A 72089-nucleotide genomic window follows, 5' to 3' on the forward strand; every position below is an offset into this window, starting at 1 on the left:
GAATGCCAATTGCCTCCACGTAAACAAAAATCTGTACCACTTTCCCAATGATGTCACCGAATTGGCATCAGATATCTAAAAGTGGTTGTTTCTCTTTCCTCCACGAGGGGCGCTGTTTCCGCCAGTTGAGGGTTTTCCTCACTGCAGAGATATTTGAGTGCTCAAGAGATACATGACTGTTGAAAACAGTTTTGATGATTTTCAATACAAAAACAAACGCGTATATGCTTCGAGTGTTGTACACGAGTTAAGTATAAGTACAGACCATTACAATTAATATGTTTTAGTCCTAAATTACACATTAGTGCACCGGCTGAAGACGGGGATCAACGGTAGGGCTGTTTTCCGGATCATGGCTTGTCATCTTTGCGGCGTACATCCGATAAACACTCGGCTGGTATTTTGTTTTGCTGCTGCTGGTTAGCTTCAGATCTAAATTGTGTCATCCGAGTTTGTGTGTCGTGCTAGGCACACAGACATCGGCTACTACTTACCTTGTGTTTTACTCTAAAGCTATTTTGCTAACATCGATAGGCGTCGTTCTCGCTGCTCGTTCATTAGTACCGATGCTGTTACATAATGTGGCGGTAAGCTGTTGATGTAGCTTAATACCAGCCTGCTTTTGAAACCTATTACGGCTAGAATTTAGACCTCTGTTACAGACATTTGGGTGGCAGCAGTTGTAATTGAACAATGGGAGTCAGCAGAATTTACATTAGCATAGGATATGCTACCTTCGGCACCCTGGTTGGACTCTCTGCTTTCCTGGTCTGGAATATAGCATACAAGCAGCCATGGACGGCGGCCATGGGAGGCCTGTCAGGTAACTCGTGTTTACACACCCACAACTGTAACGTTAAATATGACTTTTGAGTACACTTTCCACATGATATTGGAGCATTTAACTCGGGTTTCCTAATCCTCCTGCGAGGCCCAGACGGTCACGTGTCCAATCGTTAACATGGCGTTTGTTGTTTATCTTCGTCTCCCTGACATGTCAACACATTATGTCGACCATATCACTTTGAATTCATTCATTTTTGTTCTCTGGTGGCTAGCTAGCTAGTTCTAATGTATTCCTCACGTGCATATGCGCATGGTGTAGCTTTACCTCTTCCTTAGCATCACTTCTAAGCTTTCATAACAAACATACACGATAGCAGTGTTAGTGAATGTGACTTCTTATGACTTTAAAAACATCCATAACGTTTGAAAAGAATGACAATGACATGATAAACAACAATCTTAAAGCTCCTTAAGATTATTTTTTTAACTTCAATCCATATACAGTCTATGGGGATTTTTAATATGCATGTATTATTGTAGTGAAAGTGTGTGTTTCTGTCTTTGAACAGGAGTTTTGGCGCTCTGGTGTCTTGTCACACACGTCATGTACCTGCAGGACTTCTGGCGCACTTGGCTCAAAGGCCTCAAGTTCTTCATCGCCGTCGGTGTGCTCTTCTCAGTTTTGGCCGTGGCCGCTTTCATCACCTTCCTAACTGTCGCAATCACACAGAAGCAATGTAATCCCCTCCCTTCTGTTCCTATTTCCAATGAGTCCTCTTCAGTGTAATAGAGAAACCGATACTAATACAAGTCACTCTTTTTTTTCCGTCCCACAGCTCCTACTGACCCGAGGAGCCTGTATCTCTCCTGTGTGTGGAGCTTCCTGACTCTAAAATGGTCCTTCCTCTTGGCCTTATACTCCTACAGATATCGCCAGGAGTTTGCCGACATCAGCATCCTCAGCGATTTCTAGTCGGCACCGATTTTATAGACTGCAATGGACTTTGAGGGGCTTTAGGCAGCCAGCAGGAGCAGCTGGGGAAAGAGCTTTTGTAACAAAGAGGAGGGAAAGCAAACATGTCTAGATTTAAAGTCGTCCGACTTTCACCACATGGAGTTTGCACTCGTACTTGCTTAACAAGCTCTGCATTTGTATCGTTACTTGTCCTCCTTCTATGACCGTATTAGTCGTACGTCTAAACCTCTGAAGACTGGAACTGTTTTTGACTTGCTTGAGTCTTTGTATGGAGAGATGTGCTGTGTTCTTTTTTTCTTTTTTTTTTCCAGACAGATTTTTATCTTGGGATTGTTTAATCGGCTAATGCACATAAGGAAATCCTCACCGTAACAGACTTTTAATCCAATGATAAGCTGTTTAAAATGAAAGTGAAAATATATTCAAAGCTAAAATCCTCCGAACCAAAACTAAAACATCCTACCTGAAGCCACTCTGCTAATTGCTAGGTTAACAGTGTTTGTTGGAGTGCCTGGATGTTTGTACCCGAATGAGCTTTTTCATCATTGCAGTTTTAAACAACAGAATACTCGAGACTAGTATTAGTTCTAGCTCTCTTTGCTCCCTTCATTGTCAATGATTCAATGTCGAAACCTTTTTTTTAAATTCTGTTACAGAATAGCTACTAATTTTAAGCTTTTTAAAGAAGGTAGTTCATGTATTTTATTTCTCCCTTCATTTTCACAGAACAGAAGAAAACGGCATTTCTGTGGAATTTGTGCGTTTCATCTTTTTGTTCCACCAGGGGGAGACTTGCTTTTATTTCCTACCAAGAGTCCACTGGAAAATTATGACATTCCTTTTTAAAGAAAACACAAATCCATTTGAGAAATACTTGCACTTTAGCCTTTGATATTGATGCCATTGTTTTGCACATGAATCCTGATACAATGGAAATAATCATGTTTTACACATGGTCATCTCTGTCTCACCCTTTTTAAATGTTGAAGTACACTATTTGTATGCGTCGTTTATTTTAGTTTGCGTGGTTTGTATAAGTCAAGTGAAACTAGGCTTTGTATGTGGTTTAGTTCCAGCTTTTGCTCATGTCTACCATAAAAACATGTTAAAAATGTATTTTGCTGAGAGTGAATGTGAGGATGTCACATGTAAATATAAACCGAACCCATTAAAGTCGCATTTATTGTTAATTACATGATTTTGTCTCCGTGCTCGATGCTTCACAGATACAAATCAACAGTGTGAGTGATTCAACTTTGCCTGCGAGGCTGCTCGTGCCTCAGATATTCAGTTTCTAAGCTCCACCCAGGAGGTGTAGAGGGTCTTTAGCGTAGCTTGATAAGTGATCAAACAAGTGGACAATACACACATCTGAGCCAGAAACCTACAGACATTGTGCTTCAACGTTAAGGTACAGTGCTTTTTAAGTTCCGGAGGTCAGCTCGTTACTTGCTGCTGTCGTATATGGCAAGCACATCTTTAAGAAGCAATGGCAGGGATTAAACAGAACAAAATCTTTTACCAAATAAAGCTAATGTGCACTGGATTCAGGTATTATTTTATTAAATGGCAAGGAATCTCTTGTAACTCTTGTCTTCAATTTTGTTTATAATGTAACGAGCACTTGTTGCCTTAAACAAATTTGGCTTTTTTTTAGTTGGAAGTTAGGTGCTAGTCTTTGTAATTTGTTTTCACTCTATGTAGTAAAATCATTGAATGTTTTTAACGCCTAATATCTTTTTTTAAATGTAGATTTTTTTATATAGAGAAGATGGAATATGGTCAACTTGTCTATTTTTTTTTACTTGTTTCTTTCAGACTGCACTTGTGCGTGCACTTTTATTTACCGGGTGTTGAGCAAATATTGTAGCAGTTCACCTGAAGTCCCGATCCTTCACCCTTCAAGGTTAGATTAAGGCCTTGCTCTTGAAATGTGCCACAGAAACGTAAAACAGCAGAAGTGTGTGCGTAAATATCCCTTTGTGGCCTCAACTTTAAAAGTAAAATCCTCCTCCTTTTTTGTTCTAAGGTTAAAATAATCAGCTTTGTAAACTTGTTTTCATTATTAAAAATATTATTCCTGATGCAATTCCTTAAACTGCACCATGAGGACACCGTATGAGCGTTTCCTATGGTCTTACTATATTTCAATATGCTCTAGCCATGCACCGGGACCGCCCACGTTATGTGATCGACAGGCCGGCATATAACCTCCCCGACTTTGACACAGAGTTTGACAAGAAGACCCGACATTTCCCTGTTGGAGAGAAGGTGAAGAAACTGTTCAGGTACAGAACTGCAGCCTCGCCACACAGTCGACATGAACTACACGTCTCACTACCAAGCTCTGTGATCAAACAGCGGCGAGGCCCGTTGCTGTGACTCAATGTGAAGCTTAGACAGGTTTTCTGGACTTTTTCAAAATAACCAGAAAAGCCGAGCTCCTCAAAGACTGTCGCGTGTTTGTTCTATCCGTCAGGTGCTCTGTGCCGAGGCTGAAGGACTTGTTGTTCAGACATCTGCCCGTACTGTGCTGGCTTCCCAAGTACAAAGTGAAAGAAAACCTGCTTTGTGATGTCGTCAGTGGGGTCAGCGCCGGCACCATTCAGGTTCCCCAAGGTCGGTCAACGCCCTCATCTTTCATATGTCTCTATACGGTTTAACACCCACTGTTCTCTTGATTTATGTAACAGTTGTAAAAAATAAATCTTTGTTTCCTCCAGGCATGGCGTTCGCCCTCCTGGCAAACCTCCCTCCTGTCAATGGTCTCTACTCCTCTTTCTTTCCCCTCATCCCGTATTTCTTCATGGGCACCGCTCACCAGATGGTCCCGGGTAAATCAGAGGGATTTATCCAGTGACTTCATGTCATGACAGTGATAAGTTGCCCGGTGTAGATCAGCTGAAAGCAAAGAAAATGGATGTTTTTCTATGTGCAGGTACGTTTGCCGTCCTCAGCATCATGGTGGGAATGGTGTGTCTCAGGCTGGCCCCAGAGTCGGACTTCAGTCATTTCAACGCCACTCTTAATGCTACGATAGTGGACACGGACCTGATGAATGAGGTTCGACTGGGAATATCTGGAACCCTGGCCTGTCTCACTGCCGTCATACAGGTACTCAACGCTAAAGGTCTTCTGAAAGACGTAATGTACCGTTTCTGTAAAAGCCCCACTGATGTCTGTGCAGATTGGCCTTGGCTTCATGCAGTTTGGGTTCGTGGCGATCTATCTGTCGGAATCCTTCGTCAGAGGCTTCATGACTGCCGCAGGACTGCAGATCCTCATCTCGGTGCTCAAGTACATCTTTGGCATCCGAGTGCCACCTTATAGCGGCCCGCTGGCTGTTGTTTATGTAAGTGATCCCACGTATAGTGGCCAAAGAACATTCAAAAGTCTTTGTTAGTATGATTTGTCATTAAAGGATGTCATTTTAAATCTTTGTCACAGACTCTCTGGGATATTATACGCGGTCTCCCTGAGACCAACATAGCGTCGCTAGTCTTTGCCCTGGTCAGCAGCATAGCTCTGATCATAGTGAAGGAGCTGAGCGCACGCTACCGCCACAAGCTGCCCTTCCCCGTTCCTATGGAGATCCTAATTGTAAGTAGCATATACTGAAGACACACAGTTTACCCTTCTTTAATTTGCATTGAATCTCACAAAGCTGTTATTTAAGTTACAATATAAGACCGATAGTGGTGATGGATCCCTTTTCCTGTTCCACCCAGGTGGTGGTGGCCACGGCCATCTCGGGCCCCCTGCACCTTCCTGAGATCTATCACATGGACATAGTGGGGGAAATCCCTTTGGGGTGAATTATATACATCAGCATACTTGGAATCATTAATCACTAGAATAATGCAAGTCTTTATTTATTGTTTTGTACCAGATTCATGTGTAGTCTCTGTTTTCCAGATTCCCAGCACCGATCCTGCCAACGGTGAGTCAGTGGGACGAAATGCTGAGCACGGCTTTCTCCCTGGCAATCGTGGGCTACGTCATCAACCTGGCAATGGGCCGAACGCTGGCGGCCAAGCACGGCTACGACGTGGATCCCAACCAGGTACAAACACTACACGCTGTCCAAATGGGTATTTCAGAGCGTCTTGTAAATACAACACGCATGCTATGTGCAGGAAATGTTGGCTCTAGGCTGCAGCAACTTCCTCGGCTCCTTCTTCAAAATCCACGTGATCTGCTGTGCCCTGTCTGTGACCCTCGCTGTGGACAACGCTGGTGGGACATCACAGGCGAGTACTGCGTTCCAGTGTAGAAATACTGTATAAAGTAGAATCCTACATTCACAATTTCACTTAACTGAAAGTACTACCATCAAAATATACTACTGATCAGGCAGTATAGCCCGTTTCAGAATAATATTTATTTTAATATTGGATTGTTATTGAATTATTGATGCATGTGTATTACTTAAATATAATATACTATTACATAAATGTGGGTCTTATTTGTTTTACCGTATGCCCTGCCGGGTAGCAGTGAAGTCTCATCTTTATCCATAATACTAAGTCATTATGTATTATTATATATATTGTGAAGTACCATAAAATGGAAATACTCAAGTAAATTACCAGTACCTCAACATTGTACTTTAGGCCAGTAATTGAGTAAATCAAATGAAATTAAAAGTTACTTTCCACCGCTGTGTGACTGTAATTGAGGCCAAGTATTGTATGTAATTCACACATATAACACAACCACTGCACCTCTGTTGCTGCTCTCTTATAGTTCGCCAGTCTGTGTGTGATGCTGGTCGTCATGGTTACCATGCTCGCATTGGGAGCCTTCCTGAAACCGCTCCCAAAGGTAGGTGCACAAAGGAGTGTAATACTTGAGGAATGAGAGGAAACATTAAGCAGAAGTAAGAGAAGGATGTGATCTTGGCGTCCCCCAGTCGGTGCTCGGAGCCTTGATCGCCGTGAACCTGAAGAACACACTCCTGCAGCTCTCTGATCCCTACTACTTATGGAAGAAGAGCAAATTGGACTGCGTAAGTCAAAGCCTCCGATGCGACATGTGTTTCCATATTGGATCTTATTCCATGCTTTCTCTTCTAGTGTGTTTGGGTTGTGTCCTTCTTGGCCACATTCTTTCTCAGCTTGCCTTATGGAGTTGCTATCGGAGTGGGCTTTTCCATCCTGGTGGTGATATTTAAGACCCAGTTGTGAGTAAACGCTCATTTTTTTTAACCAAAATAAAATAATAATTAAAAAAAATCAATGCAGTGGAGTGCTAATAAACACATTAATACGTGTTTATTAATGTATTACTCATTTTAATTACAGTCGTAATGGTTCAGCAATGGATCAGATTATGGATACGGATATCTACAAAAACCCGAAGGTGTACAGTAAGGTATGGAAATGAAATATTTTTTTATTGTTATCCTAATATGTAACTGAATCTAATCTATTTTCTATAATAACTCCACAGGTTGTGTCAATCAAAGGTGTGAAAATAGTGAACTATTGCTCACCTCTCTATTTTGCAAATGCTGAAATATTTCGCCAGAGGGTCATCAAAAAGGTACAGTGAGGAAAAAAAGACGTAATTTGCTGTCGCTCAAGGTTACCCGAATGAATGCATCAATGTGGCGTATTAGGTGTTTACATGGGCACGTTTGTGTCTAGACTGGACTGGACCCTGACAAACTGATCCTGGCCAGGAGGAAGTTCTTGGAGAAAGAACAGAAGGAAAAGGCGAAGGAGGAGCAGAAGGAGAAGAAGGAGAATAAGCCGAGGAGGAGGAAACCCAGCTCTTTGGTCAGCATGAAGTCTCAGGTGGGATCAAGTATGATATATGACATATTTTTGGACATACAACCATTGACCTTTTCTGTACACGTTTCTCCATGTACTCCCTCTAAATCCAGACCATATCTCAGCTCGAACTGCAAAATGACTTCGATTTGGGCGACGGCACTGCCAGCAAACCCGAACCTCCCACCAGCTATGTCAACTTCCACTGTAGCGACACCGAACCGGGCGAGAAGGCGGCTGACCAGGAGCCCTCCAGTCCCACGCTGGAGAGCCAGCCCATGCCCTTCCACACCCTCATCCTCGACTTGGCAGGGGTCTGCTTCATCGACCTGATGGGCATTAAAGTGTTGATAAAGGTTAGACGCTTGTTTGGCAATACTTGATTCTCATTTAAACAAATAGTTCTATATTGAACCATTTTAGTTCAAGTTTTTGTGCTTTCAGTACGCAGTATGTCTCCTCTAACAGGTTAATACAAAGTATTAAAGTATTAAAATAGCCTTGAGGTTCCTTTTAACCATGAAAATGTTTGTTTAGATCACAGACTAAGTTTTCTGCAAGAACCCCTGAAACATAGAGGGATATATTTCTGTACAAATGTAATATTCAACCCTTTTTTTGTGTGATAAAAGCATCTTTGATTTGTGAGGATGAACCTTGGCATTTCTTACTGAACCTTCTTCATGAGTGAATGTTTAATTCTGGGTGTATAAAATGATGAGTTATTCCATTATGTCCATAAACCGTCTCCTTTCCTTTATTTCCCGCACAGATGAACTCCAGCTACGCGATGCTGGGCATTAAACTCCACCTGGCTAATGTGCAAGGTAAAATCTTCAATGACTTGAGTGCATTTCACACCCGTTGGCATGGAAACAGAGGGCTAGTTATTCATTCAACATTAAGTCCATACGGTCTGTGAAGGACACTGGTAGAGTGTACAATTGTAAATCAGAGGTTCATTTGTTAAAAACTTCACCTTCATCAGGTCAGTGTTCTGCTCTTGAAAAGGGTAGCACTTTTCATTTCTCTTTAAACACAGCATGAATGTGAAAGCAAGTGTTCGTGTGATGCTTGTCTTGCAGCCCAGGTGTATGAAGAACTCCAGGTCGGAGGAGCTTTTGATGAAGGGAACATCAGCCGCGATAATCTCTTCCTTTCTGTCCACGATGCCGTTGCGTTTGCTCAGCAGACCTCTGGTGAGCGGCGGGTCTCCCCAAAGGTAGGCCTCCGCGTACCAAATGACCTTATCATGCGATTCCTTTTCATGACATCACACACAAACACCCGCTGTTCAAAGTTTCAAAGGTTAGGGATGTAGGGAGAGATTAAGAAGAGCAGAAAAGCAAGATTTATTTTTTTAAGTACCAAATTCCTCTTTTTAGCGCAGCTTTTGTCGCCTTATCTGGTTCAACAAGGGTAAACGGAAGTATCACGCAGAGTTTTGTCAAGTGCCAAAGCAAAGCTACGCCAAGGTCACGCTGCATATTATATGTTGTGTGCCTGTTTTTGTCTCCTCTTACTGCCTGATAAGCACAGGTAACGTATTAGCATCTGGCCGGACATACAATGGGACTCATGCAAGAACATTTTCATATTCTTGTCATAACTTTCTCTTACGATTGCACCATGCCTGATCGCTCCTGACTTCAGATAAGTGTGTAAATGACCAGTGTGAACATGATGAATGCCACCTGTGTGTAAATGAGCGTGCATTCACGAGAATTGTTAATTTGCATAATAGTTCCAAATAAGGCTACACGACCTCCCCCATATGTCCGGGAATGTTCATTCATGAAAATGTAAGTTTTTCTGCAGTTTGAGATGTTCATATTCATATTGTATTGTGTTCAAAAAGCCAATTTAAATGAATGGGGATATAATTAGGCTATATGAATTCATTTACAATGATATAAACCTAGACATTCAAACAGGATAATCCCCATAATTATGAAGTGTAATTTAAAGGGTTTTCTATCTCTAACTTGCTTCAGAGAAATGAAATACACTCTCCCTCAGGCTTGGATAACAGCGGACTAATTGTACATTACTCCCACAACAGGTCAGGTTTTATTTAATGTGTACCTAAGAAAACATTTTAACTTCACATTTTAAGGCCACTTTGTTTGTACGAGTGGTTCTTGCTTGAGGCTACACAGTTCACTCTCACTTTTAAACAGTAATGCACTGCTGAGCCGGCGGTTTGCAGCGAATGGTGCCAACACAGGGACTCACAGGCTCTAACATGACCACACTAGCATATATCTTAACATCCTCTTACATCCGTACATATTCTACTCCCACCGGCATTATTGCAGAGGGAGCAATTTCCTCCCCGTTTGATTTTAATATATGTTTGTACATTTTTCCTCTTGGCTGCAGGCAGAAAGAGCCAGACAGGAGCTTGCCTTTAACATCAGTGAGGAGAAGGATCTGGAGCAGGTATGGACTAGTTTGCTCAAACAAGCTACAAGATGCCATTTTTGTATTTTTATATTATCATTACTCCATATCTAAGACTTTCTTCTTTTACAGGAAATGTTTTGAGCGCTGGTTGCTGCCGAGGAGAAGCAGAAGGTACCAGGAGTTCTCTGTGGTGTCACAGTAATTTATGTATTGTTGCAAAAAAAAACAAAATACTTCCTGTGCCTGATCTTGTATCTCATTGCAGAATATCAATTATGGAAATAAAATGTTTGACTTTGTGGTTGGACTCAGTACTTGAGTCCACTGGCAGGGGGCGGTATATACCAGCACAAGAAAAACCCAATATAACAAACAGATAGTGAGGGGAGCGCTGGGGCTCAGTCCGCCGACCCCTCACAATAAGCGAGGAGTGAACCTGCTGACTGCGTATTCATGCAGAAGTGGACCTGTAATGAACTGAAAGTCTGCACGGCCACAGCTGTGTGCTGTAGCCGGCCGAGCAGTCGGGCCGAGACCCCGTGGAGGCAAGACACTCGGAGAGGCTAAACACAAATGAAAAGAAGAGCACATCAGCAGTTTCATGACTTAGAACCACAGACCTCATCATTTCCCATCAGGCAGAATAAAGCTACAACAGCCAAAAAATACTTCTAATTGTATCCAGAGAGACAACCAGCAACAAAGAGGGAATCTGTGGGCCAACTGACTTGTGCTTGTGCAGCAGGTGCTTAAAGGCATGTGGTGTCTAGGCCGACGCTGGCTTGTTGGTATGCATGTGATGCATGAATGCATTTATGAAGCTATTAAGAAATCATCCTCAGGTATTCTGACACACATCTGCTCCCCTGCTCCCCTTCCTCTCTGCAGCAAATTGGCACTGCGAATGATTACATCGTTTCTCTGGCCATCAGCTTTAATTTGGAGCTCGGGGAGAGTCACCTACTGTGTGTGTGTGTGTGTGTGTGTGTGTGTGTGTGTGTGTGTGTGTGTGTGTGTGTGTGTGTGTGTGTGTGTGTGTGTGTGCAGCTCATCCTTTTCTTTCTTTTCTCCCTCATTGTTTTATGACCGTCTATCGAAGCCATTTGCTGCTTTTGCGGCCTGTAGGAAAATATCTGAGTTTGCCATTGCCATAATGTTACTCTGTCCATGCCTTTTAATATTTTTAAATATTTGCCCATATAGGAAAACTTGACTCTCACATATAACGTCCCAGTTATACACAAACACTAGTATATGTCCCACTTGCACACTGCAGTGTTCACACTGGAAAAATTAATTATTCAAAACATTCTCTATGTATAGTAAGCACGCTTAATTTTTAAGTGTATTGTTGATGTACTACACTATGGACCCACAATGCACTGCACGGAAGAAATAGAGGAGTTACCCACGGCTGCAAAATGTATCTTGAAAACACAAACATGTTTTTTCCACCATTAATCGCCAGGAGTAAAAAGCTATTGTTAGCATATAAATGAGCTACACAACGGTCATGTGACTTTACGCTTCAACATTCACAAGAGCTTTATTTACTAATGTGTTTTATTTTGCAGAGCAAAACGTTAAAATCCTGTTTGCTTTTGTTAACCACCTTATTTCTGGCATCCAACCAAAATCCTGTTAAAAAAAGCCATTGACAACAAAACTGCTGACTCATTTCAAGATTTTAAGCTGTCATTCTTGCACACTGACATCTGATACATCCTCCAGGACAACCCTTTGTTACTGCTCACCTTTTTTTTGTTATCTCTCCCCGCCCTCATTACATTAAAAGTTAAGGTTTATTGCTTTTAGTCTTTTTCCATTTATCTAAATTAAGTGTAGGCTTTTTAATTTGACTTTCGTGTTATTGTGCTATATAATTGCCCCTTATCAATAAAGCTATAGGTAAAAAAGAAACTATTTCTGGAGGTCATGATTACATTGAAGTATAAAAAGCTTGGAGCTAAATCCCATTTCAAACGAGATACTGGTATAATGGACTAGCTTTTCAATTCCTGTAATTGCAAGTTCACATAAAAATTAATTTTACACCCCTTGCACATTCATTGACCATGATGGTTTAATTAACAAGGTCCCTTTTTCAAAATGTGAGTCGGTAGAGATTTATGTATTAAATTTGTTTACACGCCCAGTGGTTTCACACTATGAGACTAATTGCATGGTGTCAGAGGGTATCTCCTCGTTGAGTCATGGGACCTTGTCATTTAGCGCTTGCCTGCTTTTATGAAGAGCTGTCCCAGAAAAGAATATTCAGCTATGACCTTTCACAATCAAGATTTGAATTGAGAGCGCTTTAATAAAGAGCCAGGAAGTTAGTTCTTTTTTTTTTTTATTGAAAGATTGTTCCTTAAATGGGCTTGAAAGTCAGAGGGAATGAGGATGACAAAGCAACCAAAACCAATTCTGGAAATTGACGTTATGGCTGTTTGACATTGATCAAGCGATAGCAGTTGGTGCTTTGCATACACATTTTGTAGACTTATGTTTGGGGGGGGGATCTATTTTTGCTTAATTAACAAACCGGTTCGCAGCCAGGGGAATCATAAATCTTGATCGCGCAATGTCAGCAAAATTGTCTTTGGACAGGGTTTGTTTACAAAGTTGCTGAGGGCAAATCTGACCACTGACAGCTGGTATTAATTAATGTTGCACATTGTCTCATTCCAGTAGTTCAACAGCAATTAAATGCACTGGAACATTCTCTGGTGATTAATTAAGGCATACAGTGATTGCGTCTGCGTCTCTGACTGGAGGATGTTTAATTATTTAGAGTTAAACTAAGCCATAACCATATGAATGATGGAAAACACCGCTCAAACCTGCTCTGCCATTTATTTAAAAAATGTTTTCTCTTTTGCAACTCGTGATATTAAAAGGAATCCCTTTGATTATTTTCAAAAAGACATTGACCTTTTATAAAAAAAACTACAAACGGCATTTGAAATTGAAAAGCTCAAAGATGCATTCTATATTTTTAATATGTTTTTTTTTGCGGGAGGAATTCCTTTGAATTTCATAAACAGTATCTTAAAGACCAAAGCTGGCAGGCGAAGATAACGCTTTAGAAAGAACAAATTCGACCTTCCTTCTGAACATGGCGTGGAGACAAAGCTGGATTTGCAGCCGTCGTGTCGGTAGATAGTGGCCATCAAGCCGTTAGCCGTTAGCCGCGGCGGGTACTGTTTGCTGTCCTGTCTTCTCGTTAGATAAAAACCTGCAGTGTGATGGCTGCAGATACGAGCTCCTCGCCGCGCCGTTTAGCATCGGCGGGGAAATTGGAGAAGACAATGCAAAAACAACGCAGTGTGGTGCAACACTTAGGGAACTCATTAGAGCACTGCAGCATGGGAGGAAGCCACATGATGCTCTGCTACGTGTCATCGTGGGGTGTCGTGAGTGTTATTACACAATCATCATATTATGGCTTGTGCACAGTTACTCCATTAATTTGGAGAATCTTCCATAAACTCACAGGCCGAGAAGCACATTTATAGGAAACTGGAAGATCATTATGGACGTTTATAGGATGCTCAATATAGCGGTGACTATATGGTCATAACCACAGCAACCCTGTATGTAAACATGTTTTCGTGGACGGGGTTGTTTGAAGAGATGAAAGGACTCGTGCTCAGTAAGAATAAAGGGCTGCTTTGAAAGTCGTACAAGAATCAGTTTACTTCTTGACGTACTATAATAAAAGCCAGGTCAGTGTGACTCAGCTGACATTTGAACCAGACTGTGGAGACAAAGACCAGCTGTGTCTGAGTGTCTATGAATGTCTGTCAGGCTGAGACCATTAGCCACATAAGCATTAGTGAAATCGCCTTAAATATATCAGAATCATTAACGCAAACATTTGCAAATTAGCTTTCCAGCGAGCGCTCCGTGTATTTCCCCATATGAGACAAAAAAATGTCTGCCCGGATCGAGTTGATCACTATGAGCCGATGAATATTATGATGGAATATTGGTGTTTTTCATTACTTTGACTGAGACGTTCTTCTGGTAACATGGAAATGAAAGAATTGTGTCAAAATGATGTTTGCAGCAATGTTCACTCAAAAGTTACACGGCAGTTACTTTGACTTATATATTCCTGCTTTTATCTTATAGTAAACTTCTGTTCTGTTGTGTTGTTGTTATGGCCGTATTAGTGCGTAGGCATCCTGTATGCACGCTTTCTTATGTTTCAGTCACCTCTGGGGAAAGTCTAACATTTTAACAGTCTTGGAAATGAACTGTAGGCTATCAATGGCTTATATATATATATATATATATATATATTATTATTTATTTTTTTCCATATGTTGTCATGTACGAGAAGACCCAAACTGAACACAGAAAGCAGGCAGACTAGATTACTAACAAACAGCCTTTAGGAATGATGTAAGTGGTGCATCACTGGAGCCATGATGACGATGAGCGCTTTCCTCTCTTAGGGGGAAGAGGGGGAGAAATTGCAGTTTTTTTCCACTAAAACTGTGGTTCAGACCAGTTTGATTTGCTCTCTCATTGTCTGGTTGTCCCATGGGTGCCTCCGTCCGCAACACCTGTCTGAAGCTCCGAGGGGGAATCTCTGCTTTTATCTCAATAAACAGACAAGCCAGGCAGCCATTATCCCAAGCCCTTTACTGCTTTTGTTTACCTCTCTAGGTCATGACTCACCTTCCAGTGGGGGAATTAAACCGTGGCGGTGATTTATTAATGCTTAAATTGGAATTAAATTCCTCCGTTTGATGCATGAAGATTGACACGAACCCTGTTGCCTGGGCTTTGTGTGTCATGATATTATAAAAACATGAACGTGTTGCAGTCTTTATATGCATTTAAACTTCAACACAATGTGCTTTGGGCCGTGCAGTGGAAGCATTTCATCCCACTTTAGAAGAGCAGCATTTGCAATTCAAATGTCTTGATGTTGCACATCTACATGCACACAAGTACCCGAGACATTACACTCACAGCTTTGGCCTTTTAACATGTTTAGGCTGATGAAGTATTTTGCCGTTATTGTGACAACAGCGCTGAGTGCTCAGTGGAAGCAGCTGTCTAACTGCACCGCGTTATGGCCATCCACTCACCTCTCTCTTTGCATTTAACAGCCACAAATCTTCATGTTGTAACCGTCCACAGCTGTTCTCGGAGGTAAAGCCGTAAACTAAAAACAATATTCAGTATATGTCAGTTTGGATAACAAGTTCGGTGCAATATATAACTGCTCACGTCGTGTTTCACTTTGACAGCATGCAGATTCATGACAGCCTTCTTACCTCTTTCACTCCTTGTGTCGGTGTGAGAGTTCCCGTAAAGTTAGTGCTATCTGAAAAAACTTTAAGTGATCCTTTGGCTTTATGTCAAAACCTGTCTGGCTAAATAATGCACCAAAGTAAGGACACATTTTGGAAAAGGGGAAATCTGGCATGGCCATATTCACAGGTGACGTCTCACTTCAAGATATCTGAATGAAAGTGGTTTCTATGGTTACTCACAAGTCTTCCCTTTACAACCTTTTATCCCATGCAGTTTAAATGTGGATCCAATGAGCCTAATTGTATTAACGTGTGATGATGTTGGTCCGCATTGTAGCCGTATGGCAGTGAGACCATACATACAGGCACCCGGACAAATCCCAATTATGTCACAGATTTGGGATTAAACGACTTTCTGAGTTGATTCTCAAATGAATCAGCAGGTTTCAGATGATCTACACCACTATACTGCTGAGATGCTTTCTGCCCCTATGTTAATGGTAAAGAGGGGGGGAGGGGGGGTAGAAGAGCATACAATTCTCGACTCAAATTTCAATCATTCTCTTAACTGCTGTAATGACCCCTAGCGACCACAGGATGGCACTGTGGCTTTATCTGCAAACCCACAGAGCTGCTCTCCTCTGATCAGCAGTAAAAAAAAACTTTGAAGAAGTCTCAGATTCCCCCAAGGAAACCATGAAAGACAAAGTTGTGAGAGCCGGAGTCGAGGCGATTAAAAAAAGAAAGAAAAGAAAAACGTGAGTGTAAAAGAGCCGGTGTTGTGATCTTGTTTCTTGTGATCCATATATATTGAGCAAAGGGAGAGTGATGGTTGAGTGGAGCACCTCAGTGGCCCTGTAGATGAACGAATGCAAATGCAAAACGGAGGGCGGGGGAAGTTAAAGCCTTCCGTGACACTAAGCACACCCCAGAGGCCCCCCGGTTGCAGAGCGCTCAGCCTCGGCCCCCCCATCAAGGACACGGCCCCTCTGTCTGAGCCTCCCATTGGCACGCATCGCGTCCGTCCATCGACGTTTTCATCCCGACAAACACTTGACTCCTCATGCTGAGCCGCGCCTGTGACAAGAGACAGATGTGCCCTCCTCAGACAGCCCGGCTTGATAAGCTGCAGCGCTGCTCCAACAAACTATCAAATAACCCCAAAGAAACCAGCGGAATAGAAAAGGAGTCCTATTTTACATGAGAATGGATGTGCCTGGAAACCGTTGGCCTCACACGTCGGCTTCGCCTCGGTGTAAATGTCAATTTCATGTCAGATTCTTTCTCTGTTCATCCATGACGCCTGTGATTGCTTCATCCCTTTGCATGAGAATGGCCTGAAAATGAACGTTGGCCCATTCCGCCGCTCATTTCCAGAGCCCTGTGAAAGAAATGCATGTTAAAGGGCCCCGGCAGCAGACAATCACATGATCGGGCGCCGCTCTATAGAATATGAAATTGCGAGGCGCACCGTATATTTCTCGAGTTATGAAGTGTGGCTCGAGGCGTTTTATAGTTTTCTTTATCCAGTAAGAGCTGGGCTCTCCCGGCGGGGACCTTGGCGATGCTAAGGAGTGTCACAAGCATGATGCGGGCCCCGTGTGGCATGTTGTTTCTGTGAGTCATTCAGGCATACAGTACTCTGGCTTTCCTCTCCACTGGTTACAGAAATACAGGTGAGCCCACAGCAGGTGAACCTGTCATAGTCAGCACCTGCGGGATCCTAACAGCCGGCAGGGGGAAAACTGAAGGGCGGATGAAGTTTGGTTGCGAAGAGTTCTGCGGGGCCACCTGGGAAGCTCAGTGATGAAGGTGAAACACAATGTTAGTCCTAAAGCGAAGGGTGGTCGAGCTCATTCGGTTGTTGGTTTATACAGAAACCATTGAATGCTAAAAACTTTACTGTTTGACCTCAGAGCAGTTTACTGGTATGCACACACGCTCCAAACAGTGTTACTGTGTCTGCTGCTATTACATTTGATTCAAATGAGTTACATACTTTTAAACTCTAACACCATGCACGGCTAAGTGTTCACTTAAAATACAGAAATCTTTGAATAAGTCAAGTTAAACATGCAGAAATTGACAAATACCAGTATTGGTTTCTGTTTGTGGCCTCGGGGACGTCTAAAAAGATGACGATGTAAATCTGTAAGTCTAATACTAAGATGTAAAATCACAGATATAATATCGATTTCTGTGCCAAGACATTAAAACGAGATCATCTCACTAAATGTAGTCGACATCTAGTGATAACATTTATTCAGAGCAGTTTGGACGCCCAGGTTAACATGATGCCAACGCTATATGTTACTGGTGTTGCTTTACATGCTAAATATATAAAAATGTAATGAATTCACGCATTCAATTATGAATTAAAAAGAGCAATATGAGTAGAGAAGCGAACATGTAGCATGTGTCAGATTATTTTTTATCATTTGGATAAAAAGCTCACAAATTAAATCCACATGATTTTTGGCCTTTTAGAAGCCGTGCTCATACAGTTCAGCTTGGCACTATAATTTGTTTGAATGTTGATTTATGAACTAATTGTCTGTAATTGCTGCTTAGTGCCACTGTTAATCCAAGCTGTCTGCCTCCTGAAGCACATTAGGCCAGATTTGTATAATGAAGTAATTAGTTCAATTACGAAGAAGAAAGTCGGGATAGCGTAAAAGAAACTGGGAACGAGAAGCGAGGAAGTACCCCAGTGCCACAAGCCTGTTTCCCCCGTCTAGCTGTTATGAAACATCAGCAGAGTGTACGTGAAAACCGCCGTGTTGCAAACGATGTTCCTTAATTAAAATCCGCACATGTAACGAAGTTAATTGGAATTTTCTAATATGGCCATTTTTATACTGTTCGCTACAGAATCTCACAAGTTATTTCAGCTTCCTAACGAATCTTCACACGTTTGAATAAAAAAAAAGAAGAGAATATATAGCTTCCTGTTTTCTATTTGGCTTGTGTCACCCGCCAGAAGCTGCCATCGCAAACCGAGCGCGCTCCATTGTCTGCTAGCATTGTTGTTGTTATTAGTCTTTTTGGATTGCCTGTGGAGGTATCGGCAGGCTCCGGGGGAAGCAGGCGCCAGGCTGGATAATTAGTTGCTCTCCGATGCCAGACGGGCACGCTGCCGTCACTTGGAGGGGGAAATAGAAAGTGGCATCACTATCACAGTAACACCGGAACAACCTTTGGTGTGAGGGCCGGACTCCAGCGCATCTGTCGCACCACCAGTCCCCCGCCCACTGGCAAGACATTAATGCTTACCAGGCTCCGATACGCAGCGTTGATAATCACTTTATCTGAAACGGCATTATTTTTTGCCATGTTTTGTCATCATTCGTTGTGGTGAGCTGGAATCGATCGTTTTCTGTGTTAGCTCTGCAGATTATCGTGGACAAAGAGACCTAAGATCTGTGGATTTTAAACCACCCTTAAAAGAGTGTATTTTGTTTTTAGTAAGGCATGCAGACCAGCTGTGAATATATTAGCAACTTTATTTTTGAAGGCTTCAGAGAGCATTTAACCCCCTAAGCTGCTTATTTTTGCAGCATTTGACCTCGCAGAAGGCGCATCTTCCAACCTCACATCTCCAACAGCGAGCTTGCTGCCGGTGACCCTGGGGTGACGTCTCCGCTGGTTGCTACGGGAGATGTGTACGATGATGAAAAGTACAGAGACGCCTGCGAGCAAGGTGCCGCCGAAGCCCAGCAGGATGCCGTACAACAGGGGCAGAACTACATCCAGGGGCCCGTTCTGGTACAGAGGGGTCGGAGCCCACTCCACGATCAGATCCAGGTCACGCCATGTCAGAGCCCTTCCTAACACACACACACGCACACACACACACACACACACACACACACACACACACACCACGGTTTCCACATGTCCTGGAAAGACTAGAAACCTTTAAGAAAACATGTAAAATGAGAGAAAAAGTTAAATGTACTGGAAAATCTTGAGGCATCCTGGAAAATGACCTTTTCCTTTATGGCTGAGGATGAACTGCGAGGCTATCTTGCCGAAATGGAGGTGAAGTTATGTTCAGATTAAAAAATGTGTTGGGTTCTATAATAATGACGGGGAGAACCAGGGTCAAGACAATGAATGGGAATCTAAAACCTGGCTAAATGTTGGCTAACTTCTTACTTTGCTCAATTTGTCTCTTCCATGGCAGCTAATATCATAGACAGTTTATCATCATTTCAAAGATTATTTCATTAATACTGCATGCATTTTAGATGCGACCACCAACACATTTGTGAATGATCAGCTACATCATCTCTGAAAATGTTCCTGAATCGTGATCGCTAGAAAAGCGTGGGAACCGTGATGAAACATCTCAAAGGACTGTGGGAGCATTTTTTATTCTCAAGTTTTAACTTGAGAAGCATCCGGGAGAATAAAAAAATAAATAAATGAGGAGGTGATAATTACATTTTTGAATTTTTAGGTATCCTGGGAAATCCTCATCATATAGTGAGAGTCTTGATGTCGAGAAGTAATGAGTTGGAAGCATGCCCACGGCCACCAGATCTAATCCGGCATCTCATCTAAACACTTAATAGATTCAGGGTTCAGCGGAACATTATATCATTTGTCATTCAGACAGCCTCCAGAGGGATAACCCCTCCGAAATCTCCTCTTGACATCAGCAGCAGGAGATATTTGGGCCGAGACGTGTTAAGACTCGGCTCACCGTCACTAATTCCATTTTATAGTGTGCAGAGACGAACGCGACTCTCCCAAGCTTTTGGGATAAATTACCTCTTCTTCTCCTGACCCTCTGGGCCTCACGCTGTCGGTCTTTTGCCTGTAATTGTTCCGGTGGGAAGTTGAAAGAATTGACATATTTGTGATAGTCTTCAACGTAGCGCTTCAGGTTCAAGGCCTTCTCCTGGTTGATGTTCTTCCCCATTTCTGTGAAAACACAAACACGGAGGCCGTTCGGAACAAATGTCTCTCGCTGTCACTTCAGACGCCAAACGCGTATGCGCTTCATTCCTAACAGATTGTACATTGGAATTTAATTGTTGTGAACATAATTAGTTCTGGCAGGAGAGCAAAACCGCCGTCCTTGGGTTCAGAATGAAACGGGATGAGTCACTCCGGTTGCTACGTATGGGTAGATCTCCTCAGAACTGCAATCAAGTGTATGATAATTGCTGCATTCTGCATCTACACTGTCTTTCTCATCAAAGCCAACCCCCCTCCCCTCATATCTCATAACTCATCTCTTCCCACCCTCTTTTTTTCCCTTTTTTACTCCAAAGCTGTTGATGAAAGCAGCAGATGGTTTGTTCTGTGGCTGGTGTCAGCTCCGCTGAGTCCTCTGTCAGATCATTTACACCTCCTTCTATCCAACGCCACTCGGCTGTGGCGTTGTGTGCACACTGGACTGCAACACATGCCAGAGACTGGCGGCGTGCAAAAATATGCCACTTTTTGAAGTTCCAATTAAAACAAATCTCAAAGTAATGAAGCAATTACGCGGCGTTGTTAAAAAGTCTCGACGAAGGCCTTCTTGACCGAAATAAACCAATTTTGAAAACACGCCAACGCGTGCCCGAATGAGGCTTTGTTCCAGTTTCTTTTTTGTCAAGGGACGCGCCGAGGCAACGCCGTACCGCACACAGGAAGTGAACTGTTTTAATTTGAAACTCATTACCTTGGTGGCACCACACATAATCATCCCATTTCAAAAGGGGGAATCCAGCGCTACAGCAGCCACGTGTGTTTGTTCAGTCTCCGTTTGTGTCTCACCGATGGCGACGTCCGTTCTGCCGATGTGCTGCAAGGCGCGGGAGAGCCTGTCGTAGTAGGTCTGCTCGCCGTGTCTCAGCATCCAGTCCGTCAGGGCCGTCCGGCACTGAGCCCCGCTATCTGGTAAATACAGAACATATGGCCCTCAAGACAGGCAGGTCTCTGACAGTCCGCCTGCTGCCAGGAACCCCCGAGCGGAGCTGGACGCGTCGGAAACAGACAGGTGTCAGCCACTTCTACCTTATTACAGCCAACAGTGTGTAGATCTTCTTCAAGGATAGGTTGACATGTTGCCGATCTTAAAACAACTAATGTGTGTATGCTGAAAGATGTAGTGATCTCTGTAACACTTTCTTATTTTAAAGACTATACATCTTTATTGTTGCATGCGTTAGCCTTCATTGTTCCATCGTTTCATTCATTCATGTTGAGTGTTTCCTGTTTTATTTTGTAGGTTCCTTCCTCATGTCTTGTTTTACTTCCTGCTTTTTGTAAACGTCTGCCCCGCCCTCATTGGTTACACCTGTGTCCAATCAGGCCTCCTCTCCTTGTGTGTTCAGTTCAGTGGCATGTCGTCTGTCGTCGCTACCTGAACAACAGGTGCATGCTGGGAGCTGTAATACTAAATGCTCGTATGTTGGTGGTCAATTTGGCAGCTGTGATTTTTACACGTTTGCTTTAGACCTCATTGAGGTGTGAGAGGCCTTTCAGTTATTTGTGACAGTCACAGCTGTGACTGCAGAGCCTCGTTCAGCTCATAATTTAGATCAGTGGAGGAGCACAGGGGGCCCGACTGGGAGGCTGAAGTGGACTGGATGTGTTTTGCATTTGGAATGAACGAGTTAAGAGGTTGATGGGCTGGAGGACTTCGTGGTGCACAAAACTCAGACGGGTGAGTAGGACAGCAAGCACGCTGATTATTATAACTCACACACAGGGGAGGAAACGTGTGTGTTTGTGTTGTAATATGTTGTGTGTTGAGTTTATATTGTCTTAACATCAGTGGAAGGAATCCTCAGTCTACAAAAATTAAATATCCTTCCGAAGGATATTTATTTTTTGTAGCCGACTGTATTGTGGAAAGTTTATTTGGAATTAATAATCAGTTGTAGGCTTAACATAGGCAGAAACAAGGGATATATATATATATATATATTTACCCCTTAATTTTTCCCTTTTCCATTAAAACATTTAATAAAAAAATTACATTGAGATTTAATTTGACTCTTCTAATATAATATTAGTATATTCAGCATATTCCTGTTCAAGTTTGGACCAATTTATTGCTCGTTAAAAAGGTTTATATGAATTGTAATTCCTGTTCATTTTATTTTATTTTTTAACCACGTTGCTGGTGCAGGATATATATTATTCTTTTAACAAAGCTTGACGTTGGCTTCCACATGAACGAGTGATCCCAACTCTGAACACTGAGGCTTATTCAGTCAACTCTGGCATCTACTCAGTATTGGTCGATTCCCAAATCCCGGGTTTCGGTATCGGGACTGTTGAAGCCGGATCGGTTCATCCCATGGAAGACTAAAGGAGTACTTTTATTAAAAAACATTCATAGTAAACATCTCTGCTGTCTCTGGTGTAAAGTGCCCAAGGTGTTTAAGATGATGACGAGTTCATACCCCTAGCAGATGAGGCGTCTCTCTTGGCTCGAGGTTTGAAATCTAGTTGGTTTTTCTCTGGTGAGAGGCGCTCAAGGTGCTGGAAGATGTTCTCCTCTGGGTGAGAGAGGGCGAACAGAAGGTCCTTGCACTCCATGGATGTCAGCAGCTCCACTAAACGCTCCAGCTGATGCACTCCGAGGTCTCCTGCAACTAAACAGCCCATAACACACGCGAATTACAACGAGTGCTGTAATATCTGGAGGTTGTTGTTTAGCCAATAGGACGGAGGATCATACACAGCCCTTCTATGCAGGGATGACCGTGTGCATCCCAGTTAATGAAGCGGAACGCTGACACGTCACAACACGTCTGCAGCAGCTTGTGCTTACAGAACACGATCTTCTCCGTTTTTCCTTGGCGTCGTTTCAAGAAAATCTGCGTAACGACTCAGCGCGCTATAATACATATTCCAGGCCATTATGAGGCGCTGTTTCTGCTACAAATTTTTTTTTTAAAAAAAACACCAAAAACGCAGCAGAAGAGACGGAGCATGGGGAAGTAAACACGTTGCTTGACCGGATGTTGGCTGTTGCTATGGCAACAAGTGAAAGCTACTACTACCCGCTCAATAAACACGCTTTTGTGGGCGTGAAAACTGTCACGTCGCCCTTCTCAGTCGCTTCGAATAGAAACTGAATAATCAACATTTCACGAGCAATCAGCAACTTCAGGCTCACTGAGTGTCTCCAGCTGAATTCCTATAACGCTGATGTAACTGCTGTCTAAACATGTGCGCTCTCTCACCTGTGTCCTCCCCGAGTGCTGAACTCGGAGGGAGAGCGAAGAGGAAGAAGAAGAGACAGAATATCCAGACTTTCATGTCAGCTGGAGGAGGATAGACTCAATACGTGCTGCTCTTCCCCCCAAAAATATAAGAAGTTTACTTTCAAAACGTGATCTTGGATGTGTTGAATTAGCAAGTAGCATCCTTTGACTTTTGGAAAACAGCCAATCACCACGCAGGATGTACTGATGGCATTGTGACAATGATTATGGATGCATTACTCCATTTCACAATGTTTAGTTTATCAGAAAATGTAATTGTTTTGCCTGTAAAATTGTAAAAATATTATAATATAATATATATTTATTTATTTATTAATAAATATATCTTATATTATGATATTTTAAATATAAATAAATATATATTATATTATAATATTTTTACAATATTGTCAATCGTTGCTTTTTACCATTTGATATCACATTACAATGTTTTAGTAACCTTATAATGCCAATATCATGAGATATTTAAGAATTATAATGTAAATAGAAGTGATATGTGTTGGAAAGCTGAGTTCATGTTGTGACATGATTGAACTAAACCACACAACTTTAAGGGCCTATAATTGTCTTAGTCTCCAAAACTGTCTGAGAGACTAACATTGTTTGTAGTCGTGCACTAAAACAAGGCATTCCTTAAGATTATAAATGGATACAAAACTGTAACACAACATTTCTTGCCATCAATCTCGCCACAGACTCTGTTTATTATACTGCAAATATTACTTTCATACATTTGAAAGGCCGACTGATTGTCAGGAACCACAACAACACAGACGCCGGCAGTGAAGAGGCATTCCCACAAACTGCCCACATTTTGTTTAAAGTGTTATTGAACTTTAAGGCTTTAAAGCAGACCAGGTCTGGTTGTTAGTTTTACAACGACTACAAAGGCCACACGCGGAATATCTATCACTTGCATTGCAAAATGTCTAGTGCACATTATACTGGAGTTTAAAATGAAACACTGAGGTATGGAAAAGTATATAATCGCAGGCTATTATGTTCGTCTTTCCCTTTTGATGTGCATGGCTGGAGAGACGGGAGTCCTTGAGATGCGCCTCTAGCAGGGACAAACATGTTTAATGGCATTATTGTGTGGGCTACAGTGAGGGCATGTTTTAAATAGTTAATAAGCTTCATTTGCCAAACTGTAAAGGTTGTTTGTGTGGGCTGAGTCTCAAATTCTACATGCTGGCTAATGAAGAAATAAAAACAATCCCGCTGTGGGGCTGACAACCACAGAAAGTTGGATGTGGGTGGTGTAATGGCTCCGTAATGATTCGAGATGTTGGAGAGGGGGGGACACTGGGCACAAGGTTGGGATATTTATTCATATTAATGAGTTGTTCAGCACAGAATCGTATTACTGATGAGACTGCATGCATATGTTGTATAATACATTCAAAAATATAGCACCACATGTCGCAACAGGATGATCTTTGCAGAAAATGTCGTCAAAAAGGAACAAATTGAGACTTTTTGAGGGCGATGCCTTCCGGTGTTGCGTTGCGTTATCTTGTGAAGCAGTATCCCCATGTCTCTTACACTTCACACCACTGAAATCTGGTTTAACACAGACACAGACTCCGGTGGAATGAAGGATAGAACACATGGGATATTCTTGCGGAAAGAGTCTGAAACAAAAGACACAGACATACATCACACAGCCTTCTTCATTTCAAATCTCATTTTCATTGCCATTCTGATCCATTACAGATTTCCCAAGGTGCTGATTTTTTATTTTTTTTTATGTTAAGCTGGAGGCCCCGGGTGGAGGCCGACCGTGGCTCCAGGTGCAGAGAAGGCGATCGGGACTATATGATTTACGAGGACGCCTCCGAGGTTGAGGGGGTGGCAATGAGCGCAGCAGGAAGTGGATGTTGGCCTCTCCCTTTTTTTTTTTCTTCTTCTTTTCTTTGAGTAAAAGTTTGAGCCCCAGCCTGCGAGACCAGGCCTGCCCTTATGTGGCTCCAGGGTTTCAGGCTGTTATTGAAATCCTGAGCTCAGGCGCGTTATCACAGGTCTGAGCTGGATGACTATTTAGTCATGAGTGATGCAACCCCGCCACAGCTCTCCTCAAGCCCACCGACACCACGGCCAGACCCGCTATCTGTCCACCTCCGGCGACACCAACTCAACACATATCTCACCCTCCACACCTGAAGCTCTCTGATAGTCTTTTATGCACACCTCTTCCCACAACTGCTCCCTTCTAACACCCAAGAATTCTTCTTGGTCCTGCAGAATTGATACAAAAGCTGTGATTTCTCCTGGTGATCTTATCATGTTAAATGAATTGGCTAGAAGCTGTTAGTTATAGTTGTAGCTTTAGACACATGATGAAGTATTACTAGATAGCTTTTTCTCTGCATTGATGAATACCTTACCTCGCCTAAAATGCATTACTCACCTGTAGTTTCTCCTTTTAGTTCCCCAGCGACTCTGAATGCAAATCAAACAACAGAAGGGCTCGGCGGCGTCGGCACGAGGCGGCGAAGGTACAGCCGACAACGTGCTTACTGTCTCCTTTCTGGCTTTTTTCTCTACCTGATTCAGGTATTGGTGTTTTTAAGAGGACTGCGCCGACCAATGAGATGCAAGCGCCTGAGTAGGACCGCCCACTTTTCTTTTCCACAGAAAAGCCGCCACACCCTGCCATGTGGCGTGGCTTTATTGCTAAGATTAGAGAAAAAGAAGCAATAAACAGGAATCTAGAGGTAGAATTCAGAAAAATGCTTCATTCATACAACGCTTTTAGTCAAGTCATCGGACTTCAAGGGCTTAGGAAAAAAAACATCTAAGAAGGCATTAACTTAGCAATGAAATAAACCCTTGTATTCATCATTTGATCAGACTTTGCTGTAATTTGCTCATTTATGTCTCACCACATTCTTCATTAGTGTCTCTGAAGCATTTCAGAAGCCTCTCCAACCCATTTTCATAAAAAAACATAAATTATAATTAAGTTTCGCGACTGCGGTGAAAAAAGAGAGCCTTTTCAGATTAGCTGTAGATTAGTTAAATAGCTGTCCATTCTACCTCCGGAGCATCATTCAGCCCCAAAATTCACTATAATCCACATATTCTCAAAAGGGACAGTGCCGCTAACTGAGCTGCCATCTACAATAGGTAGTGTGCTTTGTTTCCAGGCACATACATAAATACACTATTAACTAGAAGCTCTGCAGCTCAGTTCCCCTCCTCTTAGACTTAAAGGAAAAATTGGGCGACACCCGACATCCCTCAATGTGAAAGGGCCGACTTTTTTGAAAAGCATTCCTTCCCCTCACAATGGCGGTGGGGGGGAGGAACGGCACCCCACACATTCCTGAGGTAAAGAGCTGCACTGAGCCTCACCTGCCAAGATATTTCTTCCCATTTTGAACCCCATCTTCTCTATGAAATTTTAACTGACAAGGACACCAATATCTCTGAGTTATGAGCTGTTGTTCTCCGGAGACAGTGCTTTACTTGTGCGTTCTGTGTGGCCCAGATAGCTCTGGACAGTGTGACTTGTTGGGGCTAATCTTTTAGACCTCTGGAAGGTGACAGCTGAAAAACGAGCCTCTAAAAACACTCTGCTCGCAGGCAGCTCCGCGTCTGGCTTACTAACCACGCAGTGAAAAAGCTGCTTTTTTTATACATTCTGGCCATGTCCCTCACACTGAGCTGTCTGAACCAATACCGTTGCTTTGTTAAAAATGGATTTGAAAATAAATACATGAAATAATTCTCTTTACTGTACCGGCAGCATGTATCAGTGTGCATCACATGCTTCAATTGATGTCTCCTTGAAGTCTCCAACAAAGTTGTGTGCTGTTACTGAGAGGCCAGATGGGATCAAAAGCAGAGACCGCATAAAAGCTCCGTTTACAACTTTTATTCAGTTTCTGATTGATTATAACTAAAAGAATATTGCAAAAAGCACTTAATGACAAGTGTTCCATAAAGTGTGTTTGGCTGTTTAACGAGCTCTGTTGAGGTTTTGATTGCTGCCGGTTTCTTCAGATCTGGTCTGACTTAATTGCATTTTGATCACAATATCGATCACAGTTTGTGGAAAATAACTACTTCAGTCTCTTTGTTTGCTTTATGTCTTAAAGGTCGGTTAGCCAGAAGCTCTTATTATTCAGATAAAACAGCGTTTTTGGTCCCGGTGGGAGACATCCCTCAAAGTTGACAGGTTGGCCAACAGTGTATCCAGTGCTTCTGTTTTTAAATACCTGCACCTTTTTGTATTCCGCTTGAACAAACAGGCCAGATGACTGGTTCACAAACAGTCATTCAGAGCTGTTTTGGGCAGGGAGCGTTGACCCTTGCAGAGATTTGTTAGATGAAGAGCTGTATTTTTTTTTCCAGCGCTGCGCTCCCTGAAGGCAGCACGCAGACAGAAGGCTCCGTTGAAACACATCACAAATGTCAGGAATGTGAGCCGCAACACCTCATTGACATTTTTAGTTAACTTGCATATTGATGGTGTGGATGAAGTGTCATTACTGATCCTCCACAGATGGCTGAAACTGAATGATATTATTATGTTTATTATTAGATCTGAGATGCTGCACGGTGGTGTAGTGGGTAGCACTCTCGCCTCACAGCAAGAGGGTCCCGGGTTCGATTCCCGGGTCGGCCCGGGTTCCTTCTGTGTGGAGTTTGCATGTTCTCCCCGTGTGAGCGTGGGTTCTCTCCGGGTTCTCCGGCTTCCTCCCACAGTCCAAAGACATGCAGGATGGGGATAGGTTCATTGATGACTCTAAATTGCCCGTAGGTGTGAATGTGAGCGTGAATGGTTGTTTGTCTCTACATGTCGGCCCTGTGATAGACTGGCGTCCTGTCCAGGTGTACCCTGCCTTCGCCCAATGACAGCTGGGATCGACTCCAGCCCCCCCGTGACCCTGAATACAGGATAAGCGGTAGATAATGGATGGATGGATGGATAAGATCCGAGATCAGTAGATGGTTTAGAAACTGTATTGAACATTTGGCTTAAGGCATGACATGAAGTTAAATTTCAAAATAAAAGACTTGTATCTTTTAGGGTTTGGTGCTAGCTAGTCATCTCTACTACTTTTCATTTTAAATTTGCATCAATCTGCATCTATATTAAAACGGAAATCACAGCATGTCTTGCAGCATGACTTCAGATATGTGTTTACTAATGACACGTGTACATACACGCATCACAGCCGTCATTGTTTATTCATTTACATAGGAGGAAACATGCTGCACGTCAGCGTATGAGCTATCCTTGCTTAATATTGATGTTCTGCATCGTGTAGTCGCGTGCTACAGAGTGCAGATGCATCTCAGAACAAACGCCTGTACTAATTCCACCTTTTGAATAATGAAACAAAAGCACATTTCATTTTTTAATGATGATATTTCCTTCAGAGGCTTTTGACAGTTATTGCAATTTGAATGTTCTTCTTTTGTGTGATTCCTGGGTGTCGTCTTATCTGCCGGCTCTTTAGCTCGAGGCCGCCCAGAGGTTGTCGTTCTACCTTGATACTCCCCCCTCATCGCTCCCTCTCTCTCTCTATCCGACGCCTCATTGGACGATTCTGTTCTGACTTGCCTGGGCAGGAATGCACCTACCTTCTAATGCACTTTTATGTTCGAGCAAATTGACAATGAGGAGTGCCATCATTTTTGCAGCATAAATATTTCATTCTCCATTTGGATGCAGATTTGAGATGTCACCCCCAGAATACAAATGGGCTGCCTCTCCCACGGAACGTAACAGCGGCCCTGTGAATATGATTTGTGTGAGCTTGAGACAAATATGGTGGAATGAGATTAGTTCTTATTGAGAATAACTGTCACTGTAAATTTTGGAGAAAAAAAAAGAACAAAACAATAAATAACACTCTGAATCCTAATCAAATTCCACAATTTTAACTGTAGGCAGCAGCCGGGAGATGCAATTACTCAAATATCCAACATTTCTGCATATTGTAGCAGATCTTCTTGTCGCTTTGATCCTCATCAAATTTGAGTAGTCGGCTCCACACGGGGAGAGCTGGAAGGTGAAAGGCTTCAGCCGGTGTCGGTGAACTCTTTCAACTCCACCTCAGAGAATTCCTATCAAGTCTTACGTTGTCGTTTGGACCGTCGCGTGCAATACTCACTGATCCGATATTGTGAATGAATGTGTGGTTTCAACATGCAGTCGATTAAATCTTTCAGTGGCTCTTGAACTGCAGCAGATTTTGCATTTTGCATTCGATCTGGATCTAGAACTGGATCTGTGCTACTGAAGGTGGAAAGCAAGAACATTCAAGTAGCATACTTAAATGCTCTTTACAACAAAGGCTATTCAGAGCAGTAATATAGCAGCAAAGACTTGCCATGTGAAGACTCTCCCTGAGCAGAGAATGAGGTCACTCCCTCTGTGTGTGTTGTAATCCAAGCTTCTCGGTGCTTTGTTGACACAGCCTTTAAATGCATGTTAGTGCAGGTGAGTGTAGCTCACCGTCTAGCTCATTACCACTGCTCCCGCTTACAGCTGAAAACGCTGAACTCACAGAAGCGTAGAGCCGCACTCCCGTTTCTGGTTTACAGTGTTAAATCGATCCGCACAGCTGGGATAGTTTATATTTAGTTAGCACTGTTACCTGCAAGCCGCTGGCTCAGCTGTCGCCACGTTCAGAGCCGCGGAGAGGCAGTGGATATTCTCCGAATTATATCCGAATTACGTGTTTAGCACCATGAAGCATTTGAGATGCTAACTGGAGTACATTCATTTGATGCTACTTTATACTTCTGCTTTATTTCCTTACTGGTACATACACAGGGAGAGCAAGTTAATTTTGTGCTTGGGTAGTTTTTACTCATACGTTTATTTCACAGCTATTATTGTAAGTAACGATCAAGATTTATTTCAAATATACGATCAGCTTCAGCTCAATCAGATCAGAACATTGAATTGCATCTGCAATAATAAATTAATGATATAATACTGATGGCTAATGAAGAGTTACTTTTATGTATTTAATGGGGAAACATGAGTTTTCATTTGGAGTTATGTTTCACTTTGCTTTTATCTCTGATTTGACCTTCACCACCTCCAGAGAGAAATATGTGTGTAGCAGAAATTAGTTAATTACCAAGTTTTCATTGGTGTCTCATCACCTGAATTGTTAGTTTAGAATAAGTCCTGATGGGAACTGGTCTTCTTCACAAACTCTAAATTAGCTGGCGGTTCCTCTTCATGGAGTCCACCATGTTGCACCGCCATGTTTTTACAGTATCCCAGAACAGACAAACTCTACAGAGTGCCTTTCATGTTCTTTCATGTTCTCACAGGAAACCTCTTTTTGTTTCACATTTATTTAGGAAGGGACTATCCAGAACCAACTTCTGAGTGAATATGCATCATAAATACATGTATTATTCAAAGCATACTTATTGTTCTTTCATGGAGCGACATGTGTGCATGTAAAAAAAAGCTGCTTCCCAAAATGAATGTGTTGGGGCAGGAGGGAGCTGGATAATTCTCCCATTCATATGTGAGACAGGGGGTCTGTCAGTACCCTGTGTTTACGCACTCCTCTCGCTGACATGGTGTAATGGAACGTGCAGTAATAACAGTGGAGGGACGGCATCGCAGCGGGGATTATAGAAAACGTGTCGTTTTCCTGCAACGCCGTGGCCTATCTGAATATCACTGGAGCGTGAACATCTAGCCATCGCCGTCACTGCAGAGACTCCAACACCGTAGACACGAGATGGGCTCTTTTTTTCTGTGTCGAAAACATCACGAAAACATCACTCCCCGCTGACGCCGCTGGGGTTAAACACATTAAGTCGTAATAATTGTTTCACTATGTTTGGATGCACATTTAGCGGAATTTGCAACATTTTCTCTGCCAAGACTGTGATCGTTTAGTCAGTAATACAAAAACTCTGAACACACTCCTGTGTTTTTGTTCAGGTTTTTTTTTTGATGATGGTGCCTGCAGCCTCATCAGTGAATGAGTCTGGGCTTGTTTTCTGTTCAAAATACCTGTCTGGTTCTTCACTAAGCCTGTACTTCTATAGAAACTGGGGACATTCCAGCTGGTAAGAGGAGCTGATTAGACTTGGTGTGTTTTGAATGAGACTTCGGTGTCTGAGTTGTGGGAGGGGATGGGGGGGCAGGCAAGTTGAGAGGTCAGCACTCATCTATTGACAAAGGTGAGACAGACACGACCAACACCCTTTGATTAGCTAGTCCATTACTTTACCTGCTCACACAACAGCACAGACGTGGAGCACTTAGGTGTCAAATATCGCTCTGCCAGAATGTCGGGCGAGGATTCGGGCTTCTGTGCTGTTTTACTAATACGTAAATAAATTATATCTAACAATCATCTCTCTTCAATTTAGCTGCAACCTTGAGATTTGAATTCCCAGCTCGTACGATAAAGCAAAGGAAATTCAAGGTGTATTTCCTGAATCCTTGTTTTCAGAAATACACAGATTCACAGTTAGATTGATTTATTTTCTCTTCCTGCCAACCTTTGAGCACAGGGTTTGGGAACCTTGATGAGAAAACGCCGATACATCGTCTAAGGGAGCTGAAAGGGGTCACTGAGAGCCAATTAGATTCTTCAGCCTCTACAGTGACGAGTTAATCCAGAGACAAAACAAGCAGCAGAAAAAGTGAGCAAGGTGTGATCTGGTGCTCCCTGGACCAGTTTGTCCCTTTTTGTAAAGGTTATTTGGTCAAATTCTGCAGGTAAAAGAATAAGTCGTCGGTCCTTTCTTGTCAAAGACTACATCCAAGCTGATGATTTATCTCAAAAGGATAGCAAACTGGTATTACAGCAATGCACCATCTCTGAATTAGATTGAAAATACCTGGCTGTTAGGTGGGAAAAGTCAAATAATTATAAATGAATTTTCGGGGGAATGCTTATTGGCGAGAGCTAAATAAATAGACTGATGCCACTCTCAAAACTGTTGAATATGGCTGCAGCCAGTGAACTTGCTTTGCCAATAATACTGGTAAAAGAGAAACAGGTGGCCTGGTTTGGATAAAGACAGACCAGCTGTCTGTTTCCAGTCTTTATGCTAAGTTATGATAAAATAACTAATTGTCCCACAGATGATCAGTTACCTTCTCATAACGGTCAAACAGATTGCCCTAAATGAAGTGAAAAGTAGGCTTATTTTCTCATAGACTTCCATTCAATCGGACTTCTTTTTGCAATCAGGGGATTTAAAACGGTGCAGGTTTAATGCACTTTCGCTTGGCTTCCTTTTTCAGACCCAGAGGTTGCCGCCGCCTGGTTGTGGACACAAGCTGCCTCGTAAACCTGCACCAAAATGTCAAGATTGGACCTGACTCCTTCAACAACACTATTAATAATAATATACATTGATTTTCATCTGAAAAAAAAAGTGGTTTGGAGGCTAACGAGTAGAAGCGGTGGTATTCATATCTTAATTGAATCAACACCCACCATTTGTGTGAAATGTGTAGGAGGTGAGATTGTGGAGCCATACAAAACAACAAATCAGCAGCAAGATTTCATTTTTTTTTTTTCCATGACGGTAAACAGTGCCAGACTGTTCTCAAACAAAGTACAATATCACTTGGAGGCTTTTTAAATCTTCCTCATAAAGCAGCAGGAAAAATATCACGTAAGAATGTGTTATTATGGGTCGATTACATGCACGAGTGTGAAAACAACACAATTACAAGAACTCTTTAGTGCGCTACACAGTTGCTTGTGATCATCCTCGACAACAAACAGCTTCTGTACATTATGAATACTCCTAATTAAATTGAGGAAACATGCTGCCTTTAATGTAAGGTTGAAAGGCGTCTTGAATACACACACGATGGCAACGTAGACATGATGTAATGCTTACACACGAAGGCCAAAGCTATATTTATTTTAAACAGTAATTTAACCCCATCCATAATCTGCCATAATCCAAGTTTGGCTGGGGTTGACATGCAGGATTTTCCTCAAAAGGATCTATAGACTCATACAAAAGTCATTCAGTGTCTGTATCTGCAGAGACTCTGCCTGTGTTTGCTGATTTTTCTATGTTCGGTACGTTTCTGGGAGTCGGCAAAGAGCCTTTAGTCCCAACATGGGGCAGCCCATTCTCATCCTCGGGTCAAATACCACGTCTTTGTCACACCCTCACCCTACAGGTGTTTTTAGGACCTCATGTTTCTACCCTGCAGACATAGAGAGCAGGCAGGCCGTGGCAAGATGAAGCCTATCATTCGGCTGCATTCATTCAGAATCCGGCAACACACCACCTTCCCTCAGGGTTGTGCAGAGGTGTTGTCGTGTTTGTTTGAGGAGGAGTCAACTTGTTGTGTTGTTTACAAACACAATGCTACCTTTTGTAAGGGGGGGGACTTGTAAACAACAAGGCCGTGACAACCTGAGAGGCGTTTTGACAAAATAGGATCTTGTAATGAAAACCCCCTCCTGCTGTGACTCTGAAGCTCGTCATCTCTTAGGCTTGGTCTTGGTGGACCTGGACAGTCTTAGGATGTCGAGGCTGAAACTAACCCATATGGAGCTGCTTTCCTCAAAGTCTTTATTTCAGTTCCATATACTGTAGAGTTACAGGATTATCCGAGCTAAGCCAGAAAGGGCACATTAGTGGCGACACCGGATTTCTTGTGGCGTGAAAAGAGCATGGCTCCTCTGTGGATGCCGACTGTGTACGCTCCATAACTCAGAGTAGTGGTAACATTTATTTTCTCTATTTGCTGTTTGATCTGCCACCTTTATTGATTAGATCATGTGTTGTAACACTGCTGAATCACTACTTGAGGCACGCAATGCTGGTTTCACATTTTTGGGAGTGAAGAGCTGTCGTCTTTACATTTCTCTCTCTTTTTTGTTTTTGAAGAGTGGAGCTGCTGCCGAGGCAAAGCCGAGGCTAGTTTGTGTGGGAAGGTGCTGCTGTCATCTCTGAGGAAGATCCTTCGTTAAGCTCAGGTTTATTCACACGGATATATTCCCCTCGGGAGCTGGTCCAAAATGGAGCTAAAACGATTAAATATGTACTTACATTGATCAGGTGGTCAAAACACCACTCCGACTGAATGCTAATGATGCTGCGCGTCTGCTTGATGTGTAAATAAGCTGATGTTTGCTAACCTGACCACCATAGCGTTTTTATCCTACGGAATATGTTGATTTCATTATATTTATATTTAAACATTGAAAAAAACCAACAGGGAAGATCGGTTGGAAACTTGGGAAGTGAGTTTTCTGACTAATTCAAGGATATTTAAAAATACAATGAGCCGTTCCCCAACTTAAAGAAAAAGGGTGTTTGCAACATCAACACAGACCTGAATGAGAAATACACAAGGTGGCTGATATTTAGCCCAGAGACTATTCCCACATCATTCTACTGCCGGAAGTCATTGGCACTAAATTGAGAGTTTGTCATCTGGCGTCGGTTATTTATTTATTTATTTTTCTGCTTATCTGAATAGAACATAAGAAGCAGAATGAGTTTCTGAATTTTGAAAATAATAGCCATAGCCGCCGGCTTTACATATTTATTTGGTAGCAAAGGTTGGAAAACGCAGCCGGGAAACTAAATTATGTATCAACAACTAATGCTGATTCCTCTTCATAGGCCAAGCTCTCTGGATGAGGAGAGGGCAACAAGGATGGCGGATGTATAGCCCCGCGAGCCTATTTATCCCACTGAAGTACGCCGAGACAGAATAAATATTTCCTACTTTACATGTGGATCAGAATATTGTTCTGGGTTTTGGGATTTGATTGAAAGCACTGGTATCTAATCTGTGATAAATATTCATCCCCTTTTTTTCATTCAGTTGTTGTGGTGCCCAGAATTAATGGGAATTCATCCGATCGGCTTCCGAGATGCGCTGTAGATTCATGACTTTCGGATGGCTCCTGTGTGGAGAATCCTTAAAGCCGGCCAGTCACAAGTACACGTTTTTTTTTTTTCTCTGAATAAAGCTGATTTTGGTTGTGAAGAATTATCCAACAATCAGTTAGTGAGACATTTGATGGAAGGATCCTTCTCGCTGTTCTCCGCCCCTTCTCTTTTTCTCCCATCGTTCACGTAGGAATTTTCCACAAGTGCAGAAACTGTGGAATGCTGACAGGATGGAGCACGTCTCCGGGTCTTCACTGTACGTTTCCTCAAGAGTCGACTTCAAGTCGTAGAGAAAACATTGTTGCTGCAGGAGGTTAACTATGTTGTTTTTAGTGCATTATTTGAATATAGGTAATGGGTTATGATCTTTCATAATAAAATGACATTTAATGCAATAATTCAGATGTGCATAGAATAATGTGCATAGGTTTGTTTTGTTTCTTTTACACAAGGAAACAGGTTTATGTTCTGATGCACAGAGCATAAAATAGTTACATAGAAACACTTAAAACACGTAAATTAAATTACAAGTCAAATTCATCACACAAGGCTTTAGATTTCACAGCTTTGTGTGCATCCAGGTTGTATGTAGAACATAAAGACAATATGGTTTCTGTTTTGCACATTTTCTGGCGTATATATGGAATATGGCTAATACAACGACAAATTTTCATGACATGAATTCCATCAGCAAAAAGAAGCAATAAAAATCTCATTTTCTGTTTGGGGGTAAAAAAAGATGGTCGTACCAAAAAAGTCTCAAAAGCCGATGAGCTGCTGTTTCACCTGTGTGGTGAAAGGAGGCACAAAGTGGGAATAACTGATCTTTCTTCTACTGAAAGTTCAACAAACGACATCATCGGCTGCGGCGCCGATTCCTCGAGCCTCTGCTGTATTTCAGGACAGACGTGCTGTGGCACGAGGAAAGAGGTAGCAAAGCGTAGAAATCGGACAAAGCTTTGCATGCGCTTTAGGCTGACTCACGCCTCCTTCATTCCTCACATGCCGAGGTATCCTACTGAGGTTACTGCAGGAATTCAACAGAGAGGACGATGCTGACACGGGGCAACATGAGCCGCAGCTTTGTAAAGCTTCCCGTCCTCCTGTGATCAGCTCTGGTTAAGTCACTGGACCTGGCCGCCGTGTGAAACCCCATTCACGAGCAAGCATTTCCTTTGAAATGGAAAGGCAATACAGTCCTGCCTGCCTCGAGCCAAGATAACAGTTTGGCACTTCTTGACTCTCTCTCTCTCTCTGTCTCGCTATTATGTGGGAGTATCATCAAAATGCATCAGTGCAACACATCTCCGCGGAGGTAATGGGATCCAAGGCCCCGATAATGGTGTACAAATTTGAAACCTCATTTTGCAGGGTAGTTAAGCCTTTACACCAGCGACGCTTGACCATTATCTGCTCGGCGCTGATAAAGATTAGGAGAGATTCCACCGAATTAGACAAACATGACCGCCGTGTCCTTTTTAATAAGAAAAGATGCTTAGTGAAGAGTCGTCCCGGTGTTACCCAATTTATTCCACGGCAAGATGAGACGAAGTGAGTTACAAAAGGACAATAACAATCAGTGGCAGGTCTCCGGTGATGGCCTGCAGGAGAATCCTCCACTATTTGTTTTCCTCGGCCAGATGAGTGACTGAAAATGCACCTACGCCATCTACTGAAGCTGGGAGGGAAGTATGCTTAAATACCCCATATACCCTAACATCCTTTTTTTCAGGCAGTTGACAGAATTCCAGTACATGTGACAAGAATGCTTTAGTTTTAGTCTTTTTTTAATTTATTTAAGTTATCATATTCTGTGTAACAAAGTCTTACACATGTAGAGCTTTTTATGAGGTTAGACTGTTTGTTGGTGTGTGTGTGTGTGTGTGTTATATACAAGCACAGACTGACAACCCCAACTGTTACACCATTGACACACACACACACACACACGCACACATGCAGACACACACGTGTTGGTCAGTGACCCTGACATGCACAAAGCGCTGAGGTTTTAAAAAAATGATTATCTAAATTTTCTTGGCTGATGGTCGATGCTCTAAAAGCCCTGGGCAATACAACTTTAATAGCAATGACAACAGGGTACACACACACACACACACACACACACTTATATTTTATAGCACTAGTAAATTAAAATTGTTGTTTGTTGACTGTGATATGAATGAAAACTTTATAGGTTCCATATAAAATACATGAAAAAAATGGGGGAAAAAACAAAAAACACTACAAATACAGGTCAACACATTAATATACAATACTTTCTTTGTATTTAGTTTGATTTATGTCTCGAGGGAAAGTTTTGTGACGCAGTCATCATTGTTGAAGACCATCAGATCGTCCTCTGTCGATGCAGCCTCTACTTCCAGTGAGTACATTATCTGATATCAGGGGGAAAGCTTGTGTGTCATTGTAGTGTGTTTTTTTTATAAATAAAATGACTTGACTTGATATCATCTCAAATTGGGTTTCTTGCTTCCATTCATGTCGTATCAACTTCCAAGATGTGAAATTTGTACATTGATTGTAGATGTCAACTCAAGTTGGATTTATGATGTTTGCCAAATGTGTTATTGTTTTTTTTTAAATATGATTAATGTGAAGGAGGATTTTAACTACTGGTCTCTCAGATCCATACTACTGTAGGTACTGTAGCAGATTTGGAGAATGCAGTGCATTCAGAAAAGTTACAAAAGTTCACTATTTTCATTCCAGATGTCATTTATTCAATAGATTTCATGACTTGTGACAATTTGAGTAAACCAAGATGTCACAAATGTACACAGAATATTATGTAATATGTGTGTCATTCAGCGTATTGGGTTTGTCAGTGATGTGGTTTTAGCTGACGTCAGTTTCTAATACTCTACTTTATTCATCCTGACCCATAGAGCTCTCTTCAGACGCAGGTCGACTCAAGACAAAAAGGTCTACAACATCCCCGGCCAGTTTGCATACACCGGCTCCGTTTCAGTGATGGAGGACAACGTACAGGAGCTGCTTCTAGCAGCCGATCAGTTCAATGTCATGGGCATTGTGCAAATTTGCTGCGACTTCCTGGAGAGCCAGCTCTGCCCAGAGAGCTGCATCGGCATCTTTCAGTTCACCGCCGTCTGCTTCTGCCCCGAACTGCACCGCAAGGCCTACAGCCTTATCATTGATCATTTTGAGGAGCTTGTTTTCTCTGAAGAGTTCCCACATCTCTGTGCAGAAACTCACCGCCATCCTTAACAGAGACGAGAGTGAGAGCATTGTGTATGAGGCCGTCCTCCGCTGGATCGCCAACCCAACCGAAGAAAAGAAAGAACACATCGCTGTACTCTTGTCTAAGGTACGATGACTTCCTGTCACATGTTTAGATTTCTTCTCCGTGGTTTCATCCCGATTGCAACAGTAGTCTGTAGGAACACCTCTAGAGTCAAATAATTTGTCCTGCCCTGAAATGTTGCTCTCATGCTCCATATTGCTGTCAACAAATACCATGAAGAGACCAAAACCGACACTAAAGTAATCCTACTGTCAAGTCTGTGTAACCATAGCCTAATGTAGCTTATTCCTCGGAGTCACAGACATCCATTGCTCTACGAAAACATCAATGAGCCACAATGTTGCACTGGGTGTTGCACCAGTTGCCCTCAATCCCACATACTGGTGTTTGTATGCTGTTAATCCTCACCAACACACAGAAAGCAGCAACTGATAAAGGTCTGCGGCATGCACACATATAAACTTACACATTGTTCGTTTTGAGCTTTTCAAGGAATGTGTTGACTTTAACAAAAATGTAGAAAATCACAGATCATCGGGCTCATGACCTGCGACCTGTGGGCTCGGCATCATTACATATGCAGACTGCCTCTATGCTGTAAGTCCACGAAACACTGCTGACCCTCACATAACACATATACTGAAGTTTGAAGAGATTTGATCAGCAGTTGTTTTGTGTCTTATTATGGATCTACAGTGATGAAGGCTGCTGTATATTTAGTTGACAATCAGCCGTACAGGTTTCAAAGTGCTGTAATTGGTATTTAATAATGGTTTGGACATCATTTTAACTGGACTACTGAAGCTGCAGAATCAGGTCAGCGTCCCTTTGGAACACCAATTCATCAACCAGGTAGATTCTCGCCCAACTTTTTACCCATAAATTTCATAATATCTGGGGGGGAAAATAGCATTTCATGTGTAATTTGTGTTCATGTGTAATGTCTGATCATTTCAATACTCTCTTACTCTCAACGTGTATACAGCATTCACAGTTTATTGTCCTCCCTGAATGGAGCAGTGACCGCCTAAATGTACTAATGGGTCAAAGACAATCCTGGCTCAAACACTGGCACGTAATATTGTATTAATGACCGACAGAGAATCACCTTGAGTGAATTATCTGTGGGGTTTTTTTGGACCTCCGCATAGGGAAGGACTCTATGAATGCTGGACATGCCTTTACACTGTATTTGTTTTCATATCAGAGGAGGGAAATAAATGGTTTCCTCGCCTTTCACTTCAAGCATGACTGGACATTTGGGCTTTTTATTTTTGGTTCTGGCCTCATAAATACATTTTATAGTTAAAGTTAGAGTTAAATTTAATGTCATACTGCACACCATAACTTGAGCAGACAGTGATTTGCTGTAATCCATTGCTGATAAAATCATTTAGTCTTGCGTGATTTATGTACAGGTTTGAGTTTATTCATGGGTCGAGTATTTGTGGTCATTCCTGTATTTATCTCAAACACCATCTCAACATGTGAAGCCAAAGTAAAGGCAGAGCAGCCGAATGTTGCTACTGTCATGTCTTCATGAATTGGCAGGATCCATCATGTCAAGCCTCACGGGGCAAAGCTTAGGGCTGGCACACACTTTGAAATGTTTATCAGGTTTACTGCTCTAATGACTTGCTAATGGAACAGAGAACACACACACACACACACACACACACACACACACACACACACACACACACACACACATTTCTCCTCCCTTATTTGCAATGTCTGAATCTCTGTCTCCATCACTTTCTGCCTCTGTTTTTCCTGCGTCTGTCTGCCTGCACTGTAGCTGGAGGCTAACGGTAAAATGCAGCTTCTCGCTCATAAAACCAGTGAGAAACAACCAGTTATTTTTCTATGTGAACAACTGTCAGCGAACTACACAGAGTTTGTGCACATTTAGATCATGACATCAGCTGTGTGTGTGTTTATGCTTGTGTATGTGAGTAGATGTATGTTTGAGTGAGTGAGGGTGTGTGTGTCTTGTGCGATCGGTTTATATTAAGCCAAACACACTGTGCTGCGTTTCATGTGTTTATATATGTGTGAGGTAGAAAGAGGGAGGATCTGTGTGCCTGAGGGCTTTGTTCTGTACTGGTGCAATAAAAGACAGATTACAGAAAAAAAACATTATCACCCATAAATGTTGTTTTTTTTCTGTGAGAAATAAAAAACAATAACTCTTTGTGGGTGTGAGAAGCATCAGAGCAGAGTTTCACATGATGCATCTGCCTGTCTGGAAATCCTGGACACGCAACGATTTACAGTAACATACATTTTTAAGGGGCTTTGTTGTAACATACTGAGGCAGAAAAACGTTATACAGCCTCGGTGTCCTGTGAGAGCTGTGACACGCTGTCAGTCGCATCACACGAAAATAATATATATCAGAGGTGTGTGTGTGTGTGTGTGTGTGTGTGATGTGTGTATGCTTTAGAGGGGATGAACAGACAATAGTTTCCCAATTGAAAGGATTCCATACCCAATCTATCCTCCACCTCTGTCCCTGTCTTTATCTCTCTCTCTCACACACACACACGCAGTAAGACACTTACACTCCCTTTTGACCTCTGCATGACCTCCGTCAGTATCCTCTTACCTGCGTGTCAGTCATATGGCATCTGACCGCTCTGCTCACAGTTACTGCCTTGTTCACTTCCTCTGGAGGAGAAGCAGCCTTCTCCCTTCTAAGTTCCCTTCCTAGGTTAGCTATCGCCCTTGGAGATCGGGTGAGGAGCTCCAACATCTAGAGGGGGAGATGCTGCTACTTCATGTTAAAAGGGGGCCAGGGGTTTGGGTTTATCTGGCCAAGATGCGTCCTGGACACCTGCTTTTAGTGGTTTTCTAAGCTCTTTCAACTGGTTAAATGCCCCCGTGCGTGCGTGCGTGCGTGCGTGCGTGCGTGCGTGCGTGCGCGTGTGTGTGTGTGTGTGAGTGTGTGTGTGTGTGTGTAGAATTTTGTCCTGCACCAGTTTAATAGGTTCCAACTGTTTCTATTTTTTTTTTTATTTGACAGCTAATTTAATTTAAACGCTTGACGCTGAGAGTGTGAACACAATGTAAACCAGACTTCACACCAAAGCTTGACGGAGGCTCCTTGTTGTTATCATCCAGATACAATTGACTCAACAATAATGCATCAACCCCAAACAGAGTCAATATGTCATAATATTGTTACACTTTCCAAGCCATAGATTAGACCATGTCATCATCTGCATCTCTCAGCCTTTTTCACTCCTGAAAATTTCCTTCAGATATGTCGGAGAAATTTGCAGAAACGAGATTCTTTTAACTTTTTCAAAGTAACAAATGGTTTGTTCGATCTCTTTTTCTCCATGTGAGAGCGGGCGAGTCACACTGAGGTATTTTCTCCTGCCAGAGGCGGGAGACGCATATAAAAAAAAAAAGAAAAAAGCATGTCGGCGATATTATTTCTGAAACCGAGTTGACGTTATTGCAGTTTTATGTGTCATGGGAAATCACTGTGTCCTGGGCTGCGGCAAATGATTATTGAGAGCTAATAGTGTGTGATGTTTAATATAAGGGAAAGAACAGACAAAATCACTCATAGCACCTCTGGGAATAAATTAAGGGCGGAGGGGGAGTGGAGGGTGTGAGGCATCTCTGCAGAAAGAGAATCTTTATTACCACCTGCCTGGCTTGGTGTTTGTGTCATTACTGGGACACATTTCCTACTGTACAGCTGCTTGAGAACTCTATTCCTGCTGGAACGACCACTGTGTGTGTGTGTGTGTGTGTGTGTGTGTGTGTGTGTGTGTGTGTGTGTGTGTGTGTGTGTGTGTGTGTGTGTGTGTGTGTGTGTGTGTGTGTCTGTGCATTGCAGTGTTTACTGAAGCCAATACATCCAGCAAATATTGACCTGTGAAATGTAGCGGGGAGCCATAGCGTCTGCAAACTCCTGAGGCGATCGGCAGCATTACTTCAATTTCTTGTGCCATATGTTTGACTTAACAAGTCCGCTCTCTTTCGTTATACACCTCCCGCTCTCGTGCGTTAGCCAAACAAGGGTACGTTTGCTCTCCGCAGACCAGATGATTTATCATTCACTTCTTTAACTCTTTGGGCAGCCCCATTGGCCTGTGGTGTCGTTGAGTCTCCTCTACATCCTGTGGCGGAGGGCGATCTCTCTCTCTCTCTCTCTCTCTCTCTCTCTCTCTCTCTCTCTCTCTCTCTCTCTCTCTCGCTCATTGACCTTCTGCAGGGCAGAAGAACGCTGGTGTGTTGTGGGGAAGAGCAGGCGAGGTCTCAGGAGGCCCTCCGTGCCCAGGTGCGCTTATCAGCCAGCAGAAGAGAGAAGCTATTTTCTCTTATCCTTCAATGAAGGGCACCTGGAGAGGCTTCGACACAGGTAGGGCCGACTGTAAAGCACATGCGACTCTGGAAAGAGAGACGCAAATAGAACAGACCAATATGCAAAATGATAGAGAAACAAAGCAGAATGAATCTTAACGGTTTTCTTACCTGCTTATTATTTAAATTGCACAAACTCAACACTGATCCAAGTAATGTTGACAATGTCTTTGTTTTAATGATATGCTGAACATGCCAGTGGACACGTCGTATTCAATGAGCGTCGGGAATCTGATTAGCTTGATGCATCAAAATGACTACAAAAGGTGAACTTTTGCTTGCATACTTACACAACTCTTCAACCACAGGTGACGTTGCTGTGCATCATAAACATGTTGATGCGGCCTCGTATGAGCAACTACCGGCGTTTTATCTGCTTCGAATCTACGCTTTCAGCACATTCGCCCTGGTAACGCGTCTTCACTACGTCATGTCTTTTCCGCCTGGGGTGCTCGGAGCGTTTAGATAGAACGCTGTATCGCCTCGTCTCCCTCTGATGCAGCTCTGTGACGACCTCCGTTGTCGTCTCAAAGGCGTAATATTCTTTAACGCCTTTCTGCCTCGGCGAGCGTTTGTGTGTGTGTGTGTGTGTGTGTGTGTGTGTGTGTGTGTGTGTGTGTGTGTGTGTGTGGCTTTTGAAATGACGAGACCACCTCACGGCTTCTATTTAAGACGGAGCAACATAATTGTTGATTGACAAAATGTTTGCTTCTTTTACTGCCATTTTAATACCAAGATGTGTGGTCTGCGTGGTGCTTCTTTTTGTATGTGTCATGTAGACAATATCTGAGCGTGCATCAATTTGACAACTCGTTCTGTTGTCTTAATGCCTCATCAAGCAACGACGGCTGTAATTGTCGGCCGAGCTCCTCGTCATTGAGGGAGCTGACTGACACAAAGCTGACAGCGTGTACACAGCCGCCATCAGTTACCAAGCCGCCGACATTGTCTTGTCTCATTGTTTGTTGGGCCGAGACGATTCAAAGACACCTGAAGTGTATTGAAAACAAAAGAATAGAAAAGTTAACCACAGTGGCATAAAAGACGCGATGAAGTCACACAAACCATCAGCACAAACTGTAAACAGTTTTAGTGAAAACTGGAAACTGCATAGCGTGAATGCGTATAACCTCACAGTCTGATGTATTTGAATGGATTATAAGGAAGGCCCCTTGAGATCCATCCTTATATGAGATGCACTATATTGCCAAAAGTATTTACTCACTGAGAGCAGTGGAGACGCGTTCTCTGGAGTGACGAATCACGCTTCTCCATCTGGCAATCTGATGGATGAGTCTGGGTTTGGTGGTTGCCAGGACAACGGTACTTGTCTGACTGCATTGTGCCACGTGTAAAGTTTGGTGGAGGGGGATTATGGTGTGGGGTTGTTTTTCAGGAGTTGGGCTTGGCCCCTTAGTTCCAGTGAAAGAACTCTGAATGCTTCAGCATAGTGTTGTAGTCAAGACCGCATCAACCGAGACCAAGACATTACCGAGACCAGAGAGTGCCGAGACCGAGACAAGACCAAGACTTTTAGAGGTTGAGACCGAGACAAGACCAAGACTTTTAGAGGTCGAGACCGAGACAAGACCAAGACCATATAGATCAAAGGAAAAACAACAAAATGGGAGTTTTTTAAAAATAAATTTAATTTAAGTTTGCTCTTAAATAAATGCAACAACAAAAACAATCTTTGTGCTGTTGTTTTCATAGCAGCACAATGAATGAAATAAATCTAAAGTCATAGGCTGTGTCCGAAATCACTCCCTACTCCCTATATAGTGCACTATATAGGGAGTTCGCCATTTTGTAGGGGTGTCCGAATGTGTAGTGAGCATTACTATTCCCTATATAGTGCACTCAAAGTTTCCCACAATGCATCGTGAAAAGTAGTGTACAGCCGATGGTCACTAGCCGAGCAAATTTTACCATCATGCATTGCGCTGAAAGACAAATCGCGAAGGGACGAGAGGAGAGAGAGCAGGAAAAAGCGGAGGAAATATGAATAATCGTACAATAATAAATGTTAATATTTAATATATGTATTGCAGAGCAGATCAAGACGACACAAACGGCCAAAGTGTGATGTTTTCCTTTATTTACTTTAAAAAAAACGCGATATATATTAATTATTTATATATGACTTTGGGCGAGCGGCGGCGGCCGGCGACAGGCTGCAGGGGCCGGCGACAGTTGGCGCTGGCCGGCGGCGGTGGTGGCCGCGGCGACCGGCGATAAGCTGCAGTGGCCGGCGACAGGCTGCGGTGGCTGGCCGGCCGACGAGAGGCGGCGGCGGGGTATTCGTCCGTCAAAAACCGTCACTCAAACCAAAGCGCCGTATGACAGTCTGAACACTATAAAGATGCGGAGATGAGGGACAGATTGTGGCGAGCGATCGCAGAGGAGTTTGGGATCGGGGACGGACTGCAGCCTGTTCAGGTCTGGTGGATCGCGGAGATGTGGGGTGCCGGTAGTGCTGCAACCTGGTCCTGAAGTCCACCTGGACCCGATCGGGATCGTTGAAAATAAAAATAGCAGTGAGGACGATGTAGTGATCGTCTCATTATTGAAAATTATTTTTTTCTCAAGAAATGAGACGGCCACGGAATCCCCTTATTGCTGGAGGACTCGTTCTTTTGGTTTTGTAAATTTTCGCAACGAATATGTAGCTATAAAATAATTATCCTGGTAATTTCTCTGCGTGAGCGGAATCTGACACGTATTAATTATGCGTCAGGACAGGAAAAAAACTCTTATCAGTAAAGCATGGACAAAAAGCCTATCAGCAATGGTCTCGACCGGTCTCGTTCAAAAAACCCGAGGCCGCCCGGTCCGAGACCGAGACAAGACCGAGTAAAAATGCCGTCGATACCAAGACCAGACCAAGAACCTAAAAAAATGGTCTCGAGACCGGTCTCGAGACCAAGACCGATCTCGAGTACTACAACACTACTTCAGCATACCAAGAGATGTTGGACAATTCCATGCTCCTAACTTTGTGGGAACAGTTTGGGGATGGCCTCTTCCTGTTCCAACATGACTGTGCACTAGTGCACAAAGCAAGGTCCATAAAGACCAATGAGAGAGTTTGGTGTGGATAAATTTGACTGGCCTGCAGAGTCCTGACCTCAACCTGATAGAACACCTTTGATGAATTTGAGTGGAGACTGAGAGCCAGGCCTTCCCTCCAACATCAGTGTGACCTCACAAATACACTTCTGGAAGAATGGTCAAAAAGTCCCATAAACACACTCCTAAACCTTATGGAAAGCCTTCTCAGACGAGAAGCTGTTATAGCTTCAAAAGCTTGGACCGCCGTCATATTAAACCCTATGGATTAAGAATGGGATGTCACTTCATATGCGAGTCAAGGCAGGTGAGCGAATACTTTTGGCAATATAGTGTATATTTACAGCTGTCGGGACCTGTCGGGGGGTTGGAGGAGATTTTATAAGGGTTGCCAAATAAGACACTGGTTTGCACTGTTATGTCTCTATATTTGAAGAGCTGAAATTGAATTATTTGGAAAATCATGCTGTCACGATTCTGCGGAAAAGTATTTGGAACCAGGTTATTGGAGTCATTATGTAAACCTGCCTCGTGCTATATTTGTATATGGATCAGCTGAATGGCCACATACTTTACAACACTGTTGACTGTGAGCACACTGCCGTAGAACATAGGCGGGTGGTGGGGGGGCTATGGGTAGCGGTGGGCGATTGGCCAGACCAACAAATGCAATCATGACGCAGGTAGTGGCTGCTTGGAATGGTAATGCTATTGTAATGATTTTGAGGGAATGTCTTCATAAATGTCTGCTCTCTGGGGAGGCAGAGGGGACGTGGGGCCCTTTTGTGCGGATGGGCTCTTTTCACCATGAATACATTCATGTCCACTCTTGTGCGCCACTCTGTTTGCTCATCTCGTATGCAGCCGATTCTGCGGCCCCCATCCCAAGGGATGAAAGTTTGTAAACATGAATAATAATTAGGGCTAAGTCGACCTGCAGGTAATCTGCATGTGGGTTCCAGCAGCGCGCTCGCCCAGTGTGCATCAATACGGGTGGCCTTCTATTCGCATTTTGTTTGCTCCCGGACGCAGGTAATGTTTGATCTCTTATCAAGGCAAACAGAATAGATGTAATTTCTAATTGTGTTTAAAGGAGATTAGCCCTCATATAAAGAGGGGAGTGACTGGCAAACAGAGTATGACTTCTGGGCATCCTTTGGTTTTTTAACTAAGGCCTTTACAAACGGGGGGTATGATGAATACATGACACAAAATGAAATTCTCTCTTTAGATATTTTTGCATCAAAAGTATTCAAATATTATGCATATTTGAAACTTTTTCAACACTGTTCAAGAACATTTGCACAGGCAGAGAACCAACCGCAGAGATCGGCCCAGAACGACGTGTTTCTGATGTCACTGTTTTACCCTAAGCGAAGCTGCATGTGAATTTTAATTCCCCCTGGTAAACAGCTATGTCGTGTGTTGTGTATGTCTTTTAAAGGCTTTTAAAGGTAAGAATGGAAGGGATAAAAATAAGGCATTTAGTCAACAAACTACCATGGTCCTGAAGGGGCAAACAGCAACGACATAAACAAAAATGACAAAAAGAAAAACACAACAACATTAACAAAAACACACCGACATTAACAAAAACACAACAAAAAGAAAAACACAACATTAACAAAAACACAACGACATTAACAAAAACACAACAAAAAGAAAAACACAACATTAACAAAAACACGACATTAACAAAAACACACCGACATTAACAAAAACACAACAAAAAGAAAAACACAACATTAACAAAAACACAACGACATCAACAAAAAACAACGGCATTAACAAAAACACAACCACCAAAACAAAAACACGACATTAAAAAAAACACAACAATTGACTACTCCCGAGAGTGGCTATGCTTTCTGGTCCAGCAGAGTCCACTGAGGTCCTGACTGATGCAGATTGCTTCATATACGCATTAAGTTCATACAGCATCGTTTCTGCAATAACACTTACCAAACACTCATGTAATATTTGTCCTATTTGGTTTGATTCTCAGATGCTCTCTGACCTCATATATGAGTTGTGTAAGAGCACCCGGAGCAGGCGGGCGAGCAGCTGGGGGGGCAGCTAAATGAGAACTCCTGGGTTTTACAAACGTGACAGTGAGCCTCTGGTGGCACCCGGTTCCTGACTTGTTAAGATAATGACAGGATGCTAACGATTAATTAAGAGCCTGATTTTCATGTTTCACTGCGGAAAGAGAGAGGTTTGATCTTGGAGTGACTTTGGAAGCGGGAGGAGAAATCGAGGATTTTGCTATTCCGTACTCGATACCTTGTCCTGTCGCTAACAAACCCATGACAGCAAACAAATCCTTGACAAGTCCCCCCTCATTGCCTGACCCCCTTTTTTTTTTATAGATAGTCTTAAGACTTTAATCCGGATCCAGTGACAGGCTCATCCTCAGTCAATAGGGTAAAGGGAGGCTCATGCAAGGGGTTGTGTGCATTTGTCCAAAGGCTGGTTCAAGCACACATGCTCCGAATGTTAAACCGGAGCTCACCTCAAATGAAGGCTGTCGACGAAGGGATTGACTCATGGGTTGAGTCAATAAGCAGCCCCCCCACCCCCACCCCCACCCCCTCACATTATCTTTTTCTCAAAAGTATGTTTTTCCACTCACAACAACAATCTCCATATCAGAACGGTTAAAAAAAAAGTTTCTATTAGTTGATAATGATGATCTTTATTGAAATTAACTTCAACCTTGTAACTCCTCACCATGTAATCATTCTGACCTTTTTTAGAAATATATATTTCCTCACCATACGTCCCCTGTGTGTGTGTGTGTGTGTGTGTGTTGTGTGTGTGGAATCTCTGTCCTGTCACAATTGATCCATGCACAGTCACATTTCAGAGCTTTAAGCGCGAGTGTGTGTGAGAGGCTCTGCTGGTTATTGCTACGTGCCCTGTAGGTCCCAATCTGTCTTTGTTAGGCCTGCTGTGCGGCCTATCACACCTGCCGAGGCTAAGACTGATCACCACCATCTCCACCGGCTTGTGCAGCTGCAGCTAATATAACAATTCGCCAGCACTTTGTAATTGTCACAAGTGGTACTTTAACTCCGTCCCCCTGTGTATACAGACAACCCTACATACAACTTGGAATGTGAAAAGATAAAAACAGACTTTATATTTAACTTTTTTAACACAGGTGTTAATAATAACATGAATGGAGGTGTGTGTACACAGAGTTCAGCTGGGATCCATTTTACACATTAACACGTGTGTTTTTCCTGATGATCAAAACATGATTGTTGTATCTCTGTAAATGTTTAGCAGGACTGGGGAAAAACCCCGTCCAATCAAAACGTCAGGCTGGAGAAAATAATTGGACGGCCTGTCCGTCTGTCAATGCTGACTTCCTGATTGCACTCTGCCGATCGCGATCACTCGCTTGGCTTTGAACAGAGGAACGAAGGGGGCGGGACTTTCGGCGATGTGTTCAAAGTCAAACTCTCTACTCTCTTCTTCTCTGCCTTTAAGTCTGGACGTTACATAACTAAACAAAGGTAGATTGAGTCCATTTTTTTTTATTGACAATAGCTCTTACGTTTATAATGATTGCTCATCCTGACTCAAGTTAAACTTGAGGTAGAGCGAGTCGGTTCGATTCCTGGCTGCCCCCACACGTTGAAGTCTGTGTGAATGTGGTGTGATTTGTTTCGTTCCTTCTTCTCTGTGGTGCAGCAACAGGTAGCTGCAGCTAGACATGTAGCAAACCCTTTTGTATGTGAACTGGCGGACGCCGAATGGCAGATGGACGAGCTGGTGAACGTAGCGGAGTGTTGAGCAGTTAAAGAGCGAGAAACTTCCCAGGAGTCGGTGGAGTGCAAACATAAAATGGAGTGATTTTTGAACTTCTGTTCAGCAGATGGACTCTTAATTCAAATGGTGAAACATAACATTAACAAAATCAAAATTATCTATATATAATCCCTGCTGTTTTACTGCTGGCGACAAATACAAATCTTCAAAATACCAACTTGAAGGAAAAGCTGCCTTTCTTTTAGTTGAATAAAAGGCATCAATACCATATTTCTGTTTTAAAAAAAACTATCTGTGATGTCGGTGATATCTCCGAGGCCCTGCTACATATTATTCTAAAAGGCTGTGCATTGAATTAAACAATTACACCTGTCTGAATCATACAAGCAGCCCTCATTGTTTAAACATAAAGCGCCTCCATATTGACTGGTTGTTAACTTGATCAGGATGTCAATAGTCATTATTGCTTATCTTGTCTTGATTATCCTCCGGGCTGTAAAATCAATTAGGCATCTTCCAATCTCATTCTGCAGGTCAAAAGTTCACACTGTACCATTCACTGTACAACGTCGACCCCATTATAAATCCATTTCTCTGCACCCCCGTGTCTTCCCAGGAGCAGTGGATATTCTGTTTTCTGAGCACCTCAAGAAGTGAAATGTAATGGAAAAATGCTTCACCTGTTTCTCAGCGGGAGCGCACAGGTCACGCAATGCTAATCACCAGGCTAATAATGTTGGATACAGCTGTAAGCGGGAGCTGCGTGGAATGGCAATGATCGATGCAATGAGCTCGGCGTTAGCGGAGCAAGGCAGAGAAATATTCAGCACAGAGCACGCGGGTTAGAGGTGGACGACACGACCTCGCTGGGTTTAGCGGCTCACGTGGGATATTTGTGAATTTGCATATCTGAGGACGACTTCCCCCCCTGACCCGCCCACAGAGAGCCATCTCCAGGTTATTACTCATAAGCTCTGTGAATGACTCCATCTTTCCTCGCCTGATTACATGATCACATACAAGAGTGACACAACGCAGCGTACAGAAACAGGACACTGAAGTAGTAATAATCCCCTCACTTCCCCCAGCAAATCCAATTTGAACAGCACATTGTGCCTGGGATAGGTGATCATCCTTGACTGGATTTGATGGAGAAGCTGCGCTAACATGTGTGCCGTTGTGCCTGAGCTAATGCAAAGTGACATTGCCACGACGGGCTTTGTTTTCCCCCCATTTCTCTCCTGATGTCATTTAACGACCCATCGCAGAGTTAGAAGTCAATGCGATTAAGAAAAAACACAGGTTGTGGTAATTATGCGGATAAATCTGTGAATCAATACTGTTCTGTGAAACACAAAGTCAAAAACAAACAACACCTTTTTTTTTTTTTAAATCGGCCGACGCCGGCTTCCATGCTGGCGGGGGGGGGGGGGGGGGGGGGGGTGGAAAAAGTTGTCGTCCGCGCCGATGCCCCGGCACAAGCCCTCCACGTCTCCGGATCAGGGTACACTAATTTGATTTCACGGCATGCCGTTGCAGATGCATTAATCTTTCCCAGACCATCGCATGCCCCTGAGCAGCTGGAGAAAGAGGGAGAGTGAGACACAGAGAGGGGAGTGGGGCTGGAGCGACGTGCTTCCCATGCTAACAATGTTCTCCTGCTAACAGAAGCCCATCCCTCCAGGCAGGCTGTGTAAACAGTGCACACCGTCTCTAAGTAACTTTATCACCCCCCCGTTGTTAGTTTTCTTATATATATAAATATAAATTAATATCGGTAATTGATGAATTAGTGACAGTTGCAACCCTTTTTCAAGGAAAGGTCAAGGAAAGGTCTGTCTGAGGTAGATTTTTGTATAGCCTGAGCTACTGTTAGCTGTTTTATTGAGTTTCCTTTTAGCTCAATGCTCTGAGTGAATTTGAGTTCCCTCTGATAAACAGTTACGCAGTGAAGGTCGCAGGCTTTTATTGTGAAAAGTAAGAACAGGAGGAGTGGATCTTGTCTGCACCGCCCTAATCAAGGTTGGAAGGAGTCATAGAGTTTGTTATTTTGTACCCTTGATTTATTTATGAAAGAAAAATATTACTATTAATATAAATATTTGTGTTCTGTGTGAAAGCAATCCTGGACGAAATAGCATTTTGAAAAAATATATGGCTTTAATATAAATCCTTAAAAATGTCACACCATCAGTTAAACACATACTTATAGTGGATGTTGTGATTTTTACTGTACTTGTGTAAAGATAACATTGGTATTCAATGTGACATATCTCCAGTCCCCATATATATGTAGTCAGGCCCCTATAGGTTGGGCCCTAGACAGCTGTGTGCACTGATAACTTCTGTCACATGATCAAAGCTAATCCATAGCTGTGAGGCAACTCCTCGTATCTTACTTTGGAGCAAAGTTTAAAAAAAAAAAAAAAAGAATCCATCAATGAGCAAATGTCCCAAAGTCGTTTTGGTCAACAGAAATCAAAGAGAGAAGAAGAAGAGAGGGAGGGGATAAAGGGGACCACCACAGACGCTTTTCTTGCTGTTAACCCCCACCCACCTCCCGTACCATTGGCCTGCCCAACTGTCATCTCACTCTGGGACACGCCGCAGCTCTGCCAACAGCTTTTTTGTCTTGTTCCATTGATCCATTTTAACACACAGTGGCGAACGCATCAAACGCTGCGTGCCATGCAGGATCCATACCCCCCTCCCTTCACGCTTTTCAAAAGAAATGATGAAGGCATGAAAATATGAAAATGCTCTTCACAGGGGTCTGTGAAGGAGGCAATTTCTATCATGCCCATGTCTATTTCCTATGTGGAGGAAAATAACACATTTCTCTGATGTTCCCTGCACACGGAGCAGCAGCGGAGCTTACAGAGCGGCTAGAACAGACTGGGGGAGTATTAAATTACTGAGGAGGCTGCTGACATTTTTTTAAACTCTTTATTTGGTTTACACCCCTGGGGTATGTAATCATAGCCACAGCAAATCCTTGGATTGGTGTATTAGCATATTCATACATCCTGAGTTATTTGTTCACATAAAACTTTGTGGTTGTCCTTGATAAGCATTTTAACTGGTAGTTTGATTACAACACAGTGGTGTGTGGAGCGGATAGGCAACACTATGGGAGCAGCTGTTTTTAAGACGGCAGGCCGTGGTCTTGGATGAGAAAAGCATTTTTATATCTAAAAATGTAAACCACACGTTGCGGTTGAATGTAGTTTTCCAGTATTGGCGATAACTGTGTAGTGAGATGAATCAGACATTTTTTGAAAAAGCAAATTATTTTGTATAGATGTATCCTCAGCATTCACTTCAATAAAAACAATAATTTCATGAGACGTGTTTACTCCACTAACTTTTCTTCATAAGTGCTCCGCTAACATTGTCTTATGGACTTGAAACCATGGCTAATCCCTTCCGCTCTCATCCGGGCTGATTAGCCCTTTTTAAATAAACACAGGGCCAAGGAGGGATCACGGTATCACGCGGTGAAGTGAGGTTTCTGTAAAGATCCATTTGCATGGAGGAGACGTATCAGGATTTGATGAGCCGCCGCTTGCTTGGTAAATAAATGAACTAATCCCGTCTATTGTCCTTGAGATTTATTCAGCTGGTGTCCTCACAGGAGAGTAGAAGTTAATTAAGATCATCGTGAGAGACGTGGTTCTGTCGAGCTCCTCATAAAGATATCGTGCCGGAGTGGAGGAGCAGTCCTTGGGCTGACTGTCAGTTTACACAATACGCTTCTCCTCAAGAGTTTATTCCTTTTTTGGAAGATATATGATTGATCAGAGATGAGCTATCAGTGGACAAACAATATTTCAATTATGACCTCAAACGAGTTTTCACTGGAAAAGAATGACTATTCAAAGTTTAAGCCACTGCCTTTTGGAAGATGGAGGTTTTGAAGAATCAAAAGAAAAGCTTTTGGAGGTAATTGAAGGAAAATACCTCCTCTGTTTGCTAACATTCATATTCAGTTCTGCATTAATATTTGTTTTGCTTTAGAAGAGGACTGCCGCAGTCTGAGACGACGAGCAATGTCTCAATTTCACACATTATTCAATGAATATTTTATGTACTATTTTTCACAGGAAATTAAATCGAACTGAAAATGAATGATTGTAGGCACAGGTGTGAGGACTTCTCTTTTTTCAGTATTGATCCACTGTTTTTACATGTGTTTGCTGGTTGACTACATGTCCCAAAGGACAGGGTCCTCCCTTCCAGTTCCAGGCAAATCATCAGCTACCTTTTGAATTCTTAAAATGACAACTCATGTTACATATTACACATTATTCATGTTATGTTTTTACTGTTTGTCTCAAGTTTGTGTGCAGAGATTGTATGCAAGATTGCAAAGAGTCTAATGTAGAAAGGTCCCAAAAAAACTTGAATGCACTAACAAGTCAGTGGAAGCATCCTCGAGTCACATCCGAAAAGACAACTCAATGTTCATTAATGTGATTTCCCCTCTCAAGCCGGGTCTAAAAGATGATCACCTTCCACTAACATGCACCACTAGGTATGAAAATCTGTATTTGGCATTTTAGAAAGGCATGCTGCATTGAAACATGTTGGGTAGTAATGCATGATCGGTTGTAAGTGGACTGGAACCATCGGTGCACCATCAGTACGCTCTTCTAAATTACCTTTTGACCTCCGACCCGCTCCGTCCCTCTCAGTGCCAGTCGGTAATTGAAAATAAAAGACTCAGATCTGCTGAGCAGTGAAAGCAGTTCCTCCAGGGAGCTGACACCTGAATATGTCTCCAGCAGCATTAATGCTTTATCATAGCCGGCAGCACATTCACTCAGCTTATCATGTATAGAGGACAGAAGCTGCCAAAATCCTAAATAAATAAATGACTCAACGTCTAAATAAATAAAAGGAACATGTTTAAAGTGAATAAATAGGGGGATGAATGTAAAGATAAGTAATTTATTGTTTAATATCTTGGTACATGTATGTATGTTATTTTTTAAATGTATTTTTTATTTTGTCAGCTTCCATCCTCCATAATCCCAATCCAACTGGCAAATATTGCACTAACTCAGCAGTTCAGGGTCACTTTTTTTTTTTCTTTTTTACACCTTTTTAAACATTTGGACATGCTGTTTTATAACCAAGTGCACTTCAATAAATATTGATTAACACAGACAACTCCTTCCAAGGGTGACAGAAGGATGCTTGAGCTTCAGTTTGCAATGTTAATGAGAAGTGCAGCCACACAGTACAGTTTGCTTTATAGACTCTGACAACGAACGGGGAAAAGATTCTGAATCTGACGTTTTACGGCAAAATGAATTTGATGCTGTACTGTATACCTGCTGACATGCGATACAAACAGTGTAATTATTCAACCATCTCAACGCTGCAGACAGGTGTGATAACGCTGTCTTGAAATATATCCTCCGTGACCTCATTATCTCATAAAACAATGTATATCATTAGCTTGATTAAATGTAAAGTGACATTTATCTTCTAAGACTGTCCGGCGTGTTCAAATAGTTTTCAAACATATTGTTAGAATTAGCATATTTCAAAAAAACAATGTTTATATTTTTCACCTGCCGAGATGTGTGATTATTGTGTTTTTAAAAACGGTATAGCTTGTGTTTAAATGCATGCCACTTGTATGTGTAAAGCATCGCTATGATTCTATAATCCATGAGAGACTCGGGTCATGAATGATATTCAATAGCTAAAACCTAATGATCTCGTCCGTCTTCATTACTGCTGGAATTTTGTAGAAGGCTTGTCTAGGAATGAAAAAGGCCCAACAGACATGCTCCGGGATGTTTCCGAACATTACAGTATATTTAAATCATTTTTATTTTTTCCCATTACAAATATGTATCGGGGCCACTGTTGGCTATGGTCCCTCCAGCAGCTATTTATGTGGCTTAACAGCCAGGCACTGCGGCTATATCTAACATATATTTCTTTCCTGGGCACTTCTAGAGACATGCGGTGGAGGCACAGCAGTGATTGAAGTGGAGCCCTTAGCGCTGACAGTTCCAGCCTTGATATTAATGGCAGACCACATAATTGCGCATGCCATTAAGGAAGTACAGATGCAATCAGGGAGTGCACACATCGTTATTTCTCAGTGTAGCACCTCATTAATATTTGTTGTTTTTGGGGATTTTTTTTCACCTCCTCCCTTCCATTTTGTGTGGAGGAGGGCCGGACTTGATGCTTTACTCAGGACAGAAAAATGACAGAGAGATGAATCTTCCCTGACTCCAGGCAGATGTTTCTTGTTCTGAGAACTCAACAGCACCCCCACTGGAACGAGTGAGACGTTGCTGCTGGAGCTCATAAAGTAGATTTAGGCACTTTCCGTCTCACGTCTGAAACTTTGTCCGAGTATGTAAAGGTCAGATGGCTGAGAGCAAGGTGTGATCTATTCCAACATGTGGGCAGGAACTGCAGCATCCGCCTGTAACCTTTCACTGCTTTCGGCCCTCGTTGGGTTTGTTGTAGCCTGTTGTTGTCACCGTCTGTGCAAATGTGTTAGACCTAAAGTGTCGGAGTGGTTACTCAGCTAAACTATAGCCGAGTAACGTTTTTACTTTGCAACAGAGCTCCTTTGCCACTTCTTGCTTTTTGAATGGCTCCGGTTCCAGACGTGAAATCCCCATTTAATTCAGCCCACGTTTCAGAAAACCCGTCTACATTTTGAAGAATTGAACATGTCCAGTAAGTTAAATCTCGTTATGTTGAATTTGAAAAATGTTCATGCAGCGCTACATGAGGAAGATCACATTTTCTCCATTCTCGGGCTGATTAAAACCATAGATAACTTTGTCCGTACAGAGACTTACTGTACTCCTCGCCCCGGCTTTGAAACCTTTTTAAACCCACACTTACGTTTCCTGGAGAATCCTCTACAGCGCTGCCTCTCCCTCCTGACTTCCTCCTTTCAGCCTAACAGAAAAAAAATGAAATCTGGATTCCAGTCGTCTTTGATTCCATGATTTCTCTATCATTCTGTAGGATAATAACACACCAGTAAACGTCCTTATTACACCGCAAATCCACACATTTATATTTTTCTCCCCTGAAAATGTATATTCTAATTGTATAAAAAGGAAAATGAATTCTATTTGTGTAGCCTAATATATGCTCGCCTTGATGTTGTCATCGAGATGGGGGAGAGGATGTTCATTACTGCTAATGTTTAATATCCCTGCCCGGTCTTTATTTGCAGGCTTCACTGCATCAGCGGTTCCTATAGGCGACAAAAGAGTTAAGCAGCAAATTAAAGGAGCTGCATTGTGACACTGTGGGGGTAGTAATGTTCGCGGCACGTCTCCGGCTCAGTCGAGACGGATGTGGCAGTGGAAGTAAAAGTGACTGTAAAAAAAATCACGGGAAGCCTGAATTCAGCAAATTGACTATGCAGCTCTCTGTATGAAAATTATAGCCTTCATAGTAATAGAGAGAGAGGCTGCATAGTGTAGTTTTATTTTACAGTCCATATTTTAACACCCGATTATAACAAATTCCTCAGCAAACATTTTAAAAGAAAGTGAATCAGATTAAGGTGAAGATTTTCATGTTTTTTTTTCTTTCCAGCCCAGGTGTCCATTATGTTTTTCCCAGCACAAGAACCTAACGGTGAAACCGCATTCATCAACTTAAACGGTGACATCACCAATGACAAACAAACTATTACATCTAATATACAATATCGAGACCACATGCGGCAAATAATTGTTTGGCCCCACTAATGACGGAGCTGCAGAGGCAGAGACGCAGCGTTCACCCTTTAATAACCTCCGATCCGGCATTCTCAGCGCTTGTGTGGCAATCCCACATTGTAACATTACTGTAATATATGGCTTTGTTTACAGTCGGAACCCTTAGTGCCACTACAGTTATCCATCTCCACCACCTTATTACTGTTATTTGCAATGAGGTAACAATTTCAAGCCGATTTCCCGGCATCTAACTAGACCAACTGGGAATATGTTTGTTGAGAATGATATGACTGGGACACATCACCATCACTCCTCCCCATATTACTGTCATGTTATGGCACTCCAATATAATTACTGTATATGAATAATGCTACCCAATATCTTTCTCTAAACGAAGCGGCCCCTAAATTGGCCCCAGAAGGAAATCTAAGTCGTTCAAAGAACGAGAAAGTATTTGATGAACTGGTGGAAGTTTTATATTATTTCTTCTCGGGGAAAAAAATGCTGTTTCTTTGTGCATGTGCTCTTTGACAACAACAGTATTGGGCTGTATGTGTGGTTGACTATAAACACTGTGGAGCGCCAGAATCCGGTTAGATTACATCTAGAATGCGTCCTAAAACACAGAAATGAGGTGGAATCTTTGCAGTTTCTTTTGTTCTTTGACGTAAAGCATTTCATTAAATATCTGAAGGTGATTTAGGTAAACGTGGTGTTGAACGAGGCGAACAGCATTAGGTTACCATGGTTACACATTAACCGCAACCTTGGGAAGTGAGGGGTGAGCGGAGAGGGATTCATGCCGATCTGCAAAGAGTATCTTTAAACCAAAACGTCAACTGACCCCTGGTCAGTGGCCCTCAGCTTTAAACGCTTTGAATGTTAGCACTCTCGCGTCCGTTTTGTACGAGTCTCACGCATGCGTAGTATCGTTTCAAAATATAATCCACAGGAATTTAAGAGTTTTTGATTTAGGCAACAAAAGCACTTACTTAGTGAGGAAAGAGCATCGTTGACCTGACTAAATAACCACTCATGTGATTAATGTGACCAACAGCTGATGGAGGACCAGCTCCATTTTTTCAAGGCTTTTGAGTCGAATCTCCTGCTTTCAGCTCAACACATGAAGGTGACTCGTATTATCATCACAATATGAAAGTCTCAGTTTTATCTTTCAAAAAAATGTTCAAACTTAGAAAGAGTGCCTTGATCTTTATCTCCCCAAGGATTTGCTAGGCTGGCCCTAACGGTGAGTCGGTATAATTATTGGGATTACTATTCCAGCCCAAACTGTTTAAATAGTATTGTTTTAGAAGTTTCTACTCCCCGAGGAGATCACACCACCTGTGTGTGTGCTCCTTACGCCTCGGTCCCCTGAGGGCCGAAGCCTTCTCCAAACACAGCCCGGCGAAAATGCAAACAGACTAATGAGGGATTTATCTACTTCCCTCCCGTTTTTGACTCGTACATCCCAGCTCCACTTCTGCCCCGCATTTGCATAGTTTTTGTCCACAGTGAGATCATAATCTATTTGCGTGTCCTTGAATGTAAGCGCGAGAAAAACCGCAATTTTCATGTCAACAGCGCTGAAGTCGTCCCACTGTTTGGTAATCCAATTAAATATATTCTCCAGCCCTGATTTTAAATGAGGGGTCCCTCCCTCGGCTCTACCGCCAGATCAGCGGCGTGGGGGGGTTGTGAAGCATTTGTTACTCTCTGTAGGTGGTTTGCCACAAAGAGACAGCGAGACCCCATCGGATGACGTATAACACTGCAGCTTCATTACCCTCCGGACCAGCAACGCTACCCACAGCTAATAAGAACGATGCTTCAGGTCCCTTCAGGCAAAAAACATTATTTGTGTCAAACCAAGACACACAATTACTGGTGGTGACACACTCCTCTTATAATTTACATGATTCCCTTTCGTCACCGTTACCGAAAAAAAAAAAAGATTAGCTGCCACCGCTGTCGCGACTGCAATCATAGTTAATCTTCCAAGAAAACTTCAATTACAATGTATGATGGGAAACCCCATATGAGCATCCTGAGAGAGGACGGTGAATTCTCTCCACAATCATCCTAAATATCTTTTTGTACTCTTTATCTTCTCCCCTCCCACTTCATTTTTGCCGTTTCAGGGATCCACTCTCTCTAATTGGAGTTGATGAGGACGGGGACTTCATTACGGGGTAATTGGCCCTCCGGCCCCATAGGAGGTGCCCTGCTCCATCTGGCCTCACTAGAGGAAGTATTTTCTGGCTCAGGTGGAGGGCCTCACACAGCTGAGATCTAACTTTAACTCGGCAGCAGTCGTTCATCGAGATGTTGGAAAGTACAAGAGGCTCCTAGTGGGAGCGCTGAATTCTACACGTTGTTAAATCCAAAAGGGTTCGCAACAGATGCTGAATCGCCCAAATTTATAGTCTTAGGTCGACTCATAAAGCTGGTTGAGTGAAATCTTTATGTTCTGAAATCATGATTTAATTAACATGTGTTAATGACTTCAGAGATGCTAATTGGGAGTGTTTACGCCACAATGAGCGAGGCGTTCAGGCAGCGGGAGGAGAGTTCGTGACTAACGTCTGGCCGGCCGTTGCTTCAAGGCCCGCCGCTCCACAAGACGTCCATTTAATAAATCAGACCGACTGTTACCCAAAAAGATCACACACTGAAGCTTTGAAGACTCCTGGATGTTGTCTTACTTCCACTCATTACAGCCGCCGCCGGCTCCTCTCTCATTCAAGCAGATTAGCAAGTCTGGATGTGATGTGGTCTCAGAAAAAAAAAAAAGAAAGTTGATTGCTAATTGAAAAATGAGAAAGTCAATTAGAGGCTAGAGATCAAATTAAACTGGAATTGAGTGGTAATCTCGCTTCAGACTCAATTGCTCTCCCCGATTTATAATCTCCTCAAGGCTCCGGTTCTGCTTGGTGAGCGAATGCGGCGCTCCTCCGCGTGTTGCTGCAAATGCAAATCGGCTCTTCTAGCGTCGCCATCGGACTGATTGATTTGGATTCAATCTCCGTCCCCTTTGCCTGGCCGATAAAAGGATGAAAAGAATACAGTAATCTTTACCCCACGTGGGGTCGTCTTCTAACGGACGGAGGAGGAATCTGCTCTCGGCTGGAGCAGCGTCTCCAATGTCTCCGGACGTCGCCGTTATTCTTTAAGGAGTTGATGGCGAAATGGAGATGTCGCTCATGACAAACTAGTCTGTGTGCACAAGCCTGCTGCTCGTCAGTTATGTTGTCACGCTCCGAGGGCGTCTGTCTCAGATCTATCGCGCCCCTCTATCACGCGTTGCTTGGCCCTCGGTTGGTCGACCTCCGTGGGAAGGTGTGGGCAAAAACTGCTAAATAATAAATGGCAACAGCCCGGAGCGTCGCCTGATAAGGCATCGACATGCCGAGGTGCTGATGCATGAGAGTCTCGTTGTGGGGGGGGGTCTCTGACAAAGAGCTGTGTGAAAAATGAAAACTGTGTTGGCTAACTGTAATCTATAGTCTTCTTCTGCTTCATTGTGTATTTTAACGTAATATGTTATGGGATTTTATGGGGACTGCTGACTGCTGCAGTCCCCCGTCCCCGTCCCCGTCCCCCGTCCCCCGTCCCCGTCTGCCCTAAACATTTTGTCTGCGTCTCGGCATCGACTGTAGATATCCATGAAAATGATTGATTTAGCGTTGGGTTGAACTATGTGAATAAACAGAAAACAAAGCACCCGTCAAAGCCAGACATGCTGTAAATGGAGATTCTGAATATTGGATTAATATGCATGTTAATGTCACTGTTGATTGGAAACCTTGTATCTCTGAACCTTCTCTTGTTTTTATGGTATTTAATTTGATTTTTTTTGGTGCCTAAACCATAAAAAAAGTGAGGGAGGGTCCTGACTAAGCGTCATTATGTGATGATATTGATGAGGAATATAACTCAGACATCTCTCAGTGCTTCATTATGTAAAAAGCCCTCTGAAAACAAACTGAATAGTCATTTGTTGAGTTTGGGTTTGGCTCCAGTGAGCCATTTATCCTCTCTCATTATCTAAGACATCCTCTCTCCCTGACAGGGAAGGCAAGGACAAACGTTCACCTTCTCCTCTCTGCTTGATCTACTTTTTCTCTTAGGTTGACAGAGTGCTGAAGCAGGACAGACTGGATTTTCTCCACAGCATTTCTTTATAATCCCAATTGAAACATCCAGGATGATGAATCAGAGTCTTCTTTGAAAAAAACTGCAGGTTCTCGCTTTAATAATTTATTAAAAAAAAGCTCTCAGCTTGCTCATTCATCCTGGAGTTCAGGTTCTGATTGCTGGCTTGCTGAACCTTTGCTGTAATTTGGGCTCAGCCTCAAGATAGTCTAGATATTACTATAGGAAATTCAAAAATATAGTTTTCCTTTTTACAGTTTTTAAGTACAGGTCTCTATTCTTTCCCCAACTCTTTCCTTTGGTCTACTTTATACTGTATCCAGTCCAGCATCTGTGATTTTACTATTTTGTTGTTTTTCTTCCAGAGTCCTAAATAGACGTCTAAGAATATTTTACAATTGGCACTCCAGTCTCTTAAGTAGATTGACTTGTGGCAATTACAGAAAAAATAGCAAGAGCTTCCTGTAATAGTCATTTAAGAAGCTATTAGGGAGTCAACAGTAATAAATTATGAACAATATTGTAATGAGCTTGCAAGAGAAGAGCTCCACAGAACGTATTAATGACGACTGGCCACAGACGCTTAATTTAAAGCATTAACTGCGATTCATTTGTTAATATTTATCAGTGTATGGGGGCGGGGGGGTGAAAAATTACTCGGAGGAGCCGAAATGTTATTAAGCTTCGAGCTGAAATTACTTCCGCTGCCTTTTCATGGCGGAGCCAACTCCAGGTCCACAAATGAGCTCCCCTGCTAGAGTGCCGGTAGAAGTTTGACCTTATCCGAAGCCTGGCGCTGTACATGCGAGGCCGAGGAGAGGGGAACGAAAGAGAGGGTGAAATAGAACAAACATGTCTCCGAGGATGTGAGCGTGACTTCCACACCCTTGGCGAGGAGTAGAAGGCCACGGAGGCGACCTATGGAGACCTCCAGCAGAGCTCCAGCACCTAAACATCCGAGTCATTTACGGAGCGTGGAGCGAGGAGCGGGGAAGTGACGGGTGACGGAGATACACAGTAAGGGTCACATTCTCATCCCCCCCCCCACCCCCCACCCCCGCGGCTGTGTGTCCTGTGGGTTGACCAGCCTGGCCCTGCTCTCCCCGCTGCGTTGTCCCCGCAGCTGTCGGTGACAGGGCCTGGAGAGAGGGGCGGAGGGAAAGTCACTCCCATCTGGTACAGTCGGATCAGCGTGGTCTGAAATGGGGGGCGTGGGGGGTCATGTGTCCCTTTACATCAGTGACATGACCACTCCGCCACTGATGACACCCTATCCACCAGGGAAAGCCTGCTTTCTTGATAGAAATGGGAGATTTACTTTTCATGATTGTTTTTTTCAGGTCCGTATCTTTGCCCTACTGGTTAGACTGGGTTGGAGTACCAGAGGTTATCTGGTAAGACTGATGTTTACTTGAAATCATATAAAGTATATATTTTTTAGAACTATATGTATCCTTTCACTGCAAAAGTCCTTGGATTTTACCTTTTCCAACTGTGAACTTCTGAATAACGAGTCTTAAATGTTAAATATGTATTCATTTTTTATCCACAGTTATTATTTATTTTGGGGTTTTAAACTGTCTATTATTCCAAATAGAGCAGATTTTACACTTTAAACTATAAATGTCCGAACATTCCTTGCAGTTATTTGTATGAATTTGTCTCTTCTGATTATTGGGTGTTTACCAGACCAGCAAAACACTAAATTCCACATTCTTCGTAAAAACCAGTCGCAAATGAAGCGTTTTATAGTCAATATCTCTGATAACCATTGCTGTGATTGCGGCGGCCATTTCACATCAACTGCTCATCCATCTGAATGCGTCTTTTCGTCCTACAAGCTTTTTCACCCACACAGAAAAAATCTTGTGCAAGCGATGCATTCTGCCAGAGAAATTCTACCGCCCACTTTTGGACATAATGGATGGGGATGTGTTTGTTTTACAACTACAACAAACCAACCATAAAGCAAACTCCTGTAAAAAGCACTTTAGAGGAGCAGAGGGAGAAGAATGTATGGGGCAGTGTCAGTATTTATTGGTTATAAAACATATAATTGAGTCCTCCAGCACAAACTCTTCCCCTTCAAATAGAAAGATACACATTTGAGTCATATTTCAGACTTGATTACATCATTCTTCACTTAATACACTTTCAGTCAAAAAAGTTTCCTGAAAGTCAAAATGTATCTGGGTGTGTCTGCAATCACAGCGTTCACTCTTTTGTCAGTAATCATAAAGAAAGAGTCTATTTGTAGTGTTGTGTGATGTCTTTGTGTTGTCCACAGTGATTCAGAGCGTTTTGGGTGTAATGGTGCTGAAGCCATACGGGTCAGTACTCCTTCGTCTTCTCTGGACTTCAAACAGGCCCTGTGAGGCTTTCATGTATGTTCAGGGTCAGCGGGCCTCATGGCCGAACCACTCTAAACCAAACTAATTATTTCTTAAGTGGCCTCTATAGTGATTTAGCACAACATTCACGTTTTTTTTCAGATTTAGAATTTTCTTTTATAGTTAGGAACACAACTTTTTTGCTGTAAAGTCAGTCTGCTGTTATTCAAGCCTTTTAACTTGTGGATGTGTTCATTACTCTGAAAGAATGAATGTAAATGACACTTCATGACACTTTATGTGATCATGTCAATATTTCAGGTTGACATGATCCTTTTTGACTATGCAATTGGAATTATAGGCTAATGACATCACCGTTCATTTCAATTGGCTATTGATGCTATTGTATGTCACTGCAATATTAATATGAATATCTCAAACTGCAGAACTTAAGTTATTGGAAGTCATAAATCACCTTGCTGTGGCGAGACATTTTTTTATATCGAACCATTTCTTCTTTTTTTCCAGTGACAGTGTGACCCTCGGGTGCAGGGTATTAACAGCACCCATTATTTCTCCCCATTCTGCCGTCCTTCCCTGAACTCCACTGCTGATGCAGTTCAAAAATATAGACTTTCATTTATGGATCTCCAAAAGCAAGTCTTCCATAGGACATATGGGACAGGATACGTAGACCCATTTTTTTTTAATTACGCAGTTAGCATTTATTATATTTACGCAGTAATCTGAAGTTAGGAGCATATTCCAAATCAGACGTACAAAAAACCATCTAAATCCGAAATATTATACGCTGTCGCAGCAGCCACATGATTTTTAAATTAAGTGGACTACGCCAATCATAATTATCTCTGGGAAGTGTGATTATGAAATGACAGCTCTCTGAGGATTCCTTTTGGGGATGAAAAGTCAAACTACAATAAGAGTTATATATTTTCATAAAAGCAAAAATGAGAGTCAGTGATATATATATTTTTTTATTATCATATTTGCTTTCCTCTCTTGGTTCACTTTGCCCCCGTGTCTAATCCCCTTACTTTGGCGATGAGCAGTCAGTAATTGCGTGATGAGCAGTCAGTCAGGGAGCGTGAGCTACAATTCCACCTTGTTTTGGGAGGGATCCTGGTGTGAAGGGCACAGACAGAAACTATCAGGTGACTTAAATTACCAATTATGCCCCGTGCTTGTAAGCTGGGGGGTCAGTGGAGCATGCCAGCTGTCCTGCCCTCTGCCCCCCCACAGCCGTTAATCACAGAGACTGATTACTTGGCGGCCGTCTAATTCCAATTTTCTTTTGCAAGGAAATTACTGGAGAACGTCCAATTTAATGACAACTGTATTATCGGAGGACAACATTTATTTGCATTATAAATATGCCCCATAATTCAAAGCAAAGCCAGCATCTTTCCAATAATACACTTTTTTTCCGTACTGAAAAATGTTCCTGAATCTTCAAATCCGAGAGGGAGAAAAATGCTACCGAGTAAGTTCTTGATGACAATTGTTTCTCAGTGCCATTTCAAATAGACGTCTGATTCCCCAGCATGGTCCTTCCAGAAAATCAAAGTGAATAACAGTGATGAAAGTGAACAAATGAAATCAAATAAAACAGGGTCACACATCACTGGAAGGGCAACAAATGGGCACCGAAATGGAAGTAATTTTTTTCCCCTTGTGTCTCAACAAAAAAACGAGGGGAAAAAAAGCCATCAGCACTGGTAAAAAAAAAACAAGTTGTCATTTTGCCTAAAGCACCGCTATCCGCATCAACAAAAATATAGGTCTGTGTAGAACTTTATATGACAGAGAGGCTCACTCATTTTAATGTAAAAGGACAGTTCTTTTGTGGAAAAGCGCTGAGCGATCCAAAAACCCGGGCGAGGTGAAAGCGGTTTGAATAACCTGAATCTTATTCAATTTGATTTCCTTTCCTGTCGTGCCGTGACAGAAGTATCTCAGGAGCTAGGGAACCAGATATTCCTCCAATGGATCTGATGTGGAAGAATATTTCCTTCCATGTTTGCACTGGAATCTGCTGTTTGTCCTATTAGCGATTGCTCTGGTCGAATTTCATTAAATTGAATGGTGCAATATTAATGAAGACGAAAAACATCTCGGCAATAAACGTCCCCATTTCGATGCTTAATAGTTCCTCTATGTTGTAAAAATTAATATTTAAATGAAGCCATTTATGTTAACACCGTCTACACCCTTTTACTACCACGGATAATGATACACAAAATTAGCAATTTATTCAGATTTTTTTTCTACAGATAACATTAATAGTAGTAAAAACTTGAGGAAAAGACCAACCTAACAGAAAGCGTCTCTCTGCTGCTGTAAATAACTGCTTCTGACAGTTGTGAGGGAGCAGCATTTTAAAATGGGGCAAAATGATAGGAATCGAATCCAGGGAAACCACTGAGGAGACGGGCTTGTCCAAACCCAGCTGCTGTCTCTTAGCGGACTGATGACAATGCAGTCCTCAGCCTGCTCGTCTGACTGTGTGCTCATTATTTTTAGATATCAAATCTTTTTTGCCATAATTAGCATGTCGTTTTAAAATTCAGATTTGCACACTGCCAGTGTTAATGTAAATGTGAGAGTGCAGAAATCCACGTCTTGCCAGTGTTTATGTACGCTTATCCTCGTCTGAGTTTATTTAACACTTCTGACAGTTCTGAACAGCTGCCCCAGAACCACATCTGCTCTGAGCGGACGACTCCCCAGCCTCGACTCCAAATATATAATGACTGAAAAATAATTCTCATCGCAACTGAAAGATAAATAGGAAAAAAAAAATAGTCATCTCTGTTGCCAGAAAAAGCTGTTGGCTGTGTAACCACAGGATATGAGGCACAAATGACGGCATATATGGAGTTATTGAAGTTACATGGTATGTTAATGAGTATAATAATGGGTCACACATACACAGGACTTTCACCCAGGAGACTGCTGCTTGGGTCCCATGTTTACACTTCCTATATGTGGTTGGTTGTCATTTAATTCATGCTAGTATTATGATGTTTTTTCCAAGGTATTTTTGCTACCGTACCAATTGTTTCATAACATTTGGTATTGTTTCTGCATGCGTGATACAAGGCTGGTATGAAACCTTTTAATGAAACCTTTTTTTTTTTTCATAAACACAGAAATCCAACATCCCCTGGTTTGCAGAAATATACATCAACATACCAGTCGATTTGGCTAAAAATTTTTGATATAGTTTGTATAAGAAGTTTGACTCACCTGACAAAAGAAAAAGATTAAGATGCATTTTTTCCCCCAAACTGAGGACAAAGAAGGAAACCTTCCCCAGCCACACGGGGGTGTACAGTTTGTCTGCCTGGCAAGCAGCTTCCCTCTAGGGGGGTATGAAACATGCTGGAGCCCATTAGGAGTCAATGGCCAGCATGTTAAGCACGGGGAATGTGGCCTCACCTCGTCTCTAATGATGTAAATGCTTGCTGACAGCATCCCCACACACAGCTCGCATGACGAATCACATGGACCGGGTAAACAGTAAGTACTACCTGTCTCACTGTTGACGTACAATTATATCCGAGTGCCTGGGGACGAGCGTGGAAAAATTCTGTAACAATATTTATTCATACTGGTAGAAAGTCATACCATAGAGTTTGCTTTTTGTTTTGTTTTTTTGTGGCAACTTTTTACTGAAAAATGTTTTGTTGTTATTTATACACCCTGTTCTTCTTCCCACGCCTGATTTCTGAGGTGTCTTGTGTTTAGTCTACATACTGACTGACGTGCGGTCCTGAAAAGGTTGTATGTGAGTCATCTGTGAGAGAAACTGGAGCAGTGGCTGAAGGCCTTTGGGGAGCTCGAAACACTCCGCATCAACAGACTCTGTGCCCCCCTCGCCACACCTCCCCTTCCGCCCCTGCAGGCCTGGCACATGTGTGACATATAATTGATTCATTAATAATGTGAACAGATGTTTCTGGTCCAGTCTGGCACCATGCCAGCTTGAGCATGCTATTTTACTGTCACAGACTGCCTGAGTGCGTCCTATTAAATGTGCATTGACACAGAATGGAAGAAGGTGATCCTGATTGTGAATAGGGTTGAAAATTTGACTAACAGATATCCCCAGGAAGCTTCCCCCGGTTGATTACTTACAATAAAACAATTATTTTCTTCTGGAAATGTGTGTTTAAATATGCAAATTAGGCGTTATCTTATTGTGCTCATTTGCATACATTTCCAGAAAATAAATCTGAACGTTGGATAGGGCCAGATTGAAATTCTTGTTTCATTTTGTTGACATATTAGAATCAAAGGTTTTTGCAGAGTTTTCGATATCTCTTCTAATCCCTCAACTGCAGTAAAACAAAATGTTCGCCATGTTTCAGGAATAAAATGTTTAATGTATAAATCAGGCTGTGGATGATATATGAACAAAGCACTCAGTAAAAACCTTCAGGATATTGGTAGGAGTGAAAGGGGGGATTTCTGTATGTAAGTGCTACTGAAGTGGAGATTTCTGGCTCAGATTGAGGAAAAAAACTCGAATTGAGAAATACCCTTAAAGGAATTGTAAAGTTCCATTTTGAAAAAGACTACAAGGGAATAGGGTAAAAGAAAAAAAGGTTAAAAAAAAACAGAATATATTTACACGAAACATGAATGTGTATTTTGGATGTTTCTTTCCACCACCCTGAAAGAAGGCGTGTTATTGATCCATGCATGAGCGTGAGCCACCAACAAAATAGTGATTTGTCTCGACACTCATGGAAGTCCATTTCGCTGTGAATGTACACGCATATTAATGCAAGATTTTGAGCCTGAATGGCTTCTCTGTTCGAATTAATGACTTAGTGGACATTTCTTTAATGAGGACTCTTTAAACATGCCCATTTATTTGTTTAAAAGAGCCATTTTTACCATAACGCTCAACTGCACTGCCCTTTATTAGCTTCACAGCAACATAAATAGATGATGTCTCCAAAGTTTGATATTGCACAGTGTTGTTATAGTGTTTCATATCACAGCAACAGTTATCCCAGGACTTGTTTCACATAGAGGACTAGGCAGGACAACAATGCACTCATGATTTTCAAAGTCAATGAATTTCAAAGTCCCAACATCGCCCAAGCGTAACATTGTGACGAGGAGAAAAAAAAAACCCTGCCTTAACAGAATCACTGTGAGTCAATTTGTGTTGGTGTGGGCATTTCCATGAGCGCGGAGTGACCATCATCATTATCGCCTCCTGCTGGCCTGTCACACCTGCTCAGAGTCCAGTCCCGCTCTCACTGGTGAAATATCAGCTCAGTCGTGAGCGGGGCGAGGAAAGGTTGAGAGAAAACACCGTTGTGGGATGTGCAGCGGGGAAGCAAATACAAAATGTCATCTCCATCCGCTGCCTTCAACGCGGTACACTCACATCCCATCATCACGCAATGGTGCATGCAGTGGCTATCCGTTCCCACAATACTCTGAAAGGAAAGTAGGTGTTGTAGCCGAGGCGTGGGGTCTTTTGTTCTAATGACACGGTGCGGAGAGGCTTTGCAGCTCATGGCGACGGTCTAATTAATCAGCCACTGTGTCCGTTCCCCGCTGCTATCCATTAAGGGTTTCATTCAACAAGTCACCGGAGCTCCAATCTCACTTTTATTGTTGAGGAATAGCTCCATAATAATACGATGATTGCAGATTGATCACTGCAGGGAAATGCATGTGGGGAGGAATAATGACGTATATATCTCTGCGGAGAGCCATCAACCAAAGGACTTCATTCAAGCATTCATAACCAATGGGAAATTGATCCAAATCAGTTATGTTTCCCCATCAACACTGAAACAGCTCGACAGCAGCCACAAAACAATTTATTTATTCTTTTTTTTTTTGTTGTGTTTGAGGTGAGAGCTGCTGCTGAGAGCTCTCTGGGCCTTCGACATAAAAGTCTGAGCTTCCTGTGGCCAATATAGCACACTCGAGACGGGAGCAATCTGCTGTAGATTAAAGAGTGTAATAAAGGCTGTTAACGTCCGTTGCCCTGCGAGGTCTCACCATGGTGTCTGGGTATGGGGCCGAAAACTGCAAGGAAGGCCGTGTTCAACGTTAAACGCTTTAGATGACAGCTCACTTCTTCTTACAGTGTCAAATTCAACACAGCAGTCTTTAGATACCTTGCAGAGAACTGGTTAATATATCTTTGTTTATTGTTACAGGTAATCAATTGACACACACAGGAAGATGGAATCCTTATGTGATGGTGCATGCTCCCCCAGCGGCGCGTGTAGTGTTTGTGAACGTAACCACAGACCACTCTTTTGAACCCTTCCTCTCTCTCTCTCTCTTTGCTGTTGCAGGTATGTATTTAAAGCCGTCACTCAACATGCACGAGGCAGCCTTTTTACACGGCACACTTACCTTCTGTTCTAGCTTTGATCCGATGTCGGAGGAGCGTATGGTGGGTGAACCGGCGACCCTCGCACAATGAATGCCCGCTACGTTCGTGTCCAAGTTGATCCCGATTCACTCTGACAGCAATGCACACATAGGCAACCGTAACCTTAGGTTTGACAGTGTGTGTTTATATATATATATATATATATATATATATATAATATATATATAAAATATCCTTCTGAGACCCAGCTATTCATTTTTGTCCACTCTAGTGGACATTCTGTTTTTGCTTACATCTCTCATACTCTACATGTCACTCTATTGTCCTGTTGTTCCTTTAAGAGAACGACTGGGGCTTTAAAATGACACCACATGTTGGGGGTGTGGCCTTGTCAACTGGCCTGTCTGTCTTTTCAAAATGGCTGCCGTCACAACAAGCACATTTTATGAAAAATGAAAGGTAAGCATGATATTCATGATTAAAACATGTTTTACTGCTATACTGTAATTGTTTCAAGTAACTAAACATCTCATGAATATTTGAGTGAGTTTTCAGAGCTAAGCTTATTTGTTTTTATTTGAAAAGCAGTATGTAAACAGTATGTATGAATGTACTCTGTACTGGACGTCAGGACTGCACATTTGAGAATTGAGAATAATTAAAAAACTTTATTTTCCTGGGTCTCAGGTGGATATAACTATCAATGTAAATGTTTTTTTATTTAAATTAATAATAGTAAAACATTTATCAAATCATTTACAAGGCAGACAAAAAAGAATAAAGGATAGAATACAATATCTTACAAACAAATACAAATAAATTTAAATGTGGTCCGCAAACTTGATGTGGCCTACAGATTGATCGAACAGGATGTAAATACTTCTGTGACTTCCTGTATATTCGTTGACGATGGTCTGACTTGACTGCAGGTGTTTTTGTCATCACTGCCTGCCACTGCTGCCGGATCTCGTCCCCTCTCCAAGCGAGGCACTTCATCTCCGACGAGCCACCCGAGGTCGTGAGTAGAGTCACGACATCAACATGTAGTATTTTAGTATGCAGCATGGTGAGCCCCGTCATCCCCGTCTCCCCTTTGTAAGTTCAACTGCTGCTGTTTTGCTGGGTTCTTCACTTGTTTTTAATTCTTTTATATGAGTTCCCTTCCTTTCAGTGCAGCAGAGTGAAGCAGAGCGCCTCAGCACCCGTGGTGAGTTCCCTTCAACGAGCACCGGGACACGAATGTAGATTACACCATTTTTTGCTGTGAGGATTGCTGTGTTGCCCTGGAGTTGAGTGAGCAGCAACACCCCAGGGTGCCCTTCAGTTCACGGTTTTTGGAGTTTGTATTAAGGCCTTTTTAGCTGAAATTGTAATAGCACGATTTTTTATTCTCTTTGGTTGGGTTCAGTAGTCTTCATTTGGCTACTATTATCCATTCCTCCCCAGAACTCAACTCCCTGCTTATTGATTATTTCAAAGAATTTGGTCCATGAAAACACAACTGTGTATTATCAATTTTAAACATTTAGGGTTGTTGGTTTTTACCCATTCTCCCCTTATTGCCCTTGCCACACTTCCACATACTGAAATGATCAGGGAATGCTATCAAAATTGTACAGATACAACTGAAGAGGGGTTGATATCA

General features: G+C 42.5%; 3 protein-coding genes and 1 long non-coding RNA gene across 4 annotated transcripts; 2 read left to right on the forward strand and 2 right to left on the reverse strand.

Annotated features, from left to right (window-relative positions):
* The first annotated feature begins 359 nt into the window (after nucleotides 1–359).
* On the forward strand, nucleotides 360–2957 carry slc48a1a (solute carrier family 48 member 1a). The gene is made up of 3 exons (XM_084014876.1): nucleotides 360–823; nucleotides 1356–1523; nucleotides 1623–2957. The coding sequence occupies exons 1-3, from the start codon at nucleotides 694–696 to the stop codon at nucleotides 1757–1759; spliced, it is 435 nt and encodes a 144-aa protein (XP_083871002.1). The 5' UTR covers nucleotides 360–693; the 3' UTR covers nucleotides 1760–2957.
* Nucleotides 2958–3925: 968 nt separating this feature from the next.
* Nucleotides 3926–10176, forward strand: LOC311017783 (solute carrier family 26 member 9-like; the record flags this gene model as incomplete). The annotated part of the gene is made up of 20 exons (XM_084016362.1): nucleotides 3926–4050; nucleotides 4242–4381; nucleotides 4486–4596; nucleotides 4701–4876; nucleotides 4950–5114; nucleotides 5210–5362; nucleotides 5491–5573; nucleotides 5678–5825; nucleotides 5899–6012; nucleotides 6509–6586; nucleotides 6675–6770; nucleotides 6838–6944; nucleotides 7066–7135; nucleotides 7214–7306; nucleotides 7411–7560; nucleotides 7653–7895; nucleotides 8312–8366; nucleotides 8625–8761; nucleotides 9922–9981; nucleotides 10075–10176. The coding sequence occupies 20 exons, from the start codon at nucleotides 3926–3928 to the stop codon at nucleotides 10084–10086; spliced, it is 2316 nt and encodes a 771-aa protein (XP_083872488.1). The 3' UTR covers nucleotides 10087–10176.
* Nucleotides 10177–10396: 220 nt separating this feature from the next.
* tmdd1 (transmembrane and death domain 1) lies at nucleotides 10397–23524 on the reverse strand (the record flags this gene model as incomplete). The annotated part of the gene is made up of 6 exons (XM_084016363.1): nucleotides 23414–23524; nucleotides 22628–22819; nucleotides 20991–21110; nucleotides 19995–20147; nucleotides 18808–19045; nucleotides 10397–10508 (listed from the first exon to the last, which is right to left on the reverse strand). Exons 1-6 carry the CDS (start codon nucleotides 23487–23489, stop codon nucleotides 10397–10399), a joined length of 891 nt encoding a protein of 296 aa, XP_083872489.1. The 5' UTR covers nucleotides 23490–23524.
* Nucleotides 23525–24581: 1057 nt separating this feature from the next.
* LOC311016749 lies at nucleotides 24582–25982 on the reverse strand. The gene is made up of 2 exons (XR_014597534.1): nucleotides 25866–25982; nucleotides 24582–25089 (listed from the first exon to the last, which is right to left on the reverse strand). It is a non-coding gene; the product is annotated as an uncharacterized lncRNA (long non-coding RNA).
* Nucleotides 25983–72089: the final 46107 nt, after the last annotated feature.

This window comes from Eutrigla gurnardus (assembly GCF_963514095.1).
Source record: "Eutrigla gurnardus genome assembly, chromosome: 8".
Taxonomy (NCBI): Eukaryota; Metazoa; Chordata; class Actinopteri; order Perciformes; family Triglidae; genus Eutrigla; species Eutrigla gurnardus.

Bases quoted from the DNA above. Each gene is read 5' to 3' on its own strand.
- slc48a1a (XM_084014876.1), top strand. From the start codon at position 694: ATGGGAGTCAGCAGAATTTACATTAGCATAGGATATGCTACCTTCGGC. The intron at 824-1,355 runs GTAACTCGTGTT...GTCTTTGAACAG, and splicing joins GGCCATGGGAGGCCTGTCAG to GAGTTTTGGCGCTCTGGTGT. The intron at 1,524-1,622 runs GTAATCCCCTCC...TCCGTCCCACAG, and splicing joins CGCAATCACACAGAAGCAAT to CTCCTACTGACCCGAGGAGC.